The 71,843-nt window shown below is 43.0% G+C and overlaps 3 protein-coding genes across 13 annotated transcripts; 2 read left to right on the top strand and 1 right to left on the bottom strand.

Annotated features, from left to right (window-relative positions):
• Nucleotides 1-12,360: 12,360 nt before the first annotated feature.
• Nucleotides 12,361-33,153, top strand: LOC109897580 (chromobox protein homolog 1-like). The gene is made up of 6 exons (XM_020492094.2): nt 12,361-12,567; nt 14,548-14,700; nt 17,448-17,622; nt 28,217-28,400; nt 28,506-28,600; nt 28,748-33,153. The coding sequence occupies exons 2-6, from the start codon at nt 14,598-14,600 to the stop codon at nt 28,890-28,892; spliced, it is 702 nt and encodes a 233-aa protein (XP_020347683.1). The 5' UTR covers nt 12,361-12,567; nt 14,548-14,597; the 3' UTR covers nt 28,893-33,153.
• Nucleotides 33,154-35,451: 2,298 nt separating this feature from the next.
• On the bottom strand, nt 35,452-48,416 carry LOC109898325 (endoplasmic reticulum membrane sensor NFE2L1-like). Its single transcript, XM_020493267.2, has 6 exons — nt 48,101-48,416; nt 45,932-46,705; nt 41,540-41,707; nt 39,149-39,238; nt 38,894-39,049; nt 35,452-38,754 (listed from the first exon to the last, which is right to left on the bottom strand). Exons 2-6 carry the CDS (start codon nt 46,460-46,462, stop codon nt 37,414-37,416), a joined length of 2,286 nt encoding a protein of 761 aa, XP_020348856.1. The 5' UTR covers nt 46,463-46,705; nt 48,101-48,416; the 3' UTR covers nt 35,452-37,413.
• Nucleotides 48,417-48,837: 421 nt separating this feature from the next.
• LOC109898324 (coatomer subunit zeta-1-like) lies at nt 48,838-60,147 on the top strand. Of its 11 annotated transcripts, none has more exons than XM_020493261.2 (10): nt 48,839-48,961; nt 50,517-50,585; nt 50,736-50,820; nt 51,589-51,683; nt 54,967-55,022; nt 55,922-55,999; nt 56,261-56,312; nt 57,254-57,292; nt 58,111-58,143; nt 59,303-60,147. In XM_020493261.2, the coding sequence occupies exons 1-10, from the start codon at nt 48,902-48,904 to the stop codon at nt 59,348-59,350; spliced, it is 615 nt and encodes a 204-aa protein (XP_020348850.1). In that variant the 5' UTR covers nt 48,839-48,901; the 3' UTR covers nt 59,351-60,147. The 11 variants fall into 11 exon arrangements, 8 of the variants coding, with proteins under 8 accessions (XP_031689748.1, XP_020348850.1, XP_020348853.1 ...); XM_020493262.2 differs by having other exon boundaries at nt 48,840-48,961; nt 51,592-51,683; XR_004211262.1 differs by having other exon boundaries at nt 51,592-51,683; nt 56,261-57,292.
• Nucleotides 60,148-71,843: the final 11,696 nt, after the last annotated feature.

Genomic DNA, 71,843 nt, shown 5'->3' with positions numbered 1-71,843 from the left:
TTTCAGGGCTTGCAAACCATAATGGATTAAAAAGGGGGACCCAGTCATGAACTACCCACACCAGCCTACCAGATGAGCTAAATACCTTCTATACGTGCTTCGAGGCAGTCAACACTGAACCATGCATGAGAGCACCAGCTGTTCTGGACATCTGTGTGAGCTCGCTCTCCGTAGCCGATGTGAGTAAGACCTTTAAACAGGTTAACATTTGCAATGCCGTGGGGCCAGACGAAATACCAAGACGTGTACTCAGAGCATGCGCTGACCAGCTGGCAAGTGTCTTCACTAAAATTTTTAACCTCTCTCTGACCCGGTCTGTAATACCAACTTGTTTCAAGCAGACCACCATAGTCCCCGTGCCTAAGAACGTCAAGGTAACCTTCCTAAATTACTATCACCCCGTAGCACTCACACAAATAGCCATGAAATGCTTTGAAAGGCTGGTCATGGCTCACATCAATACCATGATCCCAGACCCCCTGGACCCTCTTCAATTTGCACCCTCCTCAACAGATCCACAGATGACACAATCTCTATTGATCTCCACACTGCCCTCACCGACCTTGAAAAGGGAATACCTTTGTAAGAATGCTGTTCATTGACTACAGCTCAGCATTAAATGCCATAGTGCCCTCCAAGATCGTCACCAAGCTCAGGACCCTGGGACTGAATACCTCCCTCTGTAACTGGATCCGGACTTCCTGACCGGCCTCCCCCAGGCGGTGAGGGTCGGCAACTACACATACGCCACGCTGACCATCAACACCAGGGCCCCTCACGGGTGTGTGCATAGTCCTCTAGCGTACTTCCTGTTCACCCACGACTGCGTGGCCGTGCGTGATGCCAACACCATCATCAAGTTTGCTGACGACACGGTAGTGGTAGCACTGATTACCGATGACAAATGAGACAGCCTATAGGGAGGAGGTCAGAGACCTGGCAGTGTGGTGCCAGGACAACAACCTCTCCCACTACATCAGAAAGACAAAGGAGCTGATCGTGGACTACAGGAAACAAATGGACGGGCACTCCCCCATCCACATCGAGGGGGCTGTAGTGGATTGGGTCGAGAGCTTCAAGTTCCTCACACACACACAGTTGTAAAAAGGGCATGACAGTGCCTCTTCCCCCTCAGGAGGCTGTAAAGATTTGGGATGGGTCCTCGGAAAATAAACAAGTTCTACAGCTGCACCATTGAGAGCATATTGACTGGCTGCATCACCACTTGGCAGAGGTGGCACCACAGGTTCAAAAGGGGTTTGGCAAAATTTGTATGTGTCTTTTCTGGGGCCTGGAGTTTCCTGATCTCATGACCTGGTCAGGGTCATGAGGTCCTTTTCTGGGTCCTATTTGTAGGCTATGACAGGATCCAACACTAATGTTTTTTCTTACTGGCCCGAACAGAATTTCTACTGGCCCAGACATGGTGTAGTTTTTAAATGCATTGGGCTCATGCAGGCCTGTAGGTTGGCACGTTTTCTCTTTATAAGCAGCTATTAAAAGGCTATATTTGGTTATTGTGATATGTAATTTCTTTGGATTTTCTCCTACCATATCTATTGTGTTATATTCTCCTACATTATTTTAACAATTCTACAAACTTCAAAGTGTTTTCCTTCCAATTGTACCAATTATATGCCAATCCTGGCTTCAGGGCCTGAGCAAGAGGCAGTTTACTTTGGGTATGTCATTCAGGAGAAAATTGAGGGGAAAAAAAGGGGCCTAGCCCCAAGATGTTTGTAAGGTTTACTTTTGTAAATTACATTCCTTCAAATAAATAACCTCAGCGACTAGATTGAAGGGTGCTTCTTTTTGCGCAGGACCGCTTGCACGTGCCTTGCGCGTAGCTATCAACTTCTGTACTGCAGTTGTGAGTGACTCGTGGGAGTTGTGGTGCTTGAATGAACGGCCAAACATTTTGCTAAATTACAAAGAGCACGACTTTTCTGCATGTAGTTTCAAATGGTAGGACTGCGACAGAGCAGGTAAATGTTAAACTGCTGCTCTGTCACCACACCAGATGGAAAAGTAGTGGGGTAAATGCGGTTCTCTCTGCTACCGCACGGCAAGGGGTACCAGTGCACCATGTCTGGAACCAATAGGACCCTGAACAGCTTCTACCCCCAAGCCATGAAACTGCTAAACAAGACTGCTAAATAGCTAATCAAATGGCTCCCCCAGCCACCTGCATCAACCCTTTAAATAAAATAAAAAAATCTCTTGCACAAACTGTGCACACACACTGGTCTCTACCCACATACTCAAGCTGACACCGCAACAGACACCCACACAAAATGTGCACACATGCATACGGACGTCAAGCACTCCTGCTACAGCTCAATCTACTATCTATCCTCTTGCCTAGTTCACTTTACAACTAGCTGAAATAGAACATCCCAGAAATGTTTGATATGCACTAAAATATTATTTCTCTCAAATGTATTTACATCTCTGTTAGTGAGCATTTATCCATTGCCAAGATAATCCATCCACCTGACAGGTGTGGCATGTCAAGAAGCTGATCAAACAGCATGATCATACACAGGTGCACCTTGTGCTGGGTACAATAAAAGGCCACTCTAAAATGTGCCGTTTTGTCACACAACGGCACAGATGTCTCAAGTTGAGGGAACATGCAATTGGCATGCTGACTGTAGGAATGTCCACCCGAGCTGTTGCCAGATAGCCTATGGTAGATGAACATTAAATTGTCTCCAACACCATTTTAGAGAATTTGGCAGTACGTCCAACCGGCCTCACAACTGCAGACCACGTGTAACCACACCAGCCCAGGACCTCCACTTCCGGATTCTTCACCTTTTGGATCGTCTGAGACCAGCCACCCGCACAGCTGTTGAAACTGTAGGTTTGCACAACCAAATAACTTCTGCACAAACTGTCAGAAACAGTCTCAGGGAAGCTCATCTTCATGCTTGTCGCCCTCACCAGGGTCTTGACCTGACTGCAGTTTGGCGTCGTAACAGACTTCAATGGGGAAATGCTCATTGTGAGCTTTTTATGGATGTTTCCCGGTTTCAACTGTACCAACCTGGCCTTCTGGATGATAGCAGGGTGAACAGGCCGTGGCTAGGGTGGTTGATGTCCTTGACAATCTTTTTGGCCTTCCTGTGACATCAGATGCTGTAGGTGTCCTGGAGGGCAGGCAGTGTGCCACCGGTGATGCGTTGGGCAGACTGTACCACCCCCTGGAGAGCCCTGCGGTTGTGGGCGGTACAGTTGCCGTTCCAGGCGGTGAGACAGCATGGCATAATGCTCTTAATTGTGCATCTGTAAAGGTTTGTGAGGGTCTTAGGGGCTGTTGCTCTTTCTTCACCACACTGTGTGCGGGTGGACCATTTCAGATCGTCAGTGATGTGTATGCCTAGGAACTTGAAGCTTTCCACCTTCTCCACTGTGGTCCTGTCGATGTGGATAGGGGCGTGCTCCCTCTGCTGTTTCCTGAAGTCCACGATCAGCTCCTTCGTTTCGCTGAGGGAGTTATTTTCCTGGCACCACTCTGCCAGGGCCCTCACCTCCTCCCTGTAGGCTGTCTCGTCATTGTTGGTAATTAGGCCTACCACTGTTGAGTCGTCTGCAAACTTGATGATTGAGTTGGAGGCGTGCGTGGCCACGAAGTAATGGGTGAACAGGGAGTACAGGAGGGGGCTGAGCACAAACCCTTATGGGACCCCTGTGTTGAGGATCAGCAAAGTGGAGTTGTTGTTACCCACCTTCACCATCTGGTGGCGGCCCATCAGGAAGTCCAGGACCAAGTTGCACAGGGTGGAGTTCTGACCCAGGGCCCCAAACTTAATGATGAGCTTGGAGGGTACTATGGTGTTAAATGCTGAGCTGTAGTCAATAAACAGCATTCTTACATAGGTATTCCTCTTTCCTCTTATGAGATAGGAAAGTGTGCAGTGTGATGGCGATTGCATCGTCTGTGGATCTATTGGGGCAGTATGCAAATTAAAGTGGGTCTAGGGTGCCAGGTAATGTAGAGGTGATATGATCCTTAACTACCCTCTCAAAGCACTTCTTGATGGCAGGAGTGCTACGGGCCGATAGCCATTTAGTTCAGTTACCTTTGCTTTCTTGGGTAGAGGAACAATGGTGGACATCTTGAAGCAAGTGGGGATAGCAGACTGGGATAGGGAGAGATTGAATATGTCCGTAAACACTCCAGCCAGTTGGTCTGCGCATGCTCTGAGGACGCAGCTAGGGATGACGTCTGGGCCAGCAGCTTAAATGTCTTCCTCGCATCAGCCACAGAGAACGAGAGCCCACAGTCCTTGGGAGCGGGCCACGTCAGTGGCACTGTGTTATCCTCAAATCGGGCGAAGAAGGTGTTTCGCTTGTCCAGAAGCAAGACGTCGGTGTCCACGACGTGGCTGGTTTTCCCTTTGTAATCCGTGATTGTCTGTAGACCCTGCAACTAGCTGCAGTTCATACAGTACATAACCAGTCCAAAAATAATAGAATGTAAACTGACATGATAAACCAGCTACTCATGTTAAAACATGTCAATCAGCTTTAATTCACCAAATAAATTAGCATGTACAGGAATTTGACTACATCAAAATCAAATCAAATTTATTTATATAGCCCTTCGTACATCAGCTGATATCTCAAAGTGCTGTACAGAAACCCAGCCTAAAACCCCAAACAGCAAGCAATGCAGGTGTAGAAGCACATGAAATGGTGCTACCACAAACACAATACACATAGATGCAAATCCACATACAGTATGTACACTATGAGCACAATAAGCTACATTATAAATGATGCATGTGTAAAGGATGTCACGCTGCTTGCTTAGCAAGTGCCACTTCCTCTAGAGCCAGCCCATACCTGGCGGAAACTCAGGACCTTTGCCTCACAAACACACATCTCTCAAGCGTCTTAGCCAATCGCACCACCTCAAAAGCTAGCTAATAACAGGAGGAATGGGCCCAAAAAGGTGACCCTTTTTTTTGGTTGCACTTCCTGCAGCCAGTACTGCTCCAAACACGCATCACTCGTTCGCTTACAGCCAGTAGTCATCCAAAGCCCATCGGATCTACACGTATCACATAGGTCACCTATTTTGGATTCAAAACAGCGAATTCCGCCAAAAGGTGACTAGTGTCATCCCTGTAATAAAGGAGACACAAACGGGACACTTAATGCTGAGGATTAAGTTTCCCACATCCCCATGTGCTACACATGTACGAGATGTAAGGAGAGTGCAAAGAGCAATGTGCAGTTCTGGGATAATAGTCCAAGGTGCATAGTCTGTGGATGAATAGTGCAAAGTCCACAGATGAGAGGTTAATCGTGAACCAGGTGGATGGTTGGTGAGGGCCACGGCACAGGGGAAGAAACTGTTCAGGTGGCTTTGAGTCAACACTATACATGTCAGCTACTACAGTGAGTGAAATCACTGCAACACTTAACAAAGAGCTGCAGTTAGTTTCAGAGTGGGTGGCAAGGAATAAGTTAGTCCTAAATATTTCTAAAACTAAAAGCATTGTATTTGGGACAAATCATTCACTCAACCTCAACTAAATCTTGGAAGAAATAATGTGGAAATTGAGCTAGTTGACGTGACTAAACTGCTTGAATTAACCCCGGATTATGAACTGTCATGGTAAAAACATTGATACAACGGTAGCTAAAATGGAGAGAAGTATGTCCATAATAAAGCGCTATTCTACCTTATTAACAACACTATCAACAAGGCAGGTCCTACAGGCCCTAGTTTTGTCACACCTGAACTACTGTTCACTCGTGTGGTCAGGTTCCACAAAAAGGGATTTAAGAAAATTGCAATTGGCTCAGAACAGGGCAGCACAGCTGGCCCTTGGATGTACAGAGAGCTAATATTGATAATATGCATGTCAATCTCTCCTGGCTCAAAGTGGAGGAGAGATTGACTTTGTCACTATTTGTATTTATGAGAGGTATTGACATGTTGAATGCACCGAGCTGTCAGTTTGAACTAATGGCGCACAGCGGACAGCCATGTATACCCCACAAGACATGCCACAAGAGGTCTCTTCACAGTCCCCAAGTCCAGAACAGAGTATGGGAGGAGCACAGTACAACATAGAGCCATGACTACATGGAACTCTATTCCACATCTAGTAACTGATGCAAGCAGTAAAATTAGATTTTAAAAACTGATAAAAATACACTTTATGGAACAGCGGGGACTGTGAAGCAACACACACACACACGATAACATACACATTATGCACACACATACACATGGATTTTGTACTGTAGATATGTGGTCAAAACCTGCTGTTCTGCCCCTGAACAAGGCAGTTAACCCACTGTTCCCCGGTAGGCCGACATTGTAAACTGACTGGCCTAGTTAAACGAAAGGTTAAATAAAAAATATATATAAAATAAAATGTGGTAGTGGTGGAGTAGGGGCCTGAGGGCACAACAGTGTGTTGTGAAATCTGTGAATGTATCATAATGTTGTTGTTTTTTTAAATGTATAAACTGTCTTACTTTTGCTGGGCCCCGGGAAGAGTTGCTGCATTGGTAGCAGCTAATGGGGATCCATAATAAATACAAATACTCTGAAACTGTGGAATTGTCCTGTACAGTACTGAACAGCCTGCTGTCATTTCATGCCCAACCCACCTCGTGGAGAGCTATTGTTTAGCAATGACTATCACACACATTCAGTATAGAACAATCTTTCTAACCAATAGACAGCAGCTGGTCATCATCCTCTCTACGTGACAAATGTCCTATGCACAATGCCTCCATACAGCATCAAAGGAATTTGAGGAACTTTCAGTACCACTAATGATTAAGTTAAAATGGGTGATTGGTGAATGTCATGGTTCCCTGCAGGAAGTCTCCAGAGTGCTGTGCATACAGGAGAGCCAAGGTAACCTACTTGGAACAGAATGGGCTCCTGTACCTCCCCTCCCGTCTCTTGTCAGCTGAGCTGAGAACAACTTCACCACTACATGTTGGTGACAGTGGACCTACATGGAAAGAGGGATGGAGAGAAAGAAAGAGTTTAAGGTCAATCTCATTTATTGTAACTGCACAAAAAAAGTGACATTTACAAATCTTTATTTCAATCAGATTGTATATCTCAAATTATGCAGTTAGCAGTTTACAACAATGGGTATTATTTGATTAAGAGCCTGACCTCTCTTGGCTACCCATCCTCAATCACTGACCTCTTCCCCTGTCGGTTCTCACCCCTCTTCTGCCACCCCGTCATGCTGGTCTTCCAAGTCCTCCTTTACTAAACCCATACTCAACTTAGGTACAGTGCTCTTAGTTAAACCAGAGACGGTATATTAAACTAAACCACATGGTTAAACGTTAGCTAGCTAGCTAACAGTTAGCTAACGTTACCTGCTTTAATAACAGAAGACCAAATAACCACTTACTTCAATTTCAATATTGAAATCATAGTTGATTAGCTAGTAACTCTACTGAAAAACTATTGAACTTGCCTCTTTATTCTTGTCAGCCATCGTTCATCTTTCACTGTGCCCCTTTGACCTCTATGGTTAAACATCTGGTTAGAGAACAGTCAATCCGTGATTGGTCCAACAAACTGACCAAGTGGATTTCAGCAGACTGCTACAGCACCGGCTGTGTTCATTTGGTGGGTATAATTTGTGTAACGTTCCAACAGGCATCTGTTCCAAAAACTTCGTAAAGTACAAGATTTCCAACAAACAACGCATACAAAGTAGCACGATCAATTAACCTAGCTAACTAGCTGCAGAATAGGCATCAACTCACCACGTAGTTTATTCTTAATGTTCGGCCATAGGCTACCAGAGTGAGGACAGACATTTTTCGGAATAAACGTGGTGAGTGAAATACTTCATGTAAATAGTCCACTCCCTACTAGGTATTTTATTCGCCCGCGATACAACTTTGAATGCGTTGTTTGTTGGATTCCTGTTGGAATGATCCACAAATTATACCCACCCTGTTCATTGGCTAGAATTTCCACCTGTTATAAAATTATATTAAGCAGTAGCGAAAGAAAACTGGAAAATTTCGTGTGAGCACCATCCCACCCCATTCGATATTTGAATAGAATTTGGCACAATACATGCACCACATGACCAACTACTCTCTCAATCCAAAATCATGGGCATTAATATGGAGTTGGTCCCCCCCCCCTTTGCTGCATTAACAGCATCCACTCTTCTGGGAAGGCTTTCCACTCGATGCTGGAACATTGCTGCAGGGACTTGCTTCCATTCAGCCACGAGCATAAGTGAGGTTGGGCGATTATGCCTGGCTCGCAGTCGACGTTCCAATTCATCCAAACGGTGTTCAATGAAGTTGAGGTCAGGGCACTGTGCATGCCAGGCAAGTTCTTCCACACTGATCTCGACAAGCCATTTCTATATGGACCTCGCTTTGTGCACAGGAGCGTTGTAATGCTGAAACAGGAAAGGGCCCCAAACTGTTGCCACAAAGTTGGAAGCACAGAATTGTCTAGAATGGCCTTAAGATTTCCATTCACTGGAACTAAGGAGCCTAGCCCAAAACATGACAGCCCCAAAACATTATTCCTCCTCCACCAAACTTTACAGTTGGCACTATGCATTGGGGCAGGTAGCATTCACCTGACATTCGCCAAACCCAGTCGCCCGTCAGACTGCCAGATGGTGAAGCATGATTTATCACTCCAGAAAACGCTTTTCCACTGCCCCAGAGTCCAATGGCGGTGAGCTTTACACCACTCCAGCCAACGCTTGGCATTCCGCATGGTGATCTTAGGCTTGTGTGCAGCTGCTCGGCCATGGAAACCCACTTCATGAAACTCCCGACAAACAGCTCGTGCTGACGTTACTTGCAGAGGCAGTTTGGAACTCAGTAATGAATGTTGCAACCGAGGACAGACGATTTTTACACACTACTGGTTTCATCTCTTGGAAGTTCCTTTCTGTGAGCTTGTGTGGCCTACCACTTCATGGCTGAGCCATGGTTGCTCCTAGATGTTTTCAATTCACAATAACAGCACTTACAGTTGACCTGGGAAAGCTCTAGCAGGGCAGAAATTTTACAAACTGATTTGTTGGAAAGGTGGCATCCTATGACGATGCCAAGTTGAAAGTCACAGAGCTCTTCAGTATGGCCATGCTATTGCCAATTTTTGTCTATGGAGATTGCATCTCTGTGTGCTTGATTTTATACACTTTTCAGCAACGGATGTGGCTGAAATAGCCAAATCCACTCATTTGAAGGGGTGTCCACATACTTTTGTACATTTGCTGCACTTTTCAGTGCAGCAAACTCTCTCCAGAAGTTCAGTGAGGATCTCTGAATGATCCAATGTTGACCTAAATGACTAATGATGATAAATACAATCCACCTGTGTGTAATCAAGTCTCCGTATAAATGCACCTGCAATGTGATAGTCTCAGAGGTCCGTTAAAAGCGCAGAGAGCATCATGAAGAACAAGGAACACACCAGGCAGGTCCGAGATACTGTTGTGAAGAAGTTTAAAGCCGGATTTGGATACAAAAAGATTTCCCAAGCTTTAAACATCCCAAGGAGCACTGTGCAAGCAATAATATTGAAATGGAAGGAGTATCAGACCACTGCAAATCTACCAAGACCTGGCCGTCCCTCTAAACTTTCAGCTCATACAAGGAGAAGACTGATCAGAGATGCAGCCAAGAGGCCCATGATCACTCTGGATGAACTGCAGAGATCTACACTTCAAGTACACTTCAACTGTGAGAGACGGAATCTAAAACAAAAATCCAGGAAATCACATTGTATGATTTTTAAGTAATTAATTTGCATGTTATTGCATGACATAAGTATTTGATAAATCAGAAAAGCAGAACTTAATATCCTTATTGCTTAATTATAATAGTCATTCCAATGGTAGCACATCTCTTGGAAGGTTGATCCCAGGCTCATCACTGTATGCAGATTGTAGACACTTTTTTTTTCTACAACACATCACTTTCTCTGGCTTTATTTTTCTCTCTTCATCTGACCCTCTCTTTTCCTATTACTCTGTTTCTCTATATCTACCCTTCTTTGTCTCTGTCTCCCCCCCTCCCCCTCTCTCTCATACCACAGGGCCACTGGTCCTAGTGAGTAATGGGGTAATTAGACCAATCATGCTGCAGAGACACAAGATGAATTCTGTGTGCTCTCCTCTTTTGTTCTCCGCTAAAACCCAATCAGGTTTCTTTCCTCAACATTACCTGAGAGAGACCCTCTCACCCCTTATCCCCCTCCCTCCTTCCCCACCTCTCCCTTCACCCCTTCTCTCTCTATACCCTCTTTCATCCGACTGGGGTAGACTTCACCCTTCTCAACCTCGGTTTTCCTCCCCTCTTTCAGTAAGATCTCAAACTTTTCCTTATCCCCGTTTCCTCCCAGTTCGTTCACAACCTGTTTCAGTTTTTGCTCACCTCTTTCCTCTATTGGGAACTGAGATTGCTGGTTGAAGATAGATAATGTTCTTTATTTTCTACTGATTTTCAACAGAACATTGTGGCAAGTGGCAGCAACATGCTGATTTGTGACTGCAACTTACATTTGAATATAAAATTGGCAATACTGAATTAAGGACATGGACCAGACAATTGGAGAAGTTCTTTGGCCACTATATCATTTTTCTTCATATATCATGAGAGTTAGGGTTTGTTGAAAGTTCCCACGAAAGTCACCTCCTTCCTACTTGTAATTGACTTGGGATCCTGGGTGAATAATGGGCTTCCTGTTAAAAGGGGTTGCTATTGGCTAATGAAGCTGAACGTGTTGTTTGCCCTGTCCTCCTCCCCCTACCCATCTCCCTCCTCTCCCCCTCTGCATCTCCTTCCTCTTCCCACTTACTCATACTTCTAATGCAGACACCACATGTGTGCATGTATTTGTGTACATTCAAAAGGGGGTAGGGGTGCAGATGTGTGTTTGGAGGGGGAATAGGTGTGTTTGCATGCATGTGCGTGTTGTGTGTATTCATGTATTTGTCCCCAGCCTCAGGAGACAGGGGACATGATCACACCACTTGTCATCCTGCCTGACCCTTAACGCTTCGCCACACAGTCAAATCAATTAGGGATCTACATAAACAAATATACATTATACTGTCCACCTGCCCTTATAGACCTATGAGTTCATCCCTTCTCCTCTAATTCAATCCTATCCAATTGATTGAATTCGTGGTTTTGATGGGAAACGGAGAGGCATTTGCATTTCCATTCCAAAAGTACAGGTAGGGTTGGACACATCTTTGTTTTTAGTGTCAAAGGAACAAAGAGGATATGGCCCTATGTGCTTTGACAAGATCACATACTGTAGATGTCGGAGAGCGGAAGATCCTGTTTAATGGCTTTGGTTCGTGCATTCCAGATACAAATCATAATATCACACACTCATCATCACAAGTACATACACACACACACACACACACAAACACGTTGGATACAGTGTCAGCCGCAAGGCCAAGCTCTGCAGCAGTCTAGTCTTGTTTTTAACAAAACTGTGACTGGTGCATGTGCAGGTAATGCAAGCTTTTTACTGGTATTTTGTTAGTACGCATCACTGCCATGCTCTAAATCCTTAACACATTACTTTTTTTTTTTTTTGTGTGTGTGTTCCTTTCGATTTACATGACGACATAATGAATTCACATTTTGGAAGCATTGTTTGTCTGGGCTATAGACTGTAAACTATTATTATTATTAATACAAAAAAACGAATAGGGTGGCTTCTAATGATATCCCAGAGGACATAGAGAGGGTGAAGATGGCACCTCTCATGGGTGACATCTTCATCAGAGTTCTGAGGGTTTTCACATACAGCAGTTTGTCAGTCATCATCAAAGATGCATCAAAGATGCTATACCTTCAGAATATGTATGATGTAAGTGTCAGTGCAGTCAGTTAAAAAATACATCTGGCAGTGGAGAAGAAGAAGGGAAAGACTGTCATTCGCTTTTCACTGGCTGAAGTCAGTGAAGGCTAACCAGCCAAAAGGGATAGAGAGAGAAACATGGAGAGCAAGGTGGGGGGAGTTCAGGCTTCCACAACTGATCATAGGTTTTTGAATTACTACTGTCTTTCTAAAATTATATATATTTTTTTAATTGTAAAATTCATGAATCAATCCTGAGACTCTAGAGTATAGAACTAAGTACAAGACATTGTAAGTAAAGTAATTGCGCTACCCATTGGCAAGCTTGACCAATAACTAAACATTGAAAATAAAGATCATCAAACATCTCTGAATAATATGTTTATGATAGAGAAAAGAAAGAGAGAACAATAACATCTTTAAAGACTTCATCTCCCATGGTGCCATACAATAACACGTTGCGTAGCCACGCTTCGCCGGAGTTGGCGGGTACGAGGGAGGCACTGGATGGCTATTGTCTGTAGCTTTACGCAAAAACGAGGTGTCCTTTTAAAATATATTACAAGCTGATCTTTACATAAGATAAGCACAACATCTATATATATTTTTTTAGATAAACCATTGGTGTAATACTGGTTTTCATTTGATAAAATTAACTCGATTTCCGACAATTCATTCATTAGAGTCAAATCTCTGTAAAGGTAAGTGGCTAGTTACTTCACCATCGCCTTTGCTCTTTAGCGGTCCCCCCAGCGTTAACCTTGTATTATGCACAGTGGGTGATAAACATATCTCGATGGACCAATATATTGACACGGCAATGTGCGTCTTGCCTGATTGTTGCATGCGGATTCTGTTTTGAGTGTTCAATGGTATTGTTTTCGCGCGAGTTCGTGTAGATTGCTCTCGTGCTATGATTCAGGTCAACATGGACGACTAGTCATTCCATCTCGACAGCTCTGGGGGGGAAGAAACCCCCTAGCACGATCATGTGAAACGGGATCGGCTGATGGCATAGTGAACGGGTTGGTTAATACATTGTGTGTAGCCTTTTACTTGGTTGCACTGCGCGATTGCCCGTTATTATTGAAGTAGGAAAACGATTTAGGTTGCTACATTTCATTACCCCCTTTCGGGCAGGAATGTGGCTCGTCGAATTGGTTACTCCTAAAAGAGAGGAAACGTGCTGTAGCAAAGAAAGGACTGCTTATTAGACACATATTTGCATCGATTTTACAAGTGGCTAAATTCACATCATTGATTGACATTGTCCGTTAATACGAACAGTATAGCCACCAGCGAACTGCAGCGTTCACCTAAAATCAATGCTACCCCAATAGGGCAATGGAATCAGAAACCATCACCTTCTTGAAATGACTTACATTTTGAAACGAACTGTTGAATTGCACGTCAAAGCTGGCACTCAAATGTGTTGTTTAGCCTACACAACATTTTGATGATACTGAAAAACGTTGTCTAATTTAATGATGCTTTTAATACATTTGTGTTTGTATGATAGTGATGCTTTAGCCCCTGCTTACCCCAATGTTGAGTTAGGAAGGGGTGGGGGTAAGCGTTTTCTTGGTGTTGTGTGTTTCATAGGGTAAGAATCAGGGTGACTATGTGCCCCCCTCTTCTCCTCCAGACATTCCCTTGTTCTCACCATGTTTGTTTTCTACCAGTGGTTTGTAGTGATTGTGTGCCAAAGTTGATTTGAAGGTTGACCCCTTCATGCTGAATCTCATGTCATTTGATGTGCTTGACTGCGTGATTGCTGGTCTGATTGATATGATTGTGCTTCTGACATTTTAAACTTTCCAAACATATTAGTAGGTGTGCGTTGGTCTGCACCACATCAAGGCTACAGCCCAATGGAATGTTCAAGAACTCGTATAGTCCCTACCCCCTGCCGAGATCATGTATTCAAGATGGGTACCAACCCCTGGGGCTCTCCTCTGGGAATCACGCCAACAGTGTACCATCCCATAGACTCTCTAGTCATAAATATTTCTGGAAGTAGTGATGACAAACCTAAGAGGGCTTCTAGTCAAATATTTGCTTTTCTGTGTATTTGTTTGCATCAGTTGCAGACTTGCAGTACAATGCATCCCCGCTTTTTTAATAGAAACATAATATATCGCCGCTCCATGTGTTTTAGTACTGACCATGTAGTAGGAACTATATTCAAAGATTATTTTAGAACTAACCCAAGATCGACCACAGCCTGTTTCCAAGAGGCGCAAATGACTTTTTCTGTTTGTAACAGAATGGAGTTTTTTTCACAGAACTGTATTGAGATCAAATGTTTTATAGATGAGAAAATAAGCAGAATGTCAGCCAAAATCCATCTCGCTCCATCTTCTCCCACTGCCAACCACTGGTCTTCCTCTGGTCACCATATTTGGTGGTGAGCGGAAATGCCAAACTGGATGCTTCACATGTACACAGCCAATAGAACAATGAGACAGATGTTCCATCTGTGCTGTCGTGGTATGCATGCATTACACGTTAGTAATTTATTTGACTGTGAGAGATGATACCATGTGGTTATCTTACCGTTGTCATTCTCTCCTGCCTTCTGTGATATCTCCCTGATGCCTCTGATCCATGACCCCCCCCCCCCCTCGGTTCTCCCATCAAACCATGCCTAAGTAACACCCCTCCCCTCTCACCCTGTTTAGCTCTGTTGACAAGGAACCCGCTGGTTCCACTGCCTTCTCCCAGCCTGAAAATGAGTGAGCCTACCGCTACAGAACCCCCTAGCGATGTGACCCCCATTGTTACTACTGGTGTTACCACTGAAGGTGTAGATCAACCTTCTACTAATGCAAACGGTAATCCATTGTTTCTGTCTTGTGAATGCAATGGTGGTGGACTGGCCAGCTTCGGCAGAAATTCTTTTTTTGGGGGGGTAAAAGACAATGCCGTAGCTTACCCATGATGTTGCACAAGGATTTAAGTCAGTCACTTTAGTCAAAGTATGATATATTTGGTCTTGAAGTGATAACTTCAGATATTTTCCGTGTCAATGTGTTTCCCCTATGTGATGACGTGCTAATACTTTTCAGTCTCAAGTTTTTCCACTCCACGTGGAAATCACCTCTGGAAGATCTCAATTGCATAATCCTCGCGTCCTCTCTCGTCTCCTTCTCAAAACCCATTGGAGGACAAGGTCAGCAGAGGGGAAGGACCTCTGGCTTTCTCATCCAATGGGTTTTTGAGAAGATGAGGACGTGAGGGTTCTGCAATTGAGATCATTCCCTCTACGTTCCTTCTCACCTCCAATTCGTGAATATGTAATGTTGCTTGCATCATTCTTCAGAGGTGGAACCTAAGCAAGCTTTTCTGCTCTGGAAGAGGATTTACCTCATAATATTTTTTTATGGGGCCTCCAAAGGATTCTCTCTTACTTGGCTGCCCACCTTGACAAGATTAGGGGGATATGTACTAGGCTTGGGCGGTATCCAGATTGTCATACCTTCATACAGACCTTGTGCCATACCGGGAGATAATACTGGCACTGAACACAAGGGGCCATGTTTTCAAACACCACTGATACTCAGTAATCTGAAGGTTAGCAATGTAAAAAGTACACCTAAAATTCCATAGAGAATGCTAACTAAATGCTAACAAGCCCATTGCAAACATTTTGTAACTCAAAGATGATACTCAGTTTGCTGCACGCGAATAACAAATATTAGCCAGCAAGGCTCTTGATCCCGGAGGGGGTTCTCTGCTGTTACCAAGCAAATGCTTGATTTTGGAAGAAGCTAACCACTTAGCTAGATAGCTAACTAGCTTCTAAATTAGCAAACTAAATGCACAACTGCAGAGCATTTAGCACATTTAGACAGTTAACTTAATAGTAATAAGATATCTAGCTGGCAAACATTTAACTGTGAATTCCATGCTGTAATTAGATTACCTGGCGCATTCTGCACAACAGTGAGTGACTCAAGGCTCCGCTTTCTCGTCTTTGTGTGCTTGTAAACAAATCACCTGACTGTGGACTAATGTAAGCTTCATAATAATGTGACAGCTGAAATCTAACATATTACAGGTATTTACTTAAGTAGCTACAAATATTAAAATTTATTAAAATATTTCAAATAAATAGTTTAAACAATATTGACGGTATTGGAAAAACCATCCCATGGCTTTTTTCCAAATACCCCGGTATACGGTATAGTGCCCAAGCCTAATATGTAATGCACTGTGTCCACCCTCTACACACACACACACACACATGCATTCGTCAACTATGCAATCATGTGACTGTTTGCTTTGATCGTCATCCTTAACACCATCTTGTCCATCCTCTTTCAGATATCCAAGAAACTTATAGGTCGTGACCTTGACTTTTTCAAGGGTGCAGACCCTCCCTTTGATGTTAGGGTCCACGCTAGAGGTGGACCATAGTTTCAAAAACAATTGGTAACACTTTTTTTTTGTTGGCTAGTCGAACTGTAGATGCTCTACAGACTATCAGTAACATTTCAACTAATTATCTGCCAAACCGTTATCCTAACTCTAAACGTAGCCCTAACCTTTACCCTAACCCTTATTCTCAACCTTAACCTCACCAAGCAGTTGCTTATCAACAGATAGTTTGTTGATAGTTCGTCTGTAGATGCTCTACAGATAATATCCAAATAAAGTGTGACCGAAACCTTTCGTTGGCTGTGTGTGGCACCTCTTATCCTTTGCCCAACCTGTATGTCTATTTGGGCTTCAAATCAGCAATGATAGTGCATCCTTCTCCATGACAGTGTATGTACACTACCGTTCAAAAGTATGGGGTCAAATGGAGGATTCTTTGACGAGAGCAAAGTTTGAAGGACACTGTTTCAATTACAAATCATTATTTATTAACTTGTCAACGTCTTGACTATATTTCCTATTAATTTTGCAACTCATTTCATGTATGTTTTCATGGAAAATAAGGACATTTCTAAATGACCTCAAACTTTTGAACGGTAGTGTATGTCCTTGAAATGTTAAATCCTTGAAATGTTAAATCCTTTCCAGTCCCCATACCGGACACCTTAAAACTACCCCAGGAGCATACCAAGCTCATCTAACTCCCTCTAAAAACAAATCCATGAGGGTCAGTTGGAGGATCTCTCTTTGAATACAGAAACCCATTGCCATGGTTTGGTTATATTTACAGACTTACAAAAACCCAATTTGAAAGTGGATCAACCAGATGCTAGTTATTCAGAGCCAGAGATCTTGAGGTGCACTGAAGCCTACATCAGAGAGCCCGTCTCAGCATAGTCCTCCACAATTCCATGAACTGTAATGAAAAAAGGGTTGGCAAACAGGGTTGATGATAAAAAGGTACAAAGGTTGCCATTCTGCCACTGCTGCTTAATTGCGAAAAATACCACAATTTTGTATTTTGATTGGCAAATCAAGTCCAACAGACTCGATTTGGACTTGAATCCAACGTTTTGTCACGAATCGCTTCTGTGTAATCTGTCCATAGTGAAGTGTGCCCATAATCATTGGGGCTTTATAGCTGTGAACAAAGTCTTTTGGAGTCTTAACCAAACTGTTCTGCACTCCTTCCCTTCACCAGAGCCCCCCAAGGAAGAGGTCAAGTTGGCAGCAACAGCAGGGAAGAAACAGACCAAGAAGAAGGTGGAGGAGGTGGTAGAGGAAGAGGAGGAGGAATATGTGGTGGAGAAGGTGCTGGACCGACGGGTGGTGAAGGGACGCGTGGAGTTTCTGCTCAAATGGAAAGGCTTCTCCGAGTGAGTTGAGACTTGATGCTTGTAATGCTACAGTCACAGAAATGAAATGATCATACCTTACATACAATCCTGTATACATTTTTTAAATTATAATTTTGCATCTCTTTATTGGTACCTATGGGGTAGTGCCGCTTGGGGAATCTCGGGGGCCTTGTTGCCATGCAACAGGAGTTGTAAAAAAAACCTGGGCCCTCCGGATCTGCAACAGGTCGGACGTATTGGACGCCATTTTCCTCGCAGAGCATGTTGTGCAAGGTCTACAATGGTCTCTAATGTCTCTGGCTTGTGACCAGTGGTGGTGTGGAACACTTGCCAGTGGTTGGCAAGAACATTGCATTTGGAAAGTATTCAGACCCTTTGGCTTTTTCCACATTTTGTTACGTTTCAGCCTTACTCTAAAATGGATATAATTTTTTTTTTTATGTCCCACATCAATCTGCACATAATACCTCATAATGACAAATAGCTTTTTTATTTTGCACACCAAGACAGTCGTGAAGAGGGCACAACAAAGCCTATTCCCCCTCAGTGCCTTGGGGTTGAGGCTGAGCAGTTCTCATACCAGTTCTCATGTTCTCGATGGTGAAGCTGTATAACCTTTTGAGGATCTTAGGAGCCATGCCAAGTCTCTTCAGTCTCCTGAGGGGGAATAGGCTTTGTTGTGCCCTCTTCACGACTGTCTTGGTGTGCAAAACACAAAAAACTGATATCACATTTACATAAGTATTCAAATGCTTTACTCTGTACTTTGTTGAAGCGCCTTTGGCTGCGATTACAGCCTCGAGTCTTCTTGGGTATGACGCTACAAGCTTGGCACACCTGTATTTGGAGAGTTTCTCCCATTCCTCTCTGCAGATCCTCTCAAGCTCTGTCAGGTTAGATGTGGAGTGTTGCTGCACAGCTATTTCAAACCAAATATTTATTTGTCAAATGCGCCGAATACAACACAGTGAAATGCTTACATACAAGCCCTTAACCAACAATGCAGTTTATAAAAAAATAAGTGTTAAGTAAAAAATAAAAAATAATTAAAGAGCAGTGGTAAAATAACAGTAGCGAGGCTATATATAGGGGGTACCGGTTAGTCAAGGTAATTAAGGTAATATGTACATGTAGGTAGAGTTAAAATGACTATGAATAGATAATTAACAGAGTAGCAGCAGTGTAAAAGATGAGGCGGGTGGCAATGCAAATAGTATGGGTAGCCATTTGATTAGCTGTTCAGGAGTCTTATGGCTTGGGGGTAGAAGCTGTTAAGCCTTTTGGACCTAGACTTGGTGCTCCGGTACCGCTTGCTGTGTGGTAGCAGATAGAAGTCTATGACTAGGGTGGCTGGAGTCTTTGACAATTTTTAGGGTCTTCCTCTGACACCGCCTGGTATAGAGGTTCTGGATGGCAGGAATATTGGCCCCACTTGTATACTGGGCCGTTTGCACTACCCTCTGTAGTGCCTTGGGGTTGAGGCTGAGCAGTTCTCATACCAGTTCTCATGTTCTCGATGGTGAAGCTGTATAACCTTTTGCGGATCTTAGGAGCCATACCAAGTCTCTTCAGTCTCCTGAGGGGGAATAGGCTTTGTTGTGCCCTCTTCACGACTGTCTTGGTGTGTTTGAACCATGATAGTTTGGTGATGTGGACACCAAGGAACTTGAAGCTCTCAACCTGCTCCGCTTCAGCCCCGTCGATGAGAATGGGGACATTCTCGGTCCTCCTTTTCCAGTAGTAGACAATCATCTCCTTTGTCTTGATCACATTGAGGGAGAGGATGTTGTCCTGGCACCACATGGCCAGGTCCCTGACCTCCCTATAGGCTGTCTCATCGTTGCCTGTTGTGTCATCGGAAAACTTAATGATGGTGTTGGATTCGTGCCTGGCCGTGCAGTCATGAGTGAAGAGGGAGTACAGGAGGGGACTAAGCATGCACCACTGAGGGGCCCCTGTCTTGAGGATCAGTGTGGCGGATGTGTTGTTACCTACCCTTACCACCTGGAGGCAGCCTGTCAGGAAGTCCAGGATCCATGTCAGAGAGAGGTGTTTAGTCCCAGGGTCCTTAGCTTCATGATGAGCTTTGAGGGCACTATGGTGTTGAATGCCTTTTGTCCAGGTGCGTAAGGGCAGTATGGAGAGCAATAGAGATTGCATCATCTGTGGATCTGTTGTGGCAGTATGCAAATTGGGGTGGGTCTAGGGTTTCTGGGATAATGGTGTTGTGAGCCATGACAAGCCTTTCAAGCACACCGTGGCTACAGACGTGAGTGCTACGGGTCGGTAGTAATATAGGCAGGTTCCCTTAGTGTTATTGGGCACAGGGACTATGGTGGTCTGCTTGAAACATGTTGATCTTACAGACTTGGTCAGGGACAGGTTGAAAATGTCAGTGAAGACACTTGCAAGTTGGTCAGTGCATTCTCGGTGTACACATATCCATAACCCGTTAGGACCTGCGGCCTTGTGAATGTTGACCCGTTTAAAGGTCTTACTCACATCGGCTACAGAGAGCGTTATCACACAGTTGTCCAGAACAGCTGATGCTCTCATGCATGTTTCAGTGTTGCTTGCCTCGAAGCGAGCATAGAAGTAATTTAGCTCGGCTGGTGTCACTGGGCAACTTGCGGCTGTACTTCCCTTTTTTAGTCTGTAATAGTTTGCGTGCCCTGCCACATCCGGAAAGCGTCGGAGCCGGTGTGGTACCATTCAGTCTTAGTTCTGTATTGATGCTTTTGCCTGTTTTATGGTTTTGTAGGAGGGCATAGAAGGATTTGTTATAAGCTTCCAGGTTCGAGTCCCACTCCTTGAAAGTGGCAGCTCTACCTTTTAGCTTAGTGTGGATGTTGTGTCGTGGAAATGTCCTGTATTACAAATCATGAGAGAGCAAACCACACACAAGTCAGAGTATATTATGAAGTCCATATTTAATTATTTGAGCTTTACCATAGCCCTGTTTGACTCTCAGATCAATTCAGTGTCTATAAATGAATTCTCTGAGAGTGCTTACAAAACATTAGCTATAAATTATTGTTCAGTTTGGTCTCCTAAACGAAGTTCTTATCTCGTTCTTGGTACCACTTAGGACCAAAACATTACCTCATCCAATGGCATATATCAATTGTCAATTCTAGATACTCCCATCAAAAATACAACCCCTCCTGGACAAAATCTAATGAGAGGAGTGACTGGCACACAGACATTGTGGAGCCAACTAACTGGTTCCCCATTAATCACACCATCCCTTCACATGGTTTAGGAATAGTTAGACACATTCACATATCAGACAAACCTGACCTCTCCCCTCTCTGGACCCCAAGTCATTTTTTCCACATAAGCATACATATGAACATTGATAAAACATCTTAGCAATGTTGTCTAAAGAATTCTGATTCTGCCACAACAGTTGCCTGTAATCCATGGCTTCTGGTTGGGGTATGTACGTACAGTCACTGTGGGGACGACGTCATCGATGGGCTTATTGATGAAGCCAGTGACTGATGTCCTTAATGGCATAGGAATAATCCCGGGAAACATATTCCAGTCTGTACAAGCAAAACAGGCCTGTAGCTTAGCATCTGCTTGATCTGACCCGTTTTTTAAAATTTACTGAGTGACTGGAGCTCCCTGCTTTCGTTTTTGAAAGCAGAAATCAGGAGGGTAGAATTGTGTTCAGATTTGACAAATGGAGGGCGAGTGAGAGCTTTATATGTGTCTGTGTTTGGAGTAAAGGTGGTCTAGAAATGTTTTCCCTCTGGTTGCACATTTAACATGCTGGTAGAAATGAGGTAAACCGGATTTAAGTTTCCCTGCGTTAAAGTCCCCGGCCAATAGGAGCGCCGCCTTCTGGGTGAGCGTTTTCATGTTTGCTTATGGCCTTATACAGCTCATTGTGTGGTCTTAGTCACAGCATTGGTTTGTGGTGGTGAATAGACAACTACGAAGAATATAGATGAGAGCTCTCTTGGTAGATCGTGTGGTCTACAGCTTTTCATGAGATACTCTACCTCAGGCGAGCAAAACCTCGGGACTTCCTTACTATTAGATTTCGTGCACCAGCTGTTGTTTAAAATATACATAGACTGCCACCCCTTGCCTTACCAGAGGCGGCTGTTCTATCTTGCTGATGCAGCGTAAAACCCGCCCGCTGTATGTTATTTATGTCGTCGTTCAGCCACGACTCGGTGAAACTTAGGACGTTGCAGTTTTTAATGTCTCCTTTGTAGGGTATACGTGATCGTAGTTAATCTATTTTATTATCCAATGACTGAACGTTGGCTAATAGGACTGATGGTAAAGGCAGATTACCCACTCACCGTCGGATCCTTACAAGGCACCCCGACCTACATCACTGATATCTCCGTCTCTTTCTCCTGCGAATGATTAGGATGAGGGCCTTGTTGGGTGGGTGAAGTAAGTCCTTTGTGTCGACTCGTTAAAGAGAAAATCTTCTTCCAGTACGAGGTGAGTAATCGCTGTCCTTATCCAGAAGCTCTTTCTGGTCATAAGAGAGAGTTGCAGAAACATTACGTACAAAATCAGTTACAAATAATGCGAGAACACACAATAGCACCATTCCTCAGGAGAGAGCCATCTCCTCATGCACCATTTTCAGGTCTCAAGAGATGTTCAATTGAGTTCAAGTCTAAGTTCTTGCTGGGCCACTCAAGGACATTCAGAGACTTGCCCCAAAGCTATGTGTGCGTTGTCTTGGCTGTGTGCCAAGAAAATCCAGCACGGTGAGTTATGTGGCTCTAGAAGTTTCTCAAGCTGAGAAACAGCCTCCTCCATTTGCAATAACTTAACTTCAATTCATTTTTAACGTTGCAAAAGTGACGACATTTAGAAAAGTCCCAGAATCACAAGACTAGGCCCATGGAGACGGACCCTAAAGTTTCTGTCCGATAGTTCTCAGGGACCCCATAGCAATGCTTTGAAAAAAGTGCATTTTCAGAACTAATTAAGATCTACACATAATGGCCTACACATAATGTCAGAACTGCACCTGCAGCTTGAATGTAACTGTTTTTGAAGTTTATGAATTGTGGGCTGACTCTGAAATATGTGATAGTTGGCTTTTAAAAGAGCTGGACAAAGTGAGTTTGGTGTCAGTATGATATCTTATTGACTGATGGCTGACCTGATGGCAGTATAATATATTGGTATTGTACATTTTATATTGCAAATGGTAGGCTAGTTGAGATCAAGTTTTCATTTACAACTGTAACCCGGCAGTGCGACAAAAAAACTACAGAGTTATACAAACAAACGTACAGTCATTAACACAATAGAAAAATCTATGTACAGTGTGCTGAAATGTAGAAGATTAGGGAGGTAAGGCAAATAGGCCATAGAGGCAAAATAATTACAATTTAGCATTAACACTGGCGTGATATATGTGCAGATGATGATGTGCAAGCAGATATACTGGGGTGCAAAAGAGCAAGAAGATAAATTATGGGGATGAGGTAGTTGGGTGTGCTATTTACAGATTGGCTGTGTACAGGTACAGTGATCGCTGTACAGTAAGCTGCTCTGACAGCTGATGCTTAAGGTTAGAGGGAGATATTTTTGCAATTCGTTCCAGTCATTGGCAGCAGAGAACTGGAAGGAAAGGTGGCGAAAACAAGTGTTGGCTTTGGATGACCAGTGAAATATACCTGCTGGAGTGTGTGTTACAGGTGGGTGTTGCTATGGTGACCCATGAGCTGAGATAAGGCGAGGCTTTATCTAGCAGAGACTTATAGGTGACCTGGAGCCTGGAGTGGGTTTGGCGACAAATATGTATTGAGGGCCAGCCAACGAGAGCATACAGGTCTCAGTGGTGTGTTGTATGTATATGCATTTAGTTTTACTAGCATTTAAAAACAGCTGGAGGCCACGGAAGAAGTGTTGTATGGCATTGAAGCTCGTTTGGAGGTTTGTTAGCACAGTGTCCAAAGAAGGGCCAGATGTATACAGAATGGTGTCATCTGCTTGGACAAGTTGCTGCAGGGGGGTTTAGAGCTGTTGCCCGGGATATGGGTAGCCAGGCTGAAAGCATGGCCAGCCGCAGAAAAATGCTTATTGAAATGATCGATTATCGTAGATTTATCGGTGGTGACAGTGTCTCCTATCCTCAGTGCAGTGGGCAGCTGGGAGGAGGTGCTCTTATTCTCCATGGACTTCAGTGTTCCAAAACTTTCTGGAATTAGTGCAACAGGATGCAAATTGATGTTTGAAAAGGCTAGCCTTAGTGTTCCTAACTGACTGTATATTGGTTCCTGACTTCCCTGAAAAGTTGCATATCGCGGGGGCTATTCGATGCTAATGCAGAATGCAACAGGATGTTTTTGTGCTGGTCAAGTGCTGTCAAGTCGGCTAAACCAAGGGCTATATCTGTTCTTTGTTCTACATGCTTATTTAAGATGGTGAGGAAAGCACTTTTGAAGAGCAACCAGGCATCCTCTACAGACGGGATGAGGTCAATGTCCTTCCAGGATACCCAGGCCAGGTCGATTTGGAAATGCCTTCTCGCTGAAGTGTTTTAGGGAGTGTTTGACAGTGCTGAGGGTTGGTCGTTTGACTGCAGACCCATTACGGATGCAGGCAATGAGGCAGGGATTGCTGAGATCCTGGTTGAAGATGGCAGATATGTATTTAGAGGGCAAGTTGGGCAGGATGATATCTATGTGGGTGCCCATGGTTACGGATTTAGGGTTGTACCTGGTAGGTTCCTTGATCATTTGTGTGAGATTGAGGGCATCTAGCTTAGGTTGTAGGACGGCCGGGGTGTTAAGCATATCCCAGTTTAGGTCACCTGACGGTATGAACTCTGAAGATAGATGGGGGGCAATCAATTCACATATGCTTTCCAGGGCACAGCTTGGGGCTGAGGGGAGTCTATAACAAGCGGCAACGGTGGGAGACTACTTTCTGGAATGGTGGATTTTTAAAAGTAGAAGCTCGAATTCTTTGGGCACAGACCTGGATAGAACTCTGCAGGCTATCTCTGCAGTAGATTGCAACTCCGCCCCCTTTGGCATTTCTATCTTGTTGGAAAAAAATGTAGTTGGGGATGGACATTTCTGGATTTGTTTATGGCCTTCCTAAACCAGGATTCAGACACAGCTAGGACATCCGGGTTGGCGGAGTGTGCTAAGGCAGTGAATAAAACAAACATGGGGAGGATGCTTCTGATGTTAACATGCATGAAACCAAGGCTTTTGCAATTACAGAAGTCACTGGTGCTGGGGGCTGCAGGGCCTGGGTTAACCTCTACCTCAACCTCTATATGAACTGGTCGTTTAGTGCGTTCGGAACAGGGAGTAAAATGAGCAGATTTCTGGGTGCAGAAGAATAGATTTAATGTACAGACAAGGGTATGGTAGGATGTAAGTACAGTGGAGTTAAACCTAGGCATTGAATAAACCTAGGCACCGGATAAGCCAGGTGAGGTTACTGCATGTGTGGGGGGGTGGGACAAAAAGGCTATCTAAGGCATTGGGCAGGGCTGGGTGCTCTACAGTGAAATAAGACAATAATCACTAACCAAAACAGGAATAGACAAGGCATATTGTCATTAGGGCGAGGCATGTGTCACCGAGTGATCATAGGGTCCAATGAGAAGCAATAGGTGATTCAGTTAGTCGCTACTACGCTAGGCGAGCCTGAGACACGGCGATTCAGACAGCTAGCAGATGGGCCTTTGGCAATGTCGCAACGGTAGAGCCTGTTGAAACCACCTCGGACGATTACGTCCGTGTCGGCAGTAAAGGGTCCAGGCCAATTGGCAAAAGAGGTATTGTAGCCTATGAATTAGCTGGTGGACCTCTTCGGCAAGCAGGGAGATTTTTCTTTTTTAAATTAAAAAACAACTTTTATTTAACTAGGCAAGTCGGTTAAGAACAAATTCTTATTTTCAATGACGGCCTAGCTAGAGGCTAGCTCAAGGCTAACTGATGCTTTCTTTGGGACCTAGATTTTGAAGGTGAAGACCGCTAGCTGTGGCTAACTGACCAGTAGCTTGTAGCTAGTTAGCTGGCTAGCCTTTGATGGGGGTTTCGGTTCTAAAGTATAAAAATAGTAGATCCATACTACATTGGGTGAGGCGGGTTGCAGGAGAGTATACTCAGTCTGTTGATTGAAAGTGAGATTAAAATATATATGAAATAATACAAGGAAACTATATTTACAACGGGACATGATGGGACAAGACAAAACACACTTTCGACTGCTACGCCATCTTAATGAGGGATTTACTGAGGGGTTTACCATCACCAAATGAACAGGCAGAAATCAACACAAACGAGCGATGGAGAGGAACCACTATCACTGCTCGGCCATCCCTAATTCAACAAGCCAGTCAATTTGGCATTTCTGCAGCATGTCCAATTCGTGATGGTACAATTGGAAATGTACAAATAAGGGATTTAATATCACCAAATGGACAGCTGAAATCAACACCAACGAGCGATTGGACAGTGTCCATTACACATATGCTATATTGTCAGTGTGAACATGCTCTTCTGCAAGTTGACAGTGTCCATTGCATATCCATAAGGACTTCCTGTTTTGAAAGGGACATGCTGAATCAACATCAACGAGAAATTCTTACTTCCTATGATCAAACATGACAAATAGATATTCTAGGTTGATTCAGGGCTTAACATTAGTGATCTATCATTTGTTCAGTATGTATGCCATTTGGACATTTCTTATGCCATTTGGACATGGTTCACTAACTTTTGGGTTCGGAATCCGACTTCCTATGATCATATGTGGCAAATTGACAAAACATGGGCCTTATGGAACAACTCAATAAAATAAGACAATATATCCAGAAAGTTACTACATATGTATAATATATGATGTTTTAAAAGTGTGAATTTATTTTGTGATTTTGAAAATGTCACCCTTGAGATCTGACTTTGTGACCATTTCCCATATGGAAAATCTACGGTAGCGCTCACTCGCCACCTTTGGGATTTTTGGAGTATCACACTTGGCATTTGCCATGTTCCGCTTGCAATGTTTTTGATGATCTGCCATTTATTTGTGGTATTTGCGATTGTGTATATTGTTCGCACAATGCCAGTAAGCTGCCATTAATTTTTGTCCATTTCATGGGGGTCTCCCCTTACTTGTCTTCATGGTTGTCTCATTGTCATGATGACCATCTAATACCAACTACAAACATTGAAAAATTAGGTTAGCTATTGCTCACCAGTTGTCAGGAATCGCAGAAATGCTGTCCTTGAAATTAGTGTCTTGATTCCCTTAGAGGGGCAACCAACTCCACTAGTGTACGGAATTGCTTAAGATATAACCGGGAAAGATTATGGAACTGGGGTACATCACCCAATTCCAGCTCCCTACACACGTTTGCTTATGCTGCTTTTGGGCCCTATAAAATCATTTATTTTTTGTTGCCTAATACCCTTTTTTATATTCAAGTGTGCAGCCTGGCACCAGCAAGAGACCTGTAGCACACATGATTTTAGATTAGTTAAACAAATCACCACTGGATTGATGCAAATAATAATTCTACCAGGTAGACATAGACTACTTTGTAGTAAACATTTAATTGAGAAGGTTTTTTGGGAAAGCCTTGTAGTTATCATCATCGCTAATGGCTATGTGGCAGACAAACTCGTGCCCACACAGGGGCCTCTTCAAAGTTAAAGGAAAATATGAATCCCTTATGCTTTTAGTTCATGTCTTATTATAACCTTGGGAAAAATACATTTTCTAAATGGTAGATTACATTTAGTTGATGTTCTAAGTTCAATACATGTTTGAATATTCCATTTTAATGTCTGGATTCTGTCCGGGTTCTCCATATCGCAGATTTTATAGGGCCCTACTCTTTGGGCTTGGCACTGCATCCGTGGTCTCCCGAGTGGCACAGTGGTCTAAGGCACTGCATCTCAGTGCTAAAGGCATCACTACAGACCCTGGTTCGATTCCAGGCGGTATCACAACTGGCCGTGATTGGGAGTCCCATAGGGCTGCGCACAATTGGCCCAGCGTCGTCCGGTTTAGGGTTTGGCCGTCATTGTAAATAATAATTCATTCTTAACGGACTTGCCTAGTTAAAAAAAAAAAAAACGTCTGCCAAGACCTGAAAAACTAATTCTAGGATTATTTGAACCATTGAGTGAAATCACAAAACTTGACCTTGGGTCAAGTTCTCTTATTCTTCTTTCCTTTGTTTGTTTGTTGTTGCTCTCGTTGGTTGCTCTCGTCTTTCTACAAAGAGTCAGTAGCCATTTCCATCTTTTTCTGGTCCATGGTGACACAGAGATGGGACTTGCTTGGTCTTCGGCTGCTGTATATTTGGCATCCGTCTGTTTTGCTACTTCATCTTCCAGTGTTGCGGTGGTAGTCCTGCCACATCGGGCCCTGCACCTTTTTCCCCCCGCCATGTGCTATTACGACCACGTTGGAATGATCTCAATTGTTAGTTGGTCCCTGGGCTGGGGAACCTTCGATCAGTTGGTTCTGGGGGGTTTGGAGCCGAATCATCTGATGGTTGGAGCCCAGGTATAAATGGTCCTTTTACAGCTAGTGTCTTAGTTTGGAAATTCAAGCTGTTGTAGCCTTTTTAACCTGTATTTGTTTACCACAGTGAGGACAATACATGGGAACCGCAGGACAACCTAGATTGCCCTGACCTGATTGCGGAGTACATGCAGAATCATCATAACAAAAAAGAAAGTTGCAAGAAAGAGTCTGGTGGCAAGAGGAAAGCTGGCGAGTCTGACACAGAGGCAGGGGGTGAAGAAGGCAGGCCCAAGAAGAGGAAAGATGAGGTGAGAGCCTGTACTTGGTGTCAATATTAAAGAACATGCCTGATACTATAGACAGTGAATGTGGCCCTGTACTGAACATTCTCTCCTTATCCATCACTCTTTCAGGCAGAGAAGCCCAGAGGCTTTGCGCGTGGTCTTGACCCCGAACGGATCATTGGAGCCACGGACTCCAGTGGAGAGCTGATGTTCCTCATGAAATGGTGAGTTCTGGGCTGCATTGGGATTTTTACACTTTTCGCTATACGGTACTGGGAGAGTGGAAGATCGGTCAAATACTAGTTGTCCCCTCCAAAAAAGTGGGACATAACTGATTGAAGTGGCTTCACCCTTAAATTCTGTCTCCACAGGAAGAACAGTGATGAGGCTGACCTGGTGCCGGCCAAGGAGGCCAATATTAAATGTCCACAGGTGGTCATCTCCTTCTATGAGGAGCGTCTGACATGGCACTCCTACCCCACTGAGGAGGAAGAGAAGAAGGATGATAAGAACTAGCCACAGGTCCAGGATGAACGGGAAGGGGGTACAAAGGGTGGGGTTTACAGTGGAGGGGGTCGGATAGAGAAGCTGATTTGTTTCAAAACCTTTCTGCAAACCCGGACTGTTACAACTAAAACAGAGGTTGACAGATGGGTAGGGATGATACAACTTGGCAAGGAGATGGGTTGGGGGGGGGGGCATGGGTAAATACAACTCCTAAGTCTCAAGATCACTTTATCAGGCCTCACTTTTAGGTCTCATCAGCTAGAATCATGGGATAAGTAGTTTTCAGTCCCTGAGCACTGAATTGCTTCAAAATCACCAGCTCCTCATACTGTAGTTTCACCTCTGAAAAGCTTTTGTCAAGATACACTTTTGAGTTAGCGAGGTATCACTACAGCAGCTGAGTTTACAAAATGGAATGGTCAGATTCCAAAACACGACCCAGCTAAAGTTCTCAGCTAATTCAATTGAAATAGCCAATCTTAATTTCCATTTTTTTTTGCGTGAAATGTTGAAGTTGATTTCTTGTCAGAACATTATCTTGTACCTACACATCCCTCATTGAGCAACTCACAGTGCTTTTTGTTTGTCTTATTACTTTTTAAGAAACCTGTTTTAAGTGCTGGCACCTGCCTTCCCTTGCCATATCATTATCATATAATGTGTAAATAGTCGTGGTTATATTTGGTTAGTTTTAATTGGTTATGAGAGCGATCTAAGAAGGATTTTATTTGAGATTTTTGGGGATGTTCAGACTAGAGTTAACCTAGATTCTGGTCTTTAAGTGTTACACATAGGAGGTGTATAGAGTTGTGAACAATGGTATGGAGCAGGGTTTACATTAGAAAAACGTGGTGCTGAACATTTGGCTGGCAGCATTTTAATTTACCAGACATTTGAGACATTTTCCTGACCCATATGCATTGTGTGCGTGACTTTATTAGGGCTTACAGCCACAGCGCTCAGAATGACAACAGCGTGCGTCCTTACCGAATTCCGATGCGCACTTTGAAGAGGTTAGAATAACTGTCCACATTTACTTTTCCTCAGCCAACAAGATGAGTAACGAACAGCAAAAATCCCTAGCCTATGTCAATATACTATTCCCCATAGTAGAACATTTGACCTATTTATTGGTCAGCTTGTCGTTCTGTGCGAGAAAGAAATGGACTACTCCAGACAGACTCTGGGACAACAAATCCCAAATGCATACAACCAGTAGGCTTAGGCTACTTAACATGTTTTATAAAAATAACCTTCAAGCAATGAAGTTGATGCGAGAACATTTAGCTTAAAATGTTGATTAAACTATTATTTCTTCACATACAGTGCCTTGCAAAAGTACTAATCCCCCTTGCTGTTTTTTTTCCTATTTTGTTCCATTACAATCTGTAATTAAAATGTATTTTTATTTGGATTTCATGTAATGGACACACACAAAATAGTCCAAATTTGCGAAGTGAAATGAAAAAAAAAAGACTTGTTTCAACAACAAAAGATCTAACAACAAAAAGCTGAAAGGTTGTGCGTGCAAATGTATTCACCACCTTTGCTATGAAGCCCCTAAATAAGATCTGGTGCAACCAATTACCTTCAGAAGTCACATAATTAGTTAGATTGCACACGGGTGGACTTTATTTAAGTGTCACATGATCTGTGTGTGTATATATACACCTGTTCTGAAAGGCCCCAGAGTCTGCAACACCACTAAGCAAGGGGCACCACCAAGCAAGCTCTCCAAACAGGTCAGGGACAAATTTGTGGAGAAGTCCAGATCAGGGTCGGGTTATAAAACACATCCCACAGAGCACCATTAAATCCATTATTAAAAAATGGAAAGAATATGGCACCACAACAAACCTGCCAAGGGAGGGCCACCTACCAACACTCTCGGACCAGGCAAGGAGGGCATTAATCCGAGGCAACAAAGAGACCAAGCTCCACAGCGGAGATTGGAGTATCTGTCCATAGGACCACTTTAAGCCGTGCACTCCACAGAGCTGGGCTTTACGGAAGAGTGGCCAGAAAAAAATCCATTGCTTAATTTTTTTTTAAAGCAAACACGTTTGTTGTTCGCCAAAAGGCATGTGGGAGAGTCCCCAAACATACAGAAGAAGGTACTCTGGTCAGATGAGACTAAAATTGAGCTTTTTGGCCATCAAGGAAAAATGCTATGTCTGGCGCAAACACATCACCTCCCATCACCCTGAGAAGACCATCTCCTGGTCCCGTTTTTCAACGGCAGGGACTCGGAAACTGTTCAGAATTGAAGGAATGATGGATGGCGCTTAATACGGGGAAATTCTTGAGGGAAACCTGTCTTCCAGAGATTTGAGACTGGGACGGAGGTTCACCTTCCAGCAGGACAATGGCCCTAAGCATACTGCTAAAGCAACACTCAAGTGGATTAAGGAGAAACATCTAAATGTTTTGGAATGGCCTAGTCAAAGCCCAGACCTCAATCCAATTAAGAATCTGTGGTATGACTTAAAGTTTGCTGTACACCAGTGGAACCCATCCAACTTGAAGGAGCTAGAGCAGTTTTGCCTTGAAGAATGGGCAAAAAGCTCAGTGGCCAGCTAATAGAGACATACCCCAAGAGACTTGCAGCTGTAATTGCTTCAAAAGGTATTGACTTTGAATAGTTATGCACGCTCAAGTTTTCAGTTTTTGGTCTTATTTCTTGTTTGTTTCACAAAAAAATATTTTGCAAACTTTGAAGTCGTAGGCATGTTGTGTAAATGATACAACCCCCCCCAAAAAAACAATTTATAAAAGCACATTTCACTCCAGCAGCAACAAACAGGCGGTTTGAGACGCTTTACCAGCAGCTCCTCCGTTGTCTGACCGAATTTCTTTTTTTTTCCACTCAAATTCGCCTCTGCATCTGTATGCTGTGTGCTTGTGATAAATAAGATGCATAAAGACTACAGAAATACCAATGCAGCAATTTAATTATGCAAATTAACCTATAGACAGATAAGCTTGACCGGTCAAATGTATTTGCATCGACTGGTATTTCCATCAATGAATAAGCTAAAGAGCATTATTTTGCAATGGGATGTTTTTCCTTCTTCCTCACAGACAATTGGCTAGCGGCAATTTTATTTATCGGCTTTTCGCTTTTTTTAATCGGACAAAAACCGTCTTATTACCGGCTAACAGAAACCCTGGTATGGAGCTACTAACTTTGTTGTGGAGCACCAGTATGACCTATGTAACCTGAGTTGTTTGTGGTTTCGTACCCATGGTTAAAAATAATTGATTGGTGTGATCTACTTTCTTGCCAGATAATAACACCCTCAGAAAAGAGGCACCAAGTAAGAAGCTAGAGATGAAGATGCGAAAGATAGGCTTTCACACAGATGAATCTTTCTTTGGAAAGCTTTATTTACTATAACACCCACATATTCTGTCCTTATTTCTTGTCGAGCTATTCCCACGTGCAGTTACATGCTCACCATTCACAGGCTGCCTTGAGGTGATTGGGGCTTTTAGGAGGTTTGGTATTGTTGTCAAACTGCACTGGAAATACGTGGATTTGGATTAAGGTGGTGGGAAGGGTTCGGCTCAGTCAAGACCCATGGTTTTAATGTGGTTGCGAAGATGAGGGATGGACAAAACAAATGGCATTTTTATTTTCATTGCAATGCAACCAAATCTACCCCAAGAGGTATACACAGAGGAAAATGTAGTGTCTATGCCTGGGCTCTCCAACCCTGTTCCTGGAGAGCTACCATCCTTTAGGTTTTTGCTCAACCCTAATCTAGCGCACCTGATTCTAATAATTAGCTGGTTGATAAGTTGAATCAGGTCAATTAAAACGGGAGTTGATGAAAACCTACAGTTGAAGTCGGAAGTTTACATACACTTATGTTGGAGTCATTAAAACTATTTTTTTCAACCACTCCACAAATTTCTTGTTATCAAACTATAGTTTTAGCAAGTCGGTTAGGACACATACTTTGTGCATGATACAAGTAATTTTTCCAACAATTGTTTACAGACAGATTTATTTCACTTATAATGCACTGTATCACAATTCCAGTGGGTCAGAAGTTTACATATACTAAATTGACTGTGCCTTTAAACAGCTTGGAAAATTCCAGAAGATTTATGTAGTGACTTTAGAAGCTTCTGATAGGCTAATTGACATAATTTGAGTCAATTGGAGGTGTACCTGTGGATGTAGTTCAAGGCCTACCTTCAAACTCAGTGACTCCTTGCTTAACGCTATGGGAAAATCAAAAGAAATCAGCCAAGACCTCAGAAAAAAAAATTGTAGACCTCCACAAGTCTGGTTCATCCTTGGGAACAATTTCCAAACGCCTGAAGGTACCACGTTCATCTGTACAAACAATAGTATGCAAGTATAAACACCATGGGACCATGCAGCCGTCATACTGCACAGGAAGGAGATGTGTTCTGTCTCCTAGAGATGAATGTACTTTGGTGCGAAAAGTGAAAATCAATCCCAGAACAACAGCAAAGGACCTTGAAGATGCTGGAGGAAACGGGTACAAAAGTATGTATCCACAGTAAAACAAGTCTTATTTCGACATAACATGAAACGCCGCTCAGCAAGGAAGAAGCCACTGCTCCAAAACTGCCATAAAAAAGCCAGACTACAGTTTGCAACTGCACATGGGGACAAAGATCATACTTTTTGGAGAAATGTCCTCTGGTCTGACGAAACAAAAATAGAACTGTTTGGCCATAATGACCATCGTTATGTTTGGAGGAATAAGGGGGAGGCTTGCAAGCCAAAGAACACCATCCCAACTGTGAAGCACAGTGGTGGCAGCATCATGTTGTGGGGGTGCTTTGCTGCAGGAGGGACTGGTGCACTTCACAAAATAGATGGCATCATGAAGAAAGAAAATGATGTGGATATATTGAAGCAACATCTCAGGAAGTTAAAGCTTGGTCTTCCAAATGGACAATGACCCCAAGCATATTTCCAAAGTTGTGGCAAAATGGCTTAAGGACAAGTCAAGGTATTGGAGTGGCCATCACAAAGCCCTGACCTCAATGCTATAGAAAATTTGTGGGCAGAACTGAAAAAGTGTGTGCGAGCAAGGAGGCCTACAAACCTGACTCAGTTACACCAGCTGTCAGGAGGAATGGGGCAAAATTCAGCTAACTTATTGTGGGAAGCCTGCCTGAAACGTTTGACCCACGTTAAACCATTTAAAGGCAATGCTAATGCTAATGCTTTACATACACTCAATTACTATTTGAGTGTATGTAAACTTCTGACCCATTGGGAATGCGATGAAATTAATAAAAGCTGAAATAAATCATTCTTTCTACTATTATTGTGACATTTCACATTCTTAAAATAAGGTGCTGATCCTAACCGAACTAAGACAGGATTTTTTTTTACTGAGATTACATGTCAGGAATTGTGAAAAACTGATTTTAAATGTATTTGGCTAAGGTGTATGTAAACTTCCGACTTCAACTGTACATGACAGTAGCTCTCCAGGAACAGGAGAATGCCCTGGTCTATGCACGTGCACTTGTTTTACTAAATCCCTGTTTAAAATGCAGATGACGGGTCCTTAGGTAGTCTATATTGTGATTCAAAGTAAATACAACGGTTTTATGGTGGTCTGTAAAGTAAATCTATCCAAGGTGTTGGCAGCCATGGAATATAGATCAATCTAGCAATTTATTCATCTCACACAACTGACAAACTGAAATCGCAAGACCAGATCAAGACGACCTCTCCAAGCTAATTCTACTTTCAGACTTTACCTTTGAGCGCTGATGTTAATTCTCGGCGTGTCTGGATCTGTTATATTAAAATGAGCTGCCAATTAAAGATCTGACACCCTCAGAGGTGGGTTGGGTTATATTCAAGTTTGGTTTGTGGGGCTTTGGTACCTCTCGATTAATTGAAGAATTGTTCACTGCTCTATTGTGTCTGAATATCCCTCTTCTGGCATCTTTTAAATCCTACATTGTTAAAGTAATGCATTTAATTGATTAATCACAGCTAACAATAGCTTGTATGAAATTTTTTTATTTGATTTAACCGATTTAATGGTGACTAACATTTAAATGTTTAGGTACTGAAGACAACCACCGTTACCAGGGGTTTTTACAGCCCTGGTATAGAGCCTGTTGCCTTGGATTGATTTTTCATTGGTATTTTACTGCTCATTTTAACATGACACGTCTAAGAAGGCTGCATATCTTTTCTAATATACCAGACCAGAAGATTTCTATATGTGTGTATATATATATATATATATATATATATATACAGTATATCCTAGTCAAGTGGCTCATATGTAAGCTTTTAGTTATTTTGTCTCTGGCTCTTTCTTGTGTCTACTGAAGATACGTCTCTTGTTGCATGTTTCTTGCTTTCCAATCAGTCACCATTTTGCAGTGGTTACTTTCACTTGTTTAAACGTTTTTGGACAATAAATCTTTTTTTTGTTAACAATGGTGTTTCATATAATTTGTGGAAGCAAGTTAACTTGTGATTTTTTTACTACGTATTAGAATTCTTTGTAATATCACTAAATCGTCAAGGAATAAGGGATCAAAAAAAGAGATGTAAGGTTGAAAATGTTTTATCCACCCAAAAGTAACATCCCTTGGTTGCCAGCAAGTATTCAAAAGTATGAAACAAAAATGGGGTGGGAACGCCTCCTAAAACAAAATTGTGTTCTTTTGAAACCAATAATACAATGAAGCACCTCCAATTCAGTGTTTTTGTTAAATACTTTTCTTTTGCTGATATTGGACACTTGGAAAGTGCTTGACAAAGATTTTAACAGTAGTATGAGGACACAATCACATTACTTGTAGTGGCATTTAATACATTTCAAACTTTTTTTAACGTTTATGAAAATGCTGTGATATTTTATGCAGCTTTAACAGTTGTATTCCAATAGGATACTGGTGATAAAGGCATTCAAATTTCAACTTGTTACAAATAAAAGTCCACAACCATATCATTAACACAATATTGTTTGCCCTGGGCCTGAGTAGATACTATTTCCAGGTACTTTAAACTAGTCTATTTCCTGAATATCATTGTACCATATCATGCAGTCACATCCCCTGAGAACCACAGATAGCTGTGTGGGTAACTAAGGCTTTACTAAAGGCACTATCCAACTCCTTCACTACTAGTTAATGGCAACTTGTGTTCGGTAGGCTTTAGACAGGAGCAAACCTTTTTGGTTCCCCTTTGTTCTCAACCAGGCTCCCCTGTCTTACCCTTTTTGCTTGGGTACACAACCCCGTTCATTAAAATGGATCACTCCTACAGACGGTGAACCTTGTGGCCGAGGCTTGCTATATAAAGCAGGTAGATGGGCATCGAGGCATTCGGTTACTGTTTGATTGAACATTAGAATGGGCAATGAGTGCCCTAAGTGACGTTGAGCGTGGTATGATCGTCGGTGCTAGGCTCGCCGGATCCAGTATCTCAAACGTCCACCCTCCTGAGCTTCTCACACACAACGGTGTCTAGGGTTTACCGAGAAGGGTGCGACAAATAAATAAAAAAACATCCAGTCAGCGGCAGTCCTGTGGGCAACAACAGCTTGTTCATGAGAGAGGTCAAAGGAGAATTGCAAGAATTGTGCAAGCTAACAGTTGGGCCACAAACAGACAAATCACGCTGTAGTACAACAGTGGTGTGCAGAACGGCATCTCGGAATGCACAACTCGTTGATCCTTGTCACGGATGGGCTTTTGCAGCAGACGCAATACCGGGTTCCACTCCTATTAGCTAAAAACAATTGACTCCAGTGGGCATGTTATCACCATCACCACCACTGTCTGCTGAATCCCAGTTCCTGTTGCGTCATGCTCATGTCAGAGTCAGGACTTGGCATAAGCAGCATGAGTCCATGGACCCATCCTGCCTGGTACAGGCTGGTGTAGGTGCTGTACTGGTGTGGGGAATGTTTTTCCTGGCACACGTTAGGTCCCCTTGATACCAATTGAGCAACAAAAGTTTCCGACATCTTGTGGAATCCATGCCCAGAAGAGTTTGTGTTGTTCTGGAGGCAAAGGGGGGTCTGAGCCAGTACTAGATGTATACCTAATAAACTGCCCTGTGAGTGATGACTTCAAGGAACCTAGGCCCAACCTCTCAACATATAGGCACTGGAAAACCGGAACAGCAATGTGCCCGCATTGCGCTAAGTGCCCGGTCTTGTCTTTTGGCTGAAGGCCTTAGGCTAGCCCTTCTTCCTTGTCACCTTTTAGTGTTTTATGTACTGTATTTCTTTGGAAAGCTGACAGGGTCCTCCCAACAGTTATTCTGCTCCTGAGACAGGTTTTCCCTTTGTTTTTCCATGACCCTCACAAGATTCTTGCATGATCATATTTGTGCTACATGTCCTTTCCAGAAAATAAACGTATCAGTGCAGATTAAATCGACTTAGGAAGAGCATCCTCTTGCATCTTGCCTTTTCAGGTCCCTCTTATTGTGAGAAATTCTTAAAACTTTACAGCCATCCCCTTGTCAATCGACTCCAAACTACACACCCAACACATTTTTTCACTTTTTTCCATCCTTCTGTTTCTTGTGGGGCTTGCAGTTTTGCTCAATGGCTGAACCGTTCCGTGTAGCAAGCAGGACCTGTCCATCATTGCCAAATTGGAGGCTGTAGTCAGTGGCAGGCAAGGGTCTTCCTTGCTCATCCAGCAGACGGGAAAAAACCTCCTGGTACAGACCACTGAGCCGCTGCTTCATTTCCCGGACGGAGCGAAGGTTCTCTGCCTTTTCCTTCAACAGGCGGGCCTTGTGGCGGCATAATCCTTCTACCCCCTCTTCGAGCCCAAACAGGACATCAAGCTTGCGCCGGCGGCAGTTCTGAGCGGCCATCTTGTTTTTGCCCCGCCTGCGAATGTCTCGGATCAGTTTGAGCTGGGCCTCACTGAGACGATGCTTGGTCAGAAGTTCGTTGAACTCCTCCACGGGCAGGTTGACAATGAGATCGTTGGAGAAGGGGATCTTCATGGTGCGAGCCCGGCGCTCATCGCGGCCCCAAAGCTTATCGGAAATGTCATGCTTATAGGGTTTGCTGTAACGCGACTTTGGAAGCTTGAGGGATTTTCCCTGCCTGGGAGAGGTGGCCCTAGGCTGATTGTAGGTATGGTCGTGGCCCACTTGTTCCAGCCAAGGGAGGTTGTTGAAACGCCCAGGCTTCTGGTAGCTTGTGCTGTACATCTTGCTGACTTCTGGAGAGTAGCCTCCCACAGCACCTTCCTCTCGCTCCACAATAACCTCCATGTCAGAGCTGTAGCCCACAGCCCCTTCTTCAGAAAACACAGAAGAGTCAGACGATGAAGAGGACGAAGAAGAGGAATAGGATGCCTCTGAGCCGCTAGGGGATGCAGGGCTGTGGCTGAAGGTCAGAGAAAGTCCAGAGTCAGAGTCTAGCTCCTCCTCAAGTTGGGAGGCCTGTGTTTGGTTAAAGCCTTCCTCCAGAGCCAGGTCCTGGAAGCTAAGCTCATCCAGCAAGGCATCATCCAAGAGGGAGCCGAGTGGACTAGGCAGGACTGGTTCCTCCAGAAAGAGACTTGACTGAATGGAAGGCATGGGGTTGCCAACTGTGCCATTGAGTGCCAAAGGAAGGGCGCTATCTGTCAGGTCAGATGGGCCAAAGGTCAAGTTAAGGTCAAAGTCAGGTACGCTGGAGGACGGACTGAGCAGGGCTAGCTGGAGTGGGGCCTCCAGGGGAACACTGCCCTCGAAGCTGGGGTTGAAGGGGTAACTATCCTGGCTGCTTCTGGGCAGGATTGCCTGCTGAAGGCTGACATCCTGGTGAACAGGGTCCATCAAGCTGGAACTCTGAATAGATCCATATTGCATTACATCTCTGCCAAGGTCCATATCCTTCCAAAATAGTATAAGAAGTTAGATTAGATTTTCTTTTGAATTACTTTCAGGGCAAGGCTATTTCAAAGTTGATACACTTTTCAACATTTTAAATAAATTATGAAGGGGATAAAATCAGAAACCACTTAGGACTTACTTCTGGCTCCATGATGGCGAGAATATCATGCCACTGCTGCTCCAAGTCCAGGGAGAGATCCCCGTGGGACGACAGGGGGGACAGAAGAAGCTCTCGGACAGGGGTTGGGTCCTCTCCGCTGGCTTCCCTCAGATCTACGCCAACTGGGTCTGACGGCTAAAAACAGAAACATCCCAATGGTCATCCAATGGTCAACAAACCTATCAATGGTCATCTCTTGCCCTAGTACCATCAAATAAAACAACTGTACTGTACCTCTGTCTCCTCTCCAAAGGGGAAGGTGTCTTCCAAGAGCCGTAGACATTCCTGGAAGGACATTGAGGACTGAGCTTCCAAGCTGGCAAACTGATGGAGAAGAGAACGGGAGTGAGCAGAGAGCTACCTGGATGTTCTGGATGGTGACAATGGTTCATTTTCTTCCGGGCTGAACTGACACAGATGGTGGAGATGATTTAGGCTTTTATAGAACATGTTATGGCAAGAGGGTAAACTAAACAGAACAGCGTGGCTTTATCTGAATCATTTTGTAGTGTGGTATCGAATGTCAATTTCATTTCACTCTGCTTGACCTAAGGAGGAACACAGTAATCTCATGCTCCAGCTATACACCACTGAGGCATGCAAATGCCTTTGTAATGATATGTGGCTGCCCCTGTTCCCATATTTAGGTAGAGCGGATTAGCAAGGGTTTCAGGTCTCTTCTAACCTGTAAGAGTGCAAGAGATTGGGGTTAGAAACTGCCCTATAAAAGGGAAGGTTTCTGGGTTATGTTCTTATTTTACACACTTGGGAAGACTGTTTCCTATCTCCACCTCATTTACCCCAAACACCCTATCCTGCTTCATGATGCACAGCCAGGATAGAAAACCCATATTTTGTTTCAAGCAACCGGAGTGTTACGCTTTCCCAAAGTGCACCTGTCAGGGCCTCTCAATCAGTCTGTGAGCTGAGGCAGAAAGTTTCCAGTGTTTGGGGAAAGCGGCTCCTATTCCATCTTGAATGCCAGTCTTGCCATGTCTAACATTTCAGCATGTGCGTTTATAACATAATTGAACCAGGATGTCCAAGTGTACAGGTATATATGGCATATGGACATTTCATAGTGGCAAGATAAAGTTTGTGAACCCTTTGGAAATACCTGGATATCTGCATAAATTGGTCATAAAATTTGATCTGATCTTCATCTAGGTCACAACAATAGACAAAAACAGTCTGCTTAAACTAATAACAATACAATTATAGGTTTTCATGTCTTTATTTAACACACTGTGGAAACATTCACAGTGCAGGGTGGAAAAAAGTATGTGAACTTTTGGATTTAACTGGTTGACCCTCCTTTGGCAGCAATAACCTCAACCAAATGTTTTCTGTAGTTGCGGATCAGACCTGCACAATGGTCAGGAGGAATTTTGGACCATTCCTCTTTACAAAACTGTTTCAGTTCAGCAATATTCTTGGGATGTCTGGTGTGAACTGCTCTCTTGAGGTCATATCACAGCATCTCAATCGGGTTGAGGTCAGAACTCTGACTGGGCCACTCCAGAAGGTGTATTTTCTTCTGTTAAAGCCATTCTGTTGTTGATTTATGTGTTTTGGGGCGATGTCCTGTTGCATCACCCAACTTCTGTTGAGCTTCAATTGGTGGACAAATAGCCTTACATTCTTCTGCAAAATATCTTGATAAACTTGGGAATTCATTTTTCTGTCGATGATCGCAAGCTGTCCAGGCCCTGAGTTTACAAAACAGCCCCAAACCATGATGCTCCCTCCACCATGCTTAACAGTTGGGACGAGGTTTTGATGATGGTGTACTGTGCCTTTTTTTCTCCACACATAGTGTTGTGTGTTACTTCCAAACAACTCAACTGCAGTTTCATCTGTCCATAGAATATTTTAGTAGCGCTGTGGAAGATCCAGGTGGACTTTTGCAAACTTCAGACGTGCAGCAATATTTTTTTTGGACAGCAGTGGCTTCTTCCGTGATGTCCTCCCATAAACACCATTCTAGTTGAGTGTTTTACGTATCGTAGACTTGTCAACAGGGATGTTAGCATGTTCCAGAGATTTCTGTAAGTCTTTAGCTAACACAAGGATTCTTCATAACCTCATTGAGCATTCTGCGCTGTGCTCTTGCTGTCATCTTTGCAGGATGGCCACTCCTAGGGAGAGTAGCAACAGTGCTGAACTTTCTCCATGTATAGACAATTTGTCTTACTGTGGACTGATGAACATCAAGGCTTTTAGAGATACTTTTTGTAACCCTTTCCAACTTTATGCAAGTCAACAATTCTTAATCTTAGGTCTTCTGAGATCTCTTTTGTTCGAGGCGTGGTTCACATCAGGGAATGGTCCTTGTGAATAGCAAACTCAAATTTTGTGAGTTTTTTTTAAGGGAAAGGCAGCTCTAACCAACCTCTCCAATCTCGTCTCATTGATAACCTGTGAATGTTTAAATTATGTATTCAATATAGAAAAGAAAAATACAATCATTTGTTTGTTATTCGTTTAAGTACACTGTTTGTCAATTGTTGTGACTTCGATGAAGATCAGATCAAATTTGATGACCAATTTATGCAGAAATCCAGGTAATTCCAAAGGGTTCACATACTTTTTCTTGCCACTGTAAGCCTCAGGACTGAGTCCCACCTGATCAGATAAATCCTGTGCAAGTTCTCTATTCGCACGGTCGTAAGAGGGTCCACCATCCCTCCAGATTTCTCTCCAGGTGTCCCCCACCAGCAGCTCCTCCTCTCCCCCCTCAGGCCACTGATGGCGTCCACGATCAGAGTGATCCTGCCAAAGTGTATCTGTATCCTGTGAACACACAATAATAATTGAAATGTTAGGTGTAGCAATGTTATCTGCACCTCCTTATTAAGCATAATAACTATGACATTCAATCATCCATACAATGCCCTATGTATCCTTGTATGTTTGATTAAAGTTATCGCTGTACCATTTTTAGATGGGACACATGCCGGGGACAAAAAGAGGGGATCGGAGCCACTTTGCGTTTTATCTACTATTGTTTATTTTTTCCATGAAGGCCCATACATTAGTAGACATTGCATACAAACAGTGAGATGGCTATGAATAGACTTAACCTTTTCCTTAAGTTGGAGCTTAGTGATACCAACTGCTCCAGTCATGTCCCTAAACCAGTTCTAAATTTGTAGCTGATCCTCTCGCCCTCCACTGAAAAGGGACTACTGGAGTGCGGGGTGATGCCCCGATTCTACCTTACAGTACAGCGACCTGGGTGAAACTGACTAACTAACCGTCTTTGGCCTCTCCTTGGCTTTGACAATTTGACTGTTTGGAACATTCTGATATTGTGACCCCGTGAACCGTATTTGACAACATGTTTGATGTCTGACCAGGGGTTGGAAACTAAATTATACACTACACATTAGGAATATTTTGGTAACATGAAAATAACATTTATAACCGGTTCTCAAGGTTAGAAAATAACGGTTCTGTTCTGGAAGAATAGAGACCACTTTGGTTCCAGGTTCTGTTTCCCTTCCTCAAAACGTTTTCCTCTGGTTTTCTGTTCTGTTCCCTGAACCGGTTCCAATCCCTGCCTCTGACCATTCCCTGAGGCCTGTGGTCCTGCTACTCTGGCACCACTCTTATGGGTTTGGGTCAATGTGTACCTGAATGTGACTGGAAGGGATTGCACAGCATGTTTTCCTCAAGCATAAGCACAACATGAGAAGTGTTAGGTAAGGGGGGGTGTGAGGCCAAAGGCAGCAGCTCTGGACAGAATTGGGCAGTGGATGGGGTCCATGGGGCTATGTGTATAGGGCTATACATATACCTCTCTGAAGAGGTAATATACTACTAGCCTAAGTTGGTAAACAAGCGTTGCGAAATCAAAGGTTTAACTGTGTGCTAGAATGATGACACCTCGTGTTACAAAACAAACAAGCAGTGGTCACAGGGGCAATGTTCTGATTGTAGCATAACTACAAAGCTCTCTGAGCTCCGAGTCCAAGTTTCCAAGACCAACATCTGTGGTTTACAGCAGAGCCGGCGAGTCCATACTAATGTTGTCAGTTTGCCACCTTCCACAATATTGACACGTCACATTATTACTGCCCTGAGATGCTCAGACAAATGAGCTAGGCAGGTAATAGAGCAGAGATTAGTTGTAATAGAACAAGTCTGGGAAGTTAAGACAAATTATCGCACATGGCCTTAGGAGAGGTCCTTGGCCCCTCTCTGTACGAATGTTCACAGAGCACTATCCCAGAGGAAGCTTTGTTGACTTTTCTCCTCTCACTTAATACTGTAGGACTGGTGATGTCTGGCACGCTAGACATGTCCAGCCTAGCCCTGTAAAAATAGCAACACCTATAAGAGGGGGAGATGTGGTGACATGCCCCAGACCCAGACAGTACCACACATTGCTGCCATAATATGAACCTGCTGGGGTTAAAAAAATACAGCCCAGCTCTCTCGGTGCGGTTGCTGCTTCACTGATGAGTTAGTCTGGGTGAAGATCGTTATCAGGGACACTTAGATCCTTGTGGAAGGAACTAAGAGTATCAGTATGTCTGAATCGTTACATCACGATTGCAGCACCTAACTTGGTCTCAGATGCTCAGTTCAATATCACTTACTGGAATCTTGGATGACCCAGAAAGCATAACCATCTATGGGAGGAAGAGCCTCAAGAATATATATTTTTAACTATGTTACAAAATATTTGTCAACATGACTATTCATGGGGGGGGGGGGACATGAGGCATGTACATTTTAAACTGAGTACCAGTTAGCAATGCCAAAAAGCATGCCCTCCTGTCCAGAAATAGCCAACAGGGCTACACGTCCAGTCTGAACCACTTTCACTGCCCTGAGAGTGGCTTCTGATTTGGGAGGCTAAAACTAAAGCCTCCGTCCGGTGTCTGTGGATGTCTGTAGTCATCGTGGTTGAGACTGGGTACCCAGTCAAATAACCCAAAAGACCAGAAGCCAGGAGATGGCAATGACACGCAGAGGACTAAAACAAAACAACCCCATACTTTCCCTAATCCAAAACAAGTCCAGTGTAGGGTGCATACTCGGGCATGTTGCCCATCAGATATATATTTACACCCTAAAGTGACTGAAAACTCCCTACACTCCCAAAGTGTCTAATATTGTACCTCAGTGCTAAATGAAAGTGATTTTGGAATTCCCCTTCCAAGGTCTAGGTTTTAGCTGTCCCCTGCTGTCCCCTGTGTAAATGCTGTCCCCTGTGTAAAAGCTGTCTCTCTGTGAAGAGTAAATAAATAAATACATGTTTTAACTGTAATATTTCAGGTATCTTCAGATATATTTCCTCAGTAATATCCAGGATTATTGTGATTTCACTTCTAAATATGATTGGTGTACAAATACAATTAGCCTACACGGAATGTGTGTACTTGTAGGGACAGTTTATCCCTACACCAAATCTGCTGGGCTTCGATGGGTATGGAAAGCTGTATGTATGGGGCAAGACTGAACAGCCAGTGGGTAAAGTGGGACATATTTTCAGTCACACACCCCTCTCTGGCCTACTTTCCCCCTGACACAGAGTCGCCTGGGCCCGGCCTGCGCGCCCCTCACAGTGGAACATATCAACAAGCAGCTCTCCCTCAGCTGTTGGAAAAACAAGGGGATGTCCAGCCAAGCTTTTGGCATGCTGCTGCACTAACTCCCCGTGATTCTGTCATTCAATGCCCAACACTGTTGCTCAATGAGTGTTTCGGGTGCCAAAACACAGGCTCGAACAAAAGTGAGCACATAATGACAGGGTTGTGACATGGGTTAATTGTAATTTCTTACAATTACTCAAATGTAACTGTTGCAAAACAGTTGGATATCCACACTTAACAAAAAATAGACTGGATAAAACAAGACTTGATATTTTTCCTGTCTTTTAAAGTGATTTATGTCGTGTTTTCAAGTTTAGCAAGTCCTCAGAGAGTAAATATTGACTACTAATGACCTAAGTGGTTTGCCTCGTCATATTGGTCATGATACTTCTGCTATTGAAACCTGAAGAGGTCAGCCCACCAGACACCATGCCAAATATACAATCCCCGGGAACCCTTTTACTATAATAAAACAAACGTTATAACAGGAAAAATGTTTCACTTTAAGGCCTCCCCACCCTGTACGTCAGATTCAGTCTTTTACGATTATTACATAATTATAATCGATTATTATAAGATTCGATTAAAATAGTGCAGAAGGGAACCTCCCGCAACACCCCCCCCCCCCCCTTCTCGTCAAGACCAGTATGTAGGGGATCTAATTTCAGGCATGTCTTTTACGCCTGCTAAGTTATGTTAGTCACACTGAATAAGCCAAGATGTCTGGCAATCGTTGACGACCTAAGAATTTGCGCACGACGTGGACGTCTTGTCTGAGACTGCAAAATTGTGGCGTAAGACGGCTAAAATCGTACAGTCTGCAGGCCTTGAGGATTAGTTATCAGTCACTTATTCTGAAAAGTAACCTACACTTCATTTTTGACTTGCAATCTTAGATGCTGTAAATTAAGGGAGTTCTAAATAGTAAATATCTTGCCTTGTGTGCATCACAATCTCTTAGTTATGCAGGTTTGAAATGAACAGCATGATACAGCAAATACAACCGGGAAGCTTTCGCTTGCTTGAATCCGAGGAGGGTGGGAATCCCCACTGTGTTTACTGAAAGGCTGTTTTCATACAAGGGTGTTCTTCTCTCCCAGTTAAGCCTCCTTTTATAGTGATCTCAGCCTCCGGTAAATCCTGCCCTTGATCCCTAATGATATATGACCGGTGTATCACTTGCCTACTGTAAATCAACAGTTTGATTGTTGCCTAATTGAACCCACTTCTCCAGTGGCAGAGTCTTGGACTGATTTGCAGTAATGTAGTTCACTATTGTGTATTCATTTGTTTAAGGCACTGCATTGTATTTGAACATTGAATAAGCTCTGACAGAGCCAATTCTCTTGAACACCACTCTATGCTGCCACTGGTCTTACTGACATAGAGTGTAGAAGAGTTCCCCATAATTTACCTCTTCATAGAGATCCTCATCCTTATCCTCCTCCTCCTCATGGCTTCTTCTTAGAAGGGGCACCATGGTGTCCAGATTGTCCTCTCCGATTGGCCCGTAATCCGACCCCGCCACCACGCTTGACCTCATGACCGACCCCACCTGGTCACCCGCATGAACCTCCAACCCACCTGCACCTCCCTCCAGGGGGGCTGGCTGGCCAGGAGCCCCCACCACCAGGGCATCAGGCTCGCGCCGCACCAGCCAGGTTTCTAGCTCCGAGCTGGGCACCCGGAGGCGGTCCAGGGAGCGGACCCAGCCCAGAAGCCTCCGGGCTGTGAAGAAGCCGTCCAGGTCTACAGTCTTGGGGTGGAGGTCCTGGCCGTCCAGCTGGTTGTGGAACTGGGTCTGGGTGAGGGTAGAGGTAGGGCCCAGGATCATCTCGTGCGAGGCGGGCAAGTAAGGGCCCACATCTACTCTGACGCCAACCAGGCTGAGCAGGATGGCGACTTGGATCAAGCCCTCTGTGAAATATTTCTTCAGGCACATCATGTCTTGTCTTCAGAGTTTTACAGGGCGAGTGCAAGACACGAGGGAAAGGGAATGGAGACGTGGTGGGTGGCAAAATGCCAAGTGCAAGCCTCAGAAGACTTATTGTCTGTTGATGGGTTATCTATAGCTTCAAGTCAATGTAATAAAGAGGCAAAATAAAGCTATTTTGGATACACCAAAATGGACACTATGATGAGATTTTAAAAAAGTGTCCTCTTCACTCTTCCCAAATATCATTAAATCCTATACGGACAAACACAACATGAAAGAATAAAGTTAGATAATACAATTAATTGGTTAGTTATTTCAAAATAATATCACATTGAAAAGACCATTCATAAAATAAAAAGTAGTAAATCCAACGTAATTGGTGAAACAGCAGAGGAAAAGGCTGCTGAATTCAACACCATGCTATAAGATCAGGGTCGCTTAGGGCCTACGGCCGCTAGGGGTCCCATAACCCAAAAATAACATATTTTTTAGATTAGTTGTTAGCTTCCTAGACTATCTAAACTTGTAGTAATCATGGCCGAATACTGACTGAGCACGTGGGCCATGACCTCCATGGGGCCCCCAATGATTTTGTTAGTCATTCTCACTCAGATATATTAATATGCCTAAGTTGTTACAAAATGTGTAGAATTGCATGAATGTGCTTTAAAATTGCAGACATTTCTCTCCACCACATGGCAAAATGTGTAGAATTGCAGGAAATTTGCTATAAAACAGATTTTTTTCTATGCCCCATGGCAAAATGTGTAGAGTTGCGGGAGATTAATTTAAAAACAAATAAATGTCTCTCCACCGTCAAGAGGGGGGGGGGGGGCACCCAACCAAATCTTGCTTCTGGGCCCCAAAAGGCTTAAGTGTGCCCTATATACGATTATTGTATACTTAAAGAGTATGACCCAAAGCGAATTTAAAAAAAATATTCCTAAAGATAACAAACAGGGGAGTGTTCTTATTACCAACAAATACCAGTGACTTCACTTCCACTTACTTCCTTCTGTTCGTTCTAGAAGTTGTTTGGTACAGTAGTTAGCGTCAGGGCGGGTACTAGACAGACAGTGGTGAAGGTTACACCACATTATGTAATCACACTGTTACCCGGGAAATAACAAGCATATTCTGCCAATCAATGGGTCAATGAATAACTTGACAACGCAATTACTTCGGTAACTGTAGGCTACTGTTTGTAATGTATTACGTAATGTTTTCAATAGGCATGTCTATTGCAGTTGTTCCTGCATGAAACATCATGTCATGTGAGGAGCCCGTTCAACCAAAAATTGATTAAATTACTGAATTTGAACCTGTCTGACAGGGAGAACGTTGAGAATTTAACCTGTGGGCTTTTTCATCAAAGGGCACTGAAGGAACCCGTGAAATCATTAGAAGTTCATTTGAAAATATCTGGAATTATGTATGGACGTCAAGGATCTAAAAACCGTTGACATTAATTGTCCACCAACTGAATATCCCATGTAGAACTGTTTTTTAACTGTCCCGTAAACTCCACTGCATCTCAATTTAATTTATACAATGTGTACAGTAATAACACCCATATTAGGCCTACATAACTGCCAAAAAACACAAACAAGTGTAGGTAATGTTAGTTTCCTGGTTTGACTCTCTTACCGGACTATGGAGACAGGAGTTGTCAAAACGAATGGGCACATCAGTGGAAACGCAGCAAGCCCAATCCTTTTGGAAGATTTTGTATTCTGACTCTAAATCACAGAGTGGAGAATTTTAAACCCTGCTCAGTTCACCGAGCAGCTTGCTGTCCCCTCCCTACATGACGTGAAGCCTACCATTTCTCTTTTCTATAACTACGCGGCGTCAAAAAACCATACCCCCCTATAGGCTATACCGCCCATCTATATCAACCCTGCCAAATTAATTGAACACACACACAGTACGCAGACTCCAAAGTAGAATATCCTACTGTCTGGCTGTCAGTCCATCCCTATGTGCATTGCTGCCATCTGCCGTGCTAGAATGAACTAGAACAGAAAGACATCCACACTGGCTAATCCAGACGAGCCTCGCAATATGGTTTGAATCACATATATTTTTTAAATAAAGTAGGCTATCACTTGTAACAAGAGTAGTTGATTTTTGACATATTCTATACACATGAGATTAAAGATACTACTGATAGGATGTATATGCATAATGTCCCATAATTCACTACTTGGCCACATGAAGTAGGTGGCCATCAAAACCTTATCGGTGTTCATTTTGGAGTAACGCGTAAAAACACCACTGTAAGAAACTGACGCCATTGTGGTTCCTAGAGAACAAGGACCTAACATCATTCACGGATTTGAGGGAGCCAACATGGCCGAATGAGGGGCTTGGTTTCGCGGAGCCTCCTCTAGGCCAGCGGAGGATCCGCCCACCCATGAGTCAGAGGATTTTGTGAGGTCTACTAGAATGACAGCTCAAACCTGTCCACGTCAACACCAGAGAACCACTATGGAGATCGCGTCTTTGGTAAGCAATCGGTAGGGATATGGAGCTTTTTATATATTTTCTAAACGAGTATTACCTTGCAAATGCATGATTAGGCCAGTTGCTTGAATAGCATTCATTATAGCCCTTTGCTGCGTAAAATGTTGTATTCAGTATTTTTGCATCATGCCCAGCCTAAGAAGTGATTTTTTTTATAGGTCTCTGACTGGTTGGATCTAATATTTTCAGGTACGATAGCAGACATTAGGAGGTACTGTATTCTGCACGACTGTCGTTGTAATCTGAATGTAGTCTATGCGCTATTTGAGTGTAGTGTAGTGAGATTCCACAACCAGCAGCAACATGTGTTGCACTTTTCCTCGTCAATGGGCAATTGCTGTTGTACAAACTCGAACAGTTGACAAATTAGCCCAGAGAGAGGGGCATACTGTCTAAAAAGCTACCCCGTGTCGCATATCTGAGATTATAACCTAATTTATGATTTACACTTAAATGAAGGACATGAGTTGTCGGCTATCCGTTATACTTTTATTATAACAGACATCAGCCTGCCCAAGCATTGAAGGGTGAACACTGGATATATTGTGTGCCACGTCTACGATATTTGGTTTCAACCGGAGGAGCTGCGTTTCGCAGCATTTTACGTTTACCAAAAACTTGATTCCACAGGTGGGTTGTTCAACTAAATATGCATAGAATAATTTTCCACTTTTGAACTAAACTCTAGACAGATGATCGTTGCATAAATTGTTTTTGTGTTAGTATTTTCTACTGTAATTGAAACTTAGAATAAAACAAGCAGCGCTGGACAAGGCCGCAATTACTTTTCGTTGATTATCCAACCTGCTGTACTTGACCCTCGGCCTCAAAATCTCTCTCTCTCTCTCTCTCTATATATATATATATATATATATATATTTATTTTTTTAAACTGATATAATTCTATCTGATGTATTGCCCAGTGTTTTCTGTTAGGCAGTCACATCCAGTACAGTGTCTGGATGTAAACTTCATAAGTTATGCACTCTTGATATTGATATTCACTGTGCTTAAGTAATTCACAAGATAATGTTGCACAAAGGACCTTGGGACTGTTGACCTGACACCTGCACCTCATTGAACTTTTCAATGAATTAGTTCCACTGTGGACTGTTTCTAATTTGACACAGACATCTGGATGACTGGTTTGCACTTTCCTCCAGTTCATCTCAATTCGAGGTCTAAAGTCCTGAATGTGATGTTCCTGGCCCAAGTTCTGTGATACACTTAGGCTCTGAGTCTGTGGTAGTCAGTGCATAACAGAACTTTGGCCCGGGTTCAACCAAGCCACCGTGGGATGGAAAGAACTGAAGGATCTGGGGACCATCGACATCTACGCTCACGTCTCTTTCTGACATTGTCGTATCCCTCATGTTTTTGAAGAACATGACTAGATTTTATTATCCTTACCAATGTCGTCTTCATCATCAGTGCTCTATCAATAACCGTTTAGGAATGTGTTCAGTACGCCTCGGTCCTATGGGAAATGCAAATTGTCCTTTTATTCTAGTCAACGTGTGGTCACACTGTCTTTCAGGAACCCTCGCTGTACACCGTGAAAGCGGTCTTCATTCTGGACAACGATGGCAATAGACTTCTATCAAAGGTATGCTAATAACAGTTCTCCAATGGCGACCCACGTTGGCTATTGTTGTGGCGTCAAGACATTGTGAGAACTTCCCCAAATATCTACCCCAAATCAGGTGTATTCATCATAACTAATGCGGCTAATGTCTGACTTCTGATGTGTTTTTAGTACTACGACACAGAGCTCTACCCCTCCATGAAGGAGCAGAAGAACTTTGAAAAGAACGTTTTCAACAAGACACACAAAGCTGACAGTAAGTTTTGCCCCATTAAAAAAAAATGACCCAGGAGCCTATTGGAGTAGATGGTTGAGCTTGAGTCCTGATAGTCTATTCCATGTTATAGTTTTAATGAACCGGTAAGGTATAAAAATAAAAAACATTCTAACAATGTGGCGAGAGAGTTGAGAAGATGTGCACCGTCAGGGAAATCAGTATCAACAGGATCATAATGTAAATCAATGCATATCAATGCATATGTGTACCAGTCTTCTTTGGCCTCACGTTAGTAGACAACTGTGTAAATAATGATTTAGTTAGGACCCGTTGTTCACACACCCTTTTGTGTGTCCTCCACCATAGAAGAACAAGAGACCGTGTTAGCTGTATAGCATTAGCCTGCGGCTCAACCCTCATGGGTCAGTTTATCTAAACACGAGAAACGGTATTGGTTCCTCTGGGTTCTTCAGTCCTCCCAAGCTCACGTTACATCGAACAAAAGGGGAGGGAACCAGTTCAGCGACAGACAGCTCTCGCACTCTTTTGTTCCAATGAAATTCACAGCAGTCATCCGACACCCCGGGTCCACCTGCCCCTAAGGAGGATGCCCAATCTCTATCTCTATATCCCTCCTTCCTCTCCATCCCTTCTTCCCCACACACATAGGAGTTGAGCATTTTATATGACAAAACTCACATTTTAAATTGGAAGACGACCATAAAACCTCACTCTCCATAAATGTGAATATGGTGTGAATGTGCTTTAATGTTTACTTGGTGGCTTGACCCCCCCCCCCCCCCCAAGCAGATGAGATTGCCTTCGTGGAGGGGATGACGATCGTGTACAAGTGCAGCATCGACCTATTCTTCTACGTGGTGGGCAGTGCACAGGAGAATGAGGTAGGTAATGTGATGCAGAGGGAGTACAAGGCTAGACTGGTGCTTCAAAGACTATACATTATGGCCCGGATCCTTTTTGCACAAATCTTACATTGGCATCAATGCATAATTCACACAGTCTGAGTTAAGCGCTCACATATGAATTTAGAATTCGGATCTCAGAAAGCAACATGTAATTTGTAGTAGCGGTACATGGGTGAAATCACTGGGGAAGCCAAGCCCCCCCAAATTACAGCCTATGTGTTGTGAAAATTGCGTTGTTTCGTCTTTAACCTGTTAATTAATATGCCTTGTGACCATGATATAAGAAGACACAGTGGCAGAATAAATTCAACCACACCTTTTTGTTTTATCACACAACCGGAGAGCAACCTCTGTCCCGTGAAGTCCACAAAGCGCTGCTTTCACTAGTCCAGCACCATTTCAACTTCAACATTTCATCATCATCAAATCTCCTCTGATTAGTCTAGTACAGTGACAACTGAAAGATTCCAAAAACAATTTCATCCAGTCAACGTAAGCTAAATATGATGTGCCTGTTCATGGTTCTGATTTCTGTGTGTGCGTGCATACGCATTCGTGCAAGTAGGAAATCATGTTGACTCACCCTACTTGTAGTGAAACGCCAATACCATCCTCCTCTCTCACGTTGACGAAATGGTTCATCGCTCTGTCATACAGTACACACTTTAATTTTTTGTTGTCCCAGACTACCTGGCTAAAATGATTGCTAGCTAGCCTAACTTCCTTTCATGGGCAACGTTAGCAAGTTAACATGAGCTTTCTACATCTAGCTATACACTACCGGTCAAAAGTTTTTAGAACACCTACTCATTCAAGGGTTTTTCTTTATTTTGACTATTTAATAGTGAAGACATCAAAACTATGAAACAACACATATGGAATCGTGTAGTAACCAAAAAAGTGTTCAACTAATCCAAATATATTTGATATTTTTCAAATAGCCACCGTTTGCCTTGATGACAGCTTTGCCCACTCTTGCCATTCTCTCAACCAGCTTCACCTGGAATGCTTTTCCGACAGTCTTGAAGGAGTCCCCACATATTATAAGCAGTTGTTGGCTGCTTTTCCTACACTCTGCGGTCCACCTCATCCCAAACCATCTCAATTTGGTTGAGGTCGGGGGATTGTGGAGGCCAGGTCATCTGATGCAGCACTCTATCGCTCTCCTTCTTGGTAAAATCGCCTTTACACAGCCTGGAGGTGTTTTTGGGTCATTGTCCTTTTGAAAAACAAATGATAGTCCTACTAAGACCAAACCAGTTGGGATGGCTTATTGCTGCAGAATGCTGTGGTAGCCATGCTGGTTAAGTGCACCTTGAATTCTAAATAAATCAGACAGTGTCACCAGCAAAGCACCCCCACACCATTACACCTCATCCTCCATGCTTTACGGTGGGAAATACACATGCTGAGGTCATTTGTTCAGCCACAGCGCGTCTCACAAAGAAACGGCGGTTGGACCAAAAATCTCCAATTTGTACTCCAGACCAAAGGACATATTTCCACTGTGTTCTAATGTCCATTGCTTGTGATTCTTGGCCCAAGCAAGTCTCTTCTTATTATTGGTGTCCTTTAGTAGTGGTTTCTTTGCAGAAATTTGACCACGAAGGCCAGATTTACAGTCTCCTCTGAACAGTTGATGTTGAGACGTGTCTGTTACTTGAATTCTGTGAAGCATTTATTTGGGCTGCAATTTCTGAGGCTGGTAGCGCTGATGAACTTATCCTATGCAGCAGAGGTAACTCTGGGTCTTCCATTCCTGTGGCGGTCCTCATAAGAGCCGGTTTCATCATAGCGCTTGATGGTTTTTGCGACTGCACTTGAAGAAACTTTCAAAGTTCTTGAAATTGTCCTTATTGACTGACCTTCATGTTTTAAAGTAATTAGGGACTGTTTCTCTTTGCTTATTTGAGCTGTTCTTGCCATAATATGGACTTAGTCCTATTTGGTAAAATACCATATTCTGTATACCCCCTACCTTGTCACAACACAACTGATTGGCTCAAAGGTATTAAGGAAATAAATTCCACAAATTAAGTTTTAAGGCACACCTGTTAATTGAAATGCATTCCAGGTGACTACCTCATGAAGCTGGTTGGGAGAATGCCATGAGTGTGCAAAGCTGTCATCAAGGCAAAGGGGGGCTATTTTAAGAATCTCAAATATAACATTTTGGGTTACTACATGATTCCATGTGTTATTTCATAGTTTTGATGTCTTCACTATTTTTCTACGATGTAGAAAATAGTAAAAAATAAAGAAAAATCTTTGAATGAGTAGGTGTTCTAAAACTTTTGACCTGTAGCGTATTTTGAACTTCCATCCTCTCAGGCTAAGGGCACAACCATATATACATTAATGGTTGGATCAGAATCTCCACGGCCAATACAGAAAATCAATTACAACCACAAGTCCAAATCCCTATTTCCATCCACGGCTAATTTAGGAATGTGCCAATTTGAGCTAGCCAGCTAACCGCCGGAAGACAACAAAACAATGAGATGTTTCTGTCAATGACATATGCTTTTAATGCGATTTGATAGGAGTGATAAAAAAAAATCCAAACTGGCTTCACCTTGACACTTTTTTTGGTGCGACAGGATCATTCATAGTTGAGCTCGCTCAGTTTTAGCCCAACGCTGATTGGCACATTTTGTATACTTCTTTTTAATCGAGGGATGCCAAATGCTCGTTGGCTTCCCTTGCGTTCAATGCTACGGGTGGCAACAATGTCGTACTCGTTTGGACCAGACAGTATCAGATAGATGGCCTACACGTAGAGAGACAGAGGGGGCGCTGTTTCGCTCACTCGGGTGCTTTCTCCTGTGTGAGATCAATTTGCAAAAGAGGCTGCATGTAAGGAAAATGATGAAACACAGAGAGATGAAAGATCAATTATTGTATGTAATAATTTTTTTTTTTTTTTACATATACACAATGTGTATATGTAATTTTTTTGTGGGGGGGGGGACCCTATATATTGCAAATGCCCATGAGAATAAATGACTGATAATTAGATTTTCTTCAGCACTTCTTGTTGCTATGTACGTTGCTAGCGAAGGACCAGTCCTTTTATGGCAAATTGGCATTTATATTCTACAGGCATTGTGATTAAACCACACCTGACTTTTCGCTCTCCCTGTCCCTTTCCCACAACCTTTTCTCTGTTTACTTCGCCTGGCTTCCATCTATACTTCTCAATTCTCTTGTTTTCCTTTCATCTTCCCCTCGCCCACTGCCCTGCTCTCTCTTCCTATAGCTCATGCTCATGGCTGTACTGAACTGTCTGTTTGAGTCCCTCGGTCAAATCCTAAGGTAAGTGTTGTCTATGTTGAAGTAACTTCCCTTTTTAAAATGTGAGGAAGTCGTTAGCACCTTTAGGGGGCTAACGATTGTAGGAGAAAAATGTAACAAAGTCAACAGCAATGCAAGAAACAATTATTCAAAATAGTTTTGTTAATTATTAGAGAACATCTCGTAAATATTTTTAAATATATATATTTTACCTTTATTTAACTAGGCAAGTCAGTTAAGAACAAATTCTTATTTACAATGACAACCTAGGAACAGTGGGTTAACTGCCTTGTTCAGGGGCAGAATGACAGATTCTTACCTTGTCAGCTCGGGGATTCGATCTACACTAGGCTACCTGCTGCCCCAAATATAGGGACAGGTCAACAAAATTAGAAAAGTTAATTTCTGATTTGACTAGCTCTGGTGTAATTGTTTCCTTCGTGTGTTCAAAATATGGGGAACCGTGTCAGTTGAAGGCCGCACTAAGTTAGTGATTTGTTTATTTTGGGTTATATATATATATATATATATATAATGGGATGACAGTGACACACCCTTGGCCTCTCAGTGAAGGGGAACAGCTTGACAGGGGCTGGTGCCGTTACCATAGAAACCAATGCAGTAGCAATGCAGGGAGGGAGAAGGAGTGAATGAATCTATTTCTTTCCTCTCCACTCCTTTTCATGCAGTTTTTTTTCAAATGCCAACTGTTCGGTATCATTTCAAACCTTGACAACTGGTGCTACAGGAAGTTCATTTAAGTCAGTGTTTGAAATGTACAGAATAGCCTAAGGTGTTGTGAGCCCTACATTTCTGGCCCACAAGGCAATAATATGAGATCCTATCACAGGTTTCAGCCCTATTGGCTCAGACATACTAACCACAATTCAAGTCAGTCAATGAAGTTTTCTTACTCACAGGAAAAATGTGGAGAGAAGGTGTCTATTGGACAACATGGACGGAGTCTTCTTAGTAGTGGACGAAATTATTGACGGGGGGTAACGTATAGATTGGGTTGATAATTGGATTTGTTCTTGATTTCTTGTTTTGGCAAAAAAATCTGATTTTATTTGTGTCCTTGTTTGACATATTACTGCATTGTTAGGAGCTAGTAACACTGCACCCGCTATAACATCTGCTATACTGTGTATGAGACCAATACACTTTGATTTGAGGTATCATTCAAGGGATGGAGTTGGGAGTTACTGGTACACTATCTTGTGTTCTCTTAATGACTGACCTTACCGTTGTGTTACCAGGGTGATCTTGGAAAGCGACCCCCAACAGGTCATCCAGAAGGTCAATTACAGGGTAAGACAGCTACACTCACTGACTGTGTCTACTGTATGGATTAATACATGGATTCTGATATGGGGACAATACTTGAAGACACAGATGACTATAGGAAATGGTGATTTCTATTTTCAGACCAACAGATGTTGGGATTGTGTCTCGTGGATTGTTGTTGAATCTGACAACCTGTATGTTTGAGGAAAATGAATTAACTTATTTGATGTCACAACACCAAATGCCAGTCTTCAGCCCCCCCCCCCCCCCACCACCACCACCACCATCCCATCAACACCAAGTCCATCTTCCTCTCATGTGTCCTCTCTCCCCTGACCCCACCCTCACATTGTCCTCTGGATGGTTCAGAGCAAGCCTACGGCTTAGGCCTCTTTGATTCGGCTTCGTTGGTAACATTGATGGACAGAAGCCAGTGTGCATAGCAACAGACTGCCCCTACCACCAGAGATGACGGGTGAGGGATAGCGGGTGAGGGAGATCCAGCGCAGGTAACTGCATGGTGAGAGAGCATATAACCTCCAGATAACCACCTCACAACGTTGGAACAACTGTCCACTAAGTCTGTGTCTTGCTGTGGTTTGTCAGTGGTTAGCCTCAGGTTGCCCAGCGTGTTTCAAGGAGTCCATATGGGGTTCTAGGAAATGCCATAGGTGTTGGTACACTAAGAGCAGCAGGGCCCTTTGTTCTACTCCCCTGCACAATGCATGCCTTGTGTGAGGCAGCCATTTTAATTGGATTGTGGTGGTCACTGACATATTTACCAATGTCGGAGTGAATTTACATTCGCAATGCAAGGCATCAAATTCCTTTTTTTAGGGCATTATGTTATCTTGCTTGCTTTATGTGTTTGACTCTTTACACACACACAGCCCCTAATGGTGTGTGTGTGTGCTTGATTTGCTATGACGTCATGTCCCCTCTTTCTTTTACGGTATCTATTCCAGGCGGATGAGAACCCACTGTCAGAGCAGAGCGTGGCTCAGGTGAGGTCATACACACGCACCCACACGCCAAGCAATGTCACCCTGCATGTATAGTACGACTATCTTCTCTATTGATAGAACTTTAGCCATTTAATTTCCGCTCACACCTGATGACATAACCTTCTGTTCTACTGTCATATACAGTATATTAATTGCATATAAACTATAACATGATTCTTATCAGGGTTTGGGGTCAGTTCCGTTTTGAATTCTAGTCAATTCAGGAGGTACACAAATTGTCATTCCAATTATCTTCAATGCTTTGAAATGGAATTTGGTTTACTTTGTGAATTGACTGGAATTTCAATGGAATTGAGCCCGACCCTGATTATAATCTTTCCAGTTACCCATTTTCATCATTTCTACACTACATGCTCTGTAGAATAAAGCTAAAGTACACAATATATGGATAATTGTCTCCCAGTGTTGTTCAATTTTAAAATGATCAAATATTACTACTCATAATACCTGGTTGATTTGTTAGTGTTATGACATGCCGTCAATACTACAATAGGATTTCCGTTTGACTGAAGTCACTGCGTTCAGTCATAGGTTCATCCATTTGACTCGTGTATTCTTTATGTGTGCCAAACACACTGCATTCACACAGAATGCTTTCAATATCATTTAGGAGAATTGCCAGCATGTACTAACCTGCATCTGAATTTGATGCCATGCTCACACCTGCACAGTCAATGATGGAATGGCTCACATTGCATGATCAGCATGGCTGCTTAATTGCTCTTACCGTCATGCAATGTTCTGCCTGTTACTTCCTCTTTCCTTCTTCTCCTAACCCTTTGGTTTAACCCTCACAGCACATTACGGACAAATTGGCTATGACCTCCAATGTAAGTCCTCTCACTCCTCACCCTCCGACGTGGGACATTTTGAGTCTCCTGGGGCTTATTCAGAAGACCAGAATGTTGCAGATATAATAATATATATATTTTTTACATGCAACCTTTATTTGACTAGGCAAGTCAGGTAAGAACAAATTCTTATTTACAATGACGGCCTAGGAACAGTGGGTTAACTGCCTTGTTCAGGGGCAGAATGACAGATTTTTACCTTGTCAGCTCGGGGATTCGATCTAGCAACCTTTTAGTTACTGGCCCAACGCTCTAACCACGGCTACCTGCCACCCCTGATAGATAGATATGAAGTATATAGAATGGACATGACTGGTCATCTCTGTGTGACTTTCAGACTGCCCTGTACTCCTGAATCAGACCCTGTTTGCAAGGAAGGGTTCATATCCAAAGCTATTAATTAACTATTTGCCTTGTGGCATTTTCTCTCCCAAGTTGGAACCAAACTTCAAACGGCAATACCTTGAAAGCCTCTAAGAGACATGGAATTGTCATGGTGCCTATATTATTATTATTATTATTATTATTATTATTATTATTTTTAAACTAGACCTAGACAATAAACCCAAAACACTGAACTGAAACTACTAGACGTAGACACTACACACTAGACACAAGTTTATCCTTTTACCTGGGTTCCTTGCGCCCCCTGGTGTATAGTTTTACGCTCTGCGTCTCTGTTTCAACAGCCCCCCCCCCCCCCCAAATGCTGTTTTTCTTGTGGAATTTCATTTTAGCAAGGGGAGTGACGATTATATATCAGAGGCACACTTGCATCAGGTCGTTACCAATATTGAATAGAATTGAATTGTGTTTCTAAGCTAGATGAAAATTAATTTTAAGTCTGCTCAGAGAAGCCGACTCACATTGTTTTGTGTCTACTACACAAAATACACTTACAAAGTTTGATGTTACACTTACGAAGCTCATGTATCATGTAAAATATGAACGTTTGAGGAGTTCCATTCAAATTCACATGCATACAATAGGGACACCTACTGGTTGACTTGTGTCACAATTAACAATAAATATAACACTACTACAGTATACTATAATAGGCTACTATTATTGATCTACGATAATGTTGTTTCTCCACACTCAATCTGAAAAGGTGTTTTCTGTTGTTTTTTTTCTCCAGATAATGCAGTCTGCCAAAGAACAAATAAAGTGGTCAATACTCAAATGATCTACACTGCCTGTCCAAAGGTCAAATGTTTTACTGTAATGGACAGTACGAATTTATGTGTAAATATTAAGGGGTGTATTTAGCGATTTATGCTTAAATAGGCTATATTTATAGTAATTAGTGGAGAATACAGCGTTTTTCCTATGAAGGCAAGATGGTATTTGTAATTATTATTTTGGAAATAATCTGTTTTAATTTATTTGATTTGCAATAAAAATCTGAAGAATTATGCTAGATTATAGCATATGATTTTGTTAATTTCCCTTAACCCACACAAAATGCTCTGTAAAGAATGTTTTAACCAAGAGAACTGAATTTAGTTTTAATTTGCTCAGGCCTACACAACAAGGAACTGTTGCTTAGGCTTCAATGATTATGAAGTTATGTTACAGAGAACTTTAAACATGACATTTTGATATACTACATTTTAAAGCTTTGTAAGTTTAACAGAAAAAGGGCAATAGCCTGTGTATTGTTACAGTAGTTCTGGTTGAAAGTCAGGTTACCCCCATGTTCATTTGAGAATGATTGTGTGTTCATAATAAAACGAAGTTGACATAGGTAGTAGGTAGGTGTATGTTTTTTTTCTAAAGCACTGAGAACACCTTTAAGACCATAAGAATAAAATATATTTTGTTACTAGCCTGTGATGGACAAATAAACTATTTGAATATTTCCTCATTTTAACGCCAAATTGGAAGATAGGCTAATAATTGTTAGTTTTGTTGATTTATATTGCCGTCTGTTTTCTAATTTGAGTCTGCCTGTTGTCAAGCTAATTAAACAATTTTTTTGTATTTTGTGTTGTCAAAATGTCTCTTGTTCCATATTTATCATATCTAATTTGACACAATTTTGTTCTTGTTTCCTCGAAAAGGCTTCCTGTGAGTAGTGAAGGCTGTAGCCCAGTGTCTTTTGAAATGTAATCGTAGTTGTTAATATTCATGAGACATGGGATGTGTCTGTTTTGATTGGACGTCAGGGTCCGATGTCACAATCCCCGCCTTCATATCAAGAGCCAATGAAGCGTTTCAGATGTTAAATATCAAAATGTGATTGGATGTGTCTGGTGCAGGGTGGAGCTTTCTGTGTTTCATATCATTCTGTGCTAAATATCGTTTTAATTGTTCAATGTAGGCTGTAATTAGGCAAATTTAGCACAGACAATGAAGATGTGTCTGTGGTGAATATTATAGTACATGTAAAGACATTGAATAGCAAGCAAAGCTGCTTGTAGGCCTATTTTAGATTACATTGCGATGCTTTAGATAAAAAAAATTGTAGAACTGGTTCGCTATTATATAATTGGAAAACATTTATTATAGGTTTCAAGAATTATTTCGATTCTGAAATGATAGTGTTTAACGAATTTCATGGCAAGAGGGCATATAGGTCTCTTAAAATGAACACTTGGTACAAGGCGCACCTGCTACTTTCATATAAGGATGGAGGAAAAGGAAACGGATTACATTATATTTATTTAGCCTACACATCTAAAAATCGAATTAACTCTCAATCTTTAGTTTACGATGCTATATGCAATTTTACTGCCATTCGTGTTTAGCATATTTTCGTTTGAAAATAATATGCACAATTGCATTAGAAATAAATAAAAATTGTATTATAGGCTACACACGCTTCAAAACGCTTGTCAGTCTGGCGTTTTAAAATGTATCTATATGAATATAAATGTGTAATAGTGAAGACAAATGCAACATGTTCACTTCACAGGGTCTGTAAGCTATAAATTGTGTTAGGCTACAGTGGTCCATTCGTTAGTTTTAACGACACCAAAAACGAATGAATCTTTATTGAACGCACGAAATTGCCAGCTCATAATTCTAATCGGCCTGATGATAAGACCTGTCTGCGTACACTGCCCACCAAGGATTAGTTTCCCCAACCTTGGCATTGCTGCCATCTAGTGGCGTATCACCGCTTTGCAGCATTTCATGTGGAGTAATTCCCTCTCCCCCCACCGAAAAGTCACTGATAGGGATATCATTCACATAATATTGGGATTGACAAACTACCATGACATTCAATCTCATAACCCAGCCCAATCAAATAGTTAGGAATATTACCAGAATATCTCAATCTCATCATGGATCACCTAGTACTAGTGCCTTGTAGTAATGTAGGCCTATACTTAAATAGCCTATCACGTTTTGTGCATTACCATTAGGCTTATTACAATTTCCATAATCATAGGCTAATAATAATTGAAAAACCATATAGGCCTAGATTATTTCAGAACCTTTTATAATCCAATAGTAGGTTTATTGTAATCTGTATTTATCTACAACGATTGAAACGTCATTTTTATATTATAGTTCACTATTCCTCTGTGCCTTAGTCAAAGCTTTTATTTCGAATAAAATTAAATGCTATTTGTCACATGCTTCATAAACAACAGGTGTAGACTAACAGTGAAGTGCTTACCTACAGGTCCTTTTGCAAAACAATTTAAGATAAAGATAAGAAAATAGAAAATAAAACACAAATATTGACACGGGGAATAAATACACAGTGAGTAACAAATGATTTTAAAGAGTCCAAATCACATGGCTATATACAGGGAGTGCCAATACAGAACCGATGTGTGGGGGTACCAGGTAATTGAGGTAACTATGTACATATAGGTAGGAGTGAAGTGACTCGGCAACAGGACAGATAATAGACAGCACCAGCAGCGTGTGTGTGTCGTCAGTATGCATGTGTGCGTATGTTGTGTGTGTGTTGGGGTGTCAGTTTAAGTATGTGTGGGTAGAGTCCCATGTGTGTGTTGGGGTGTCAGTTTAAGTATGTGTGAGTAGAGTCCCGTGTGTGTGTTGGGGTGTCAGTTTAAGTAGGTGTGGGTAGAGTCCCATGTGTGTGTTGGGGTGTCAGTTTAACTATGTGTAGGTAGAGTCCCGTGTGTGTGTGTTGGGGTGTCAGTTTAAGTATGTGTGAGTAGAGTCCCATGTGTGTGTTGGGGTGTCAGTTTAAGTATGTGTGAGTAGAGTCCCATGTGTGTGTTGGGGTGTCAGTTTAAGTATGTGTGAGTAGAGTCCCATGTGTGTGTTGGGGTGTCAGTTTAACTATGTGTGGGTAGAGTCCCATGTGTGTGTGTTGGGGTGTCAGTGTAAGGAATGTGTGGGTAGAGTACCCTGTGTGTGTTGGGGTGTCAGTTTAAGTATGTGTGGGTAGAGTCCCCTGTGTGTGTTGGGGTGTCAGTTTAAGTATGTGTGGGTAGAGTCCCGTGTGTGTGTGTTGGGGTGTCAGTTTAAGTATGTGTGGGTAGAGTCCCATGTGTGTGTTGGGGTGTCAGTTTAAGTATGTGTGAGTAGAGTCCCATGTGTGTGTTGGGGTGTCAGTTTAAGTATGTGTGAGTAGAGTCCCATGTGTGTGTTGGGGTGTCAGTTTAAGTATGTGTGAGTAGAGTCCCATGTGTGTGTTGGGGTGTCAGTTTAACTATGTGTGGGTAGAGTCCCGTGTGTGTGTGTTGGGGTGTCAGTTTAAGTATGTGTGGGTAGAGTCCCCTGTGTGTGTTGGGGTGTCAGTGTAAGTATGTGTGGGTAGAGTCCCCTGTGTGTGTTGGGGTGTCAGTGTAAGTATGTGTGGGTAGAGTCCCCTGTGTGTGTTGGGGTGTCAGTTTAAGTATGTGTGGGTAGAGTCCCCTGTGTGTGCGTAGAGTCAGTCCAAGAGAGTTGGTGCAAAAAAAGGGTCAATGCAGGTAGTCCGGGTGGCCATTTGATGAGCTATTTAGCATTTTGTTCAGTAGTCTTATGTCTTGGAGGTAGAAGCTGTTCAGGGTCCTGTTGGTTCCAGACTCGGTACACTGGTATTGCTTGCTGTGCGGTAGCAGAGAGAACAGTCTATGGCTTGGATGGCTGGAGTATTTGACCGCCTGGTATAGAGGTCCTGGATGGCAGGGAGCTCGGCCACAGTGATGTACTAAGCCGCACTCGCCAGCCTTTGCAGAGCCTTGCGGTCGGGTGCTTTTGCAGTAGCCGTACCAAGTGGCGATGCAGCCAGTCAAGACTCTTAACCGTGCAGCTGTAAAACATTTTGAGGATCTAAGGGCCCACGCCAAATCTTTTCAGAGTGGGGAGAGGAGATACTGTCGTGCCCTCTTCACGACTGCGTGGGTGTGTGTGCACCACGTTAATTCCTCAGTGATGTGGACGCCAAGGACCTTGAAGCTCTGCCTCATCGCCGTTGGTGATCAGTCCTACCACCGTTGTGTCGTCAGCAAACTGGCTGAACTGGGAGTACAGGAGGGGACTAAGCAGCGCACACCCCCGAGGGGCCCCATGTTGATGGTCAGCGTGGCGGATGTGTTGTTGCCTGCCCTCACCGTCTGGGGGCGGCCCGTCAGGAAGTTAACAATGTTCAGTCCCAGAGTCCTGAGCTTGGTGATGAGCTTGGAGGGGACTAACCTGCCTAAATGACTATCGACCTGTAGCACTCGCATCTATAGCCATGAAATGCTTTGAAAGGCTGGTCACCTGTGGATCTGTTGGGGTGGTATGCGATTTTGGAGTGGGTCCAGGGTGATGTGAGCAGTGACAAGCCTTCAAAGCAATTAATGGCTATAGATGTGAGTGTAACAGGGCGGTAGTCATTTAGGCAGGTTAGCTTGGCATTCTTGGGCACGGGGACTATGGTGGTCTGCTTGAAACAAGTTGGTATTACAGACCGGGTCAGGGATAGCCTGAAAATGTCAATGAAGACACTTTGCCAGCTGGTCAGCGCATGCTCTAAGTACGCGTCCTGGTATTCTGTCTAGCCCTGCATCCTTGCTGGGAATCTTGCGGCTGCGTTTCCCTTTGTAATCCGTGATAGTTTGCAAGCCCTACCACATTCGTTGAGCGTCAGAGGTCGGCATAGCGGGATTCGATCTTAGTCCTGTATTGATGCTTTGCCTGTTTGATGGCTCGCCCAGGAGGTCATAGCTGGATTTCTTATAAGTGTCTGGATAGTACCCCTCCTGACCCCTCCTGTCTCAGCCTCCAGTATTTATGCTGCAGTAGTTTATGTGTCGGGGGGCTGGGGTCAGTTTGTTATATCTGGAGTACTTCTCCTGTCCTATTCGGTGTCCTGTGTGAATCTAAGTGTGCGTTCTCTAATTCTCTCCTTCTCTCTTTCTTTCTCTCTCTCGGAGGACCTGAGCCCTAGGACCATGCCCCAGGACTACCTGACATGATGACTCCTTGCTGTCCCCAGTCCACCTGGCCATGCTGCTGTTCCAGTTTCAACTGACCTGAGCCCTAGGACCATGCCCCAGGACTACCTGACATGATGACTCCTTGCTGTCCCCAGTCCACCTGGCCATGCTGCTGCTCCAGTTTCAACTTCCACCTGACTGTGCTGCTGCTCCAGTTTCAACTGTTCTGCCTTATTATTATTCGACCATGCTGGTCATTTATGAACATTTGAACATCTTGGCCATGTTCTGTTATAATCTCCACCCGGCACAGCCAGAAGAGGACTGGCCACCCCACATAGCCTGGTTCCTCTCTAGGTTTCTTCCTAGGTATTGGCCTTTCTAGGGAGTTTTTCCTAGCCACCGTGCTTCTACACCTGCATTGCTTGCTGTTTGGGGTTTTAGGCTGGGTTTCTGTACAGCACTTTGAGATATCAGCTGATGTACGAAGGGCTATATAAATAAATTTGATTTGATTTGATTTGATAGTATCCCTCTCCTTGAAAGCGGCAGCTCTATCCTTTCGCTCAGTGTGGATGTTGCCTGTAATCCATAGCTTCTGGTTGGGGTATTTTCATAAGGTCACTGTGGGGATGACGGCGTATATGCACTTATTAATGGAGCCGGTGACTGGTGTGGTAAACTTCTCGATGCTGTCAGATGAATCCCAGAATATATTCCAGTCTGTGGCATTTACATGGCATTAATCGGTTAATTACGTGGGATGATACATTTCCTGAGCGAAAGGGTCAGTCACAACATCCTCTCTTCTCCTTAGCTGCACTCAGCACCAGCTATCGTCATCAACGCACCAGTTGACTGTGAGCGAGCGACGCATGTGTGCCACATCCTCAGGAAACTCGCAACATCCATTATGGCCTTTTAGAAGCGAGGCATGAGTGCTAATGGATATCAGATACATCTCCATCTGTCACGGCAAACTCAAAAGCAACCCAGCTGGCCTTTTTATGAGCATCTTTTTTTCTGTTGCTTACGAACATCTGTTTTCCAGACGTTTTCTCAAATGCGTTCACGTCCCGCCACTGTCTGAACTGTATGGGGAAATGAAACGCACACAAACACGTGGTTCCATCATCTCATATCGGACGGAGGCAGAAGAGAATGCTGAAAGGTCAGCCGTAGTTCAAATCCACGAGGAGACGAAGAATAAAAATAGCATCTGTAGGCTAGCAAATGCCCCACAATTCAATTAAAACAGACACTTTAACACACGTCAGATATGAAACGTTTTTTATTTATTTATAGCTTGATAGACCTATAGGCCTTGGCCTAGCAAATAGGCTTACCAAGTAAAATGATGAATTCATATTGGTAAAATGATGAATTCATATTGGTTTCAGCCACAGAGCTAATCAGAGAAAAGTAAAATATGAAAATATATATACGTATATATATATATAGAGAGAGAGAGAGAGAGAGAAAATCAAAATAAACACCACCCTTTCCCATAAATACCAAAAAAAAAAAAAATCTTATTTAGGTTGTATGATCTTTTTGCAGCTTGAGTTCAGAGAAGTGGCCATATCATCAGTCAAAATGTGCCCTCAAACAGCTGCCAGTGACTGGTGAGAGGATGAATGAGGAGGGCTCTCTGGCAACAACCTCCCTAGCCCCCCATCCCTGTGATGCCCACCGACAAAGCCTAAGTGGGAGTGGGAGTTTGACAAGGGGCTTTCACACAGGGATAGCCTACAAATATGAGCGAGTGAGTTCGAAAGAAAAATAGAGAGAAATGGAATGAGAGAGAAAATACACAGGGTGGGAAATTGAGAGGGAGCAAGGGAGGAGACCAGTGATAGGAGAGAGAGAGAGAGAGGGACTATGAACAATAGACACACGCACACACACACACTGGCTCTGCAGCCCCATGGTCTGGCCTCCACCAAAGCAGGTGTGACGCAGAGGTCCGAGGCTCTGAGCAGAAGTGGGAAACGCACACTTACACACATTCAGCCCCCCTTTGTGAGAGAGCCAAGTCAAACAGGGTGAATTATGTTGCACAGCTCTGACAGAGTGACAGGGGGTGATTTCTACAAGCCAGGCAGAGGCAGTGCATTGGCCATGATGGGGCCATGGTGCTCTGGGTAATGGGAGGGGTTCAGGAGGAGTGTCCAGGAGTAGAATGGGTATTTGGGGATGAGATTGCTGAGACACATGGACTGAGGTTGGGTCAGATTCTCCCCAAAAACGGGGTCATTGGATTATCTAGGGTGCACTTAGCTAAGACAACACTGGACAGTGTTACAGACAGACCTAGAATGTGGTTATGTAATTCCGTAAATCCTGCCCTTGTCCACTCTATCAATGTATTTTCAGACTGTTGTGTTGTGTAATGTTACTAAAGTGTTATTAACGTTTTTGATGTTCTTAACGTAGGATACTTAAGTAGTTGGTATTGACGGAAATCTCATTCAGAAAGGACACCCACACACATAGGTGTGTATATCCTTTCTTTCAGCCTTTCTGTTCCTCAAAGATAGGCCTACATCCCAAAAGTAATCAAGCTCGATCAACTCCGTGCCTGGTCTCCATCAATACGCCTAAAACATCAGCCTCAAGGTTTGTTCTGCTCAGTTTCATTTAGTTCCATATGATGATCCAGCTGGCTCCCAACTGTCTATGTGACAGATGCAGCCCAGGTCCAATATATATATATATTTATATAGCCATGGAGCACAAAGGCTGACTCTTATTGGCTCAAATGTATTACCATATCTTTCGCTGATTGGTGTGTGACCTGACATTGACAAATTGGTCTCCAGCTGATTGGGTATCCCAGTGATGATGTAAAAGTGGGCTGAGCTGGATGGAGACAGGGAAGGGTGGGGTGGAATAGGGGGGTACACTGTCAATCATCAACTCAACTGTGATCAAAGGAAGACATGCTATTTTTTTTTCTCTTTAAATAAGACTGTGGGATGACTTATAGGTTGTATCGTGTTTTGCAGTCTAACATCATGTTATGTGTTGTCCATAACAGTATAAATCAAGAATACAAATGGAAAGTGCTTTACTGATTAACTGGCCTATGAGAACTTAAACCTCTTATGGAATTACAATTTATATAAGATTGTAACATTTTCATGAACTCCATTTTATTTTCTCGGCTATAGCTGTCAAATGCCTCTGCCTTATTGCTGTGAACTTTAATGTGAGCCCTTCTACCCTGTAGGGTCTATTGATGACTGTCTGTGGAGTATAGACCATCATCATTTTGGAACTATAATTTGACTGGTAGTACGCCCTGTATCTATTATGTTTTAAGGACTGCATTTGTTTTTATTGAACAATCAATAACCCCCTTCCCAATCGAATTATCTTGCAAAGATTGAATTGGTTCAACACGAAAGTTTAATTTCATATTTTCACCTGCGCTATGGAAGCACAAGATGTCCTGCAATTAGCACATTTTAAACTCTCCAATATTTTTTCCACTGTCCAACGCTTTAGCCAGTGAAATGTCATATTTAATGTCATCTTGAAATGTAATTATATTTCTATGAAGTTCCAGCTGGACATATAAAATTCATTATCACATCCACACGGGGTTGCGAACGACGCCATGAAGAATACGGACAGCCAACAGCCCGCACTCGAGGCCAGTCAGTCTCTGTGCCCGGCGCCCGGCCCCGTGGAAACAGGCGAGTCTGTTTCAACAGAACACCAGTCCTGTCTCCTGCATCTTGTCAAAAACCGAGTCAGGCTGCCAAACTCTCGTCTCTCAATCAGCGACGGAGGACCACATGCTCCTTGGGGCCGTTTTGCACCCTAGCGTGCCACATGCTCCATTTCAAATAAACACGTAGCCCCGTTTGGCGTACCAAAGCCCACCATCTGCCCAAACAGAGCGCGCGGGATATAAATGATGGCCCATTCTTAAACAAATAAACCCGCACACAATCTCAGACCGCGGACGCACAGTCTTCGTAAAATGGAGCCAAATTAGAAAAAAAATAAAACGATTTATCGTCTTGAAAGGTAAACAAGCGACAGGTTTCTGAAAATATGAGGTGACCGGCGGGGCTGAGAGGTTTCACAAAATTTTTTAATAATAATTAACAGGAAGTCAATCAAGCGAAAGTAAATTCGAGCCTTATGTTGGAAAATAAAGGCTGAAGTAGGCTAACCTAGACTACCTTGTTTTGAAAATGGGATTCTCAATGCCATATTAGGCCGAAGTTTGTAGGCTATTTTCCCAATATTGGACCTGGACACTCGGTCTCCAAAACACCACACGCTGTCACTAAAAGGCCCAGAGCGTCCATTAAGGCCTCTATTTTTAGGCTATAATTTGATGTGCTTCATTATATATATATATTTAAATAAAACATAAAACATAGCCTATAGCCTTGCTTTAGGGCTACACTTTACACATCAACTTTGAATTCCGTTTCAAATTAATTCAAATTATGTAATGTATATGGTAAGCTATCTGAAAAATAAACATGTAGGCATCACAGTTTACATTTGATAGTCTATTGAAATTTTAAAAAAGGCCTATATTTCCCCAAATCTGGACATTGCAATTGTTTTGCCTACCAACGGTTTATGTTTACAATAGTTCACATCAAGGTCCATTTCATGCAAAATATTGAGGGCCATTTATGGAGTTTTTTTTCCTTCAATGCATACACTCTAACACACATGTTTGACAACGATGAAATATGTGTTTGGTACGCTATCATTTGTTTGTTTATAACTAAGTAACCCCTAATCAATTAGTAAAATGTATTACACTTACATATTTAAAGGCTTATTCATAATTATTTGATTTTGGGGAACAATAAATTATTTGTAGTATCTCATAGAACACAAGAGCTGTTTTCCCTATACACCGAGTATACCAAACATTAAGAACACCTGCTCTTTCCATGACAGGCCACTCAATATTGAGATGTTCCTGATATTTGTATACTCAGTGTATAGACATGCTACATAAACATGATGGGCATGCAAGTGGTACTTCCTTTTGGCCAGTAGATGGCAGTAGAGTACAATGGTCTTTAGTAAAGCCAAGCACACTAAAATCACTCCTCAGTCTTTAAAAATATATATTTCATCAAGTAGGCCAGTTGAGAACAAGTTCTCATTTACAACTGCGACACTGCCAAGATAAAGCAAAGCAGTGTGACAAAAACAACAACACAGAGTTACACATTAACAAACGTATAGTCAATAACACAATAGAAGAATCTGTGTAAGTGTGTGCAAATGTAGAAGAGTAAGGAGGTAAGGTGATAAATAGGCCATGGAGGTGAAATAATTACAATTTAGCATTACCACTGGAATGACAGATGTGCAGATGATTATGTGCAAGTAGAGAATAGAGATACTGGGGTGCAAAAGAGCTAGAGGATAAGTAACAATATGGGGATGAGGTAGTTAGGTGTGCTATTTACATATTGGCTGTGTACAGGTACAGTGATCGGTAAGCTGTTCTGACAGCTGATGCTTAAAGTTAGAGATATAAGACTCCAGCTTCAGTGATTTTTGCAATTCGCTCCAATCATTGGCAGCAAAGAACTGGAAGGAAAGGCGGCCAAAGGAAGTGTTGGCTTTGGGGGTGACCAGTGAAATATACCTGCTGGAGCGCGTGCTACGGGTGGGTGTTGTTATGGTGACCAGTGAGCTGAGATAAGGCGGGGCTTTACCTAGCATAGACTTATAGGTGACCTGGAGCCAGTGGTTTTGGCGACGAATATGTAGCGAGGGCCAGCCAACGAGAGCATACAGGTCACAGTGGTGGGTGGTATATGGGGCTTTAGTGACAAAACGGATGACACTGTGATAGACTACATCCAATTTGCTGAGTAGAGTGTTGGAGGCTATTTTGTAAATGACATCACCAAAGTCAAGGATCGGTAGGGTAGTCACTTTTACGAGGGTATGTTTGGCAGCATGAGTGAAGGAGGCTTTGTTGAGAAATAGGAAGCCGATTCTAGATTTAATTTTGGATTGGAGATGCTTGATGTGAGTCTGGAAGGAGAGTTTATAGTCTAACCAGACACCTAGGTATTTGTAGTTGTCCACATATTCTAAATCAGAACCTTCCAGAGTAGTGATACTAGTTGGGCGGGAGGGTACGTACGGGCAGCAATCGGTTGAAGAGCATGCACTTAGTTTTACTTGCATTTAAAAGCAGTTGGAGGCTTTGGAAGGAGTGTTGTATGGCATTGAAACTTGTTTGGAGGTTTGTTAGCACAGTGTCCAAAGAAGGGCCAGATGTATACAGAATGGTGTCGTCTGTGTAGAGGTGGATCAGAGAATCACCCGCAGCAAGAGAGAGATCATTGATATATACAGAGAAAAGAGTTGGCCCAAGAATTGAACCCTGTGGCACCCCCATAGAGACTGCCAGAGGTCCAGACAACAGGCCCTCAGATTTGACACAATGAACTCTATCTGAGTAGTAGTTGGCGAACCAGGTGAGGCAGTCATTTGAGAAGCCAAGGCTATTGTGTCTGCTGAGAAGAATGCAGTGATTGACAGAGTCGAAAGCCTAGGCCAGGTCGATGAAGACGGCTGCACAGTACTGTCTTTTAACGATGGCGGTCATGATATCGTTTAAGAACTTGAGTGTGGCTGAGGTGCACCCATGACCAGCTCGGAAAAACCAGATTGCATAGTGGAGAAGGTACGGTGGGATTCGAAATGGTCGGTGATCTGTTTGTTAACTTGGCTTTCGAAGATTTTAGAAAGGCAGGGCAGGATGGATATAGGTCTATAACAGTTTGGGTCTAGAGTGTCTCCCCCTTTGAAGAGGGGGATGACAGCGGCAGCTTTCCAATCTATGGGGATCTCAGACGATACGAAAGAGAGGTTGAATAGGCTAGTAATAGGGGTTGCAACAATTTCGGGTTAGATCATTTTAGAAAGAGAGGGTCCAGATTGTTGAGCCCAGCTGATTTGTAGGGATCCAGATTTTGCAGCTCTTTCAGAACATCAGCTGTCTGGATTTGGGTGAAGGAGAAGTGTGGGGGGGGGGCAAGTTGCTGCAAGGGGTGCTGAGATGTTGGCCGGGGTAGGTAGGGGTAGCCAGATGGAAAGATAGATAGAAAAATGCTTCTTGAAATTGTCGATTATTGTAGTTTTATCGGTGGTGACAATGTTTCCTACCCTCAGTGCAGTGGGCAGCTGGCAGGAGGTGCTCTTATTCTCCATGGACTTTACAGTCTCTGGCCGGCACATCTCTCACTCAATCTGAACGTAAAATCAAACTGGTGATGTGTGTTACATACAAACAGCACTTAAGAGGAACCAACGTGGGCTCATATCTTTATCATG

Source organism: Oncorhynchus kisutch, linkage group LG10 (genome assembly GCF_002021735.2).
Source record: "Oncorhynchus kisutch isolate 150728-3 linkage group LG10, Okis_V2, whole genome shotgun sequence".
NCBI classification, from domain to species: Eukaryota; Metazoa; Chordata; class Actinopteri; order Salmoniformes; family Salmonidae; genus Oncorhynchus; species Oncorhynchus kisutch.
Note: the sequence above shows the minus strand (reverse complement) of the source record. Positions and strands in the feature narration are given on the sequence as shown.

Bases quoted from the DNA above. Each gene is read 5' to 3' on its own strand.
- LOC109897580 (XM_020492094.2), top strand. From the start codon at position 14,598: ATGAGTGAGCCTACCGCTACAGAACCCCCTAGCGATGTGACCCCCATT. The intron at 14,701-17,447 runs GTAATCCATTGT...TCCCTTCACCAG, and splicing joins ACCTTCTACTAATGCAAACG to AGCCCCCCAAGGAAGAGGTC. The intron at 17,623-28,216 runs GTGAGTTGAGAC...TGTTTACCACAG, and splicing joins AAATGGAAAGGCTTCTCCGA to TGAGGACAATACATGGGAAC.
- LOC109898325 (XM_020493267.2), bottom strand. From the start codon at position 46,462: ATGATGTGCCTGAAGAAATATTTCACAGAGGGCTTGATCCAAGTCGCC. The intron at 41,708-45,931 runs GTAAATTATGGG...GTGTGTTCACAG, and splicing joins ATGAGGATCTCTATGAAGAG to GATACAGATACACTTTGGCA. The intron at 39,239-41,539 runs GTGGGACTCAGT...CTTCTCCATCAG, and splicing joins CACAGGATTTATCTGATCAG to TTTGCCAGCTTGGAAGCTCA.
- LOC109898324 (XM_020493261.2), top strand. From the start codon at position 48,902: ATGACAGCTCAAACCTGTCCACGTCAACACCAGAGAACCACTATGGAG. The intron at 50,821-51,588 runs GTAAGTTTTGCC...CCCCCCCCCAAG, and splicing joins CAAGACACACAAAGCTGACA to CAGATGAGATTGCCTTCGTG. The intron at 51,684-54,966 runs GTAGGTAATGTG...CTCTTCCTATAG, and splicing joins GCAGTGCACAGGAGAATGAG to CTCATGCTCATGGCTGTACT.